Source organism: Sphaerodactylus townsendi, linkage group LG05, assembly GCF_021028975.2.
Source record: "Sphaerodactylus townsendi isolate TG3544 linkage group LG05, MPM_Stown_v2.3, whole genome shotgun sequence".
NCBI lineage: Eukaryota > Metazoa > Chordata > Lepidosauria > Squamata > Sphaerodactylidae > Sphaerodactylus > Sphaerodactylus townsendi.
Genome location: NC_059429.1, coordinates 47,743,702 through 47,815,790, shown reverse-complemented (window position 1 = coordinate 47,815,790; position 72,089 = coordinate 47,743,702). Strand labels below are relative to the sequence as shown.

The 72,089-nt window shown below is 43.2% G+C and overlaps 1 protein-coding gene across 1 annotated transcript; it reads right to left on the bottom strand.

The window, feature by feature from the left end:
- Positions 1-22,129: 22,129 nt before the first annotated feature.
- Positions 22,130-64,694, bottom strand: LPAR3 (lysophosphatidic acid receptor 3). The gene is made up of 3 exons (XM_048498828.1): positions 64,588-64,694; positions 45,983-46,739; positions 22,130-24,320 (listed from the first exon to the last, which is right to left on the bottom strand). Exons 2-3 carry the CDS (start codon positions 46,716-46,718, stop codon positions 23,989-23,991), a joined length of 1,068 nt encoding a protein of 355 aa, XP_048354785.1. The 5' UTR covers positions 46,719-46,739; positions 64,588-64,694; the 3' UTR covers positions 22,130-23,988.
- Between the last annotated feature and the right edge of the window lie 7,395 nt (positions 64,695-72,089).

The window sequence follows — 72,089 nt, the reverse complement described above, 5'->3', positions numbered from 1 at the left end:
TTCCAGTCATCCGCTATTTGGCATCCATAACAGTTCTAATGGGTCTAATGAACCAAGGCTCCCAAGAGGCTCATGTTTACACAATCATTTAAAATTGAACTTTGCTTTGGCCCATATTGCTGGGAAGAGTTCTTCATTTCTGCAGGGGGAAATGAGAAGAAAGATGTACATAATTGATGGGAATGGTTATTATTCAGATGAATAAATAACTTTTTTATTTTTCAACACAGACACAGAAAATAGGGAAACCTCTCTCGTAACGTCTTGAAAAACTTTACTTGTACAAAAATATTCTGAGTTTTCCAGCTTGCTTCATGACTTTTACAAGAAGTTACTGGTAGACAGAGGAAACCAGATGTAAGGACTGTTGTTTTAACAGCCAGTGCACATTAACTGACATGACTTTGCCCACACATTATATTAATCTGGGTGTGCATCTGTAGACCGCAGACACCTAATTTCAACTATGCATACAAAAATTTCAGCCAGTGATTGGATAAAGAAGCCCAGAGTGTCAATCAAATCATGGGGTGAAAACATACCATGGTAAACTTTGTCCATTGATTAAGCACATCATAGTTGAGAGAAAAGTAGGACATGACTCAACTACTAAAGGCCCAACACTGAAAGGAGCAACAAGCACACTTCAGAAAAAAAAATAACCAAATTATTTCAAACTATTTGACCTTGCCTTCTCCAGACAGCAGGCAGGCAGTAGGCTTCCAATGCAGACAGGCAGAAATCCAAGGGATGCAGCCAGTAGTAGGATTCAAATAATTTAACAACTGGTTCCGGTGGTGGGATTCAAATAATTTAACAACTGGTTGTTTACAAGCACAATTTTAACAACTGGTTCTGCAAAGTGGTACAAACCTGCTGAATCCCACCACTGGATGCAGCAGTTGAAGCTTCAGAAACTTGAAGAGAGGCTCAACAGCTAAAGCCAAGCTCTGCACTGAACTCTCTCAAACCTTTATCCGGAATGCAGTCTGCTGGAACCAGACTTCTTTTTTATGCTGTTTGGCAATGCACAGAAAAATGTGAAAGAAATCCAGTCAAGAAACTACTCCTGTGATTGGTCAAAGAGCAAAGTTGTCCCTAACCTGGAATTCTATTGGCCATTCTAACTATCTGCCCCCATTTCCACTGTCTTCTCCCAATGGGTTGTTGCAATCCAGATTAGGAGTGCAGCAGCCTAGCAAAAATGCAATCCAAAATTGTAGTAATTGGCCAAATAGGGAAGTTGCAGCAAGCTCTTCTATTTGTCCCTTTAAGACACCTTCCTATTTGTTCCTTTAAGAAGTCCCTTCTCCTTACTCTTGTTGCCCCGGGAATCAACCAAAAAGAAGGAAAAGGGCAACAAGAGATTTCTCCTTCCAGAGTAATCCAGCAAAGTGGAGGGAAGGGGAATCTTTCCTGCCCAGCAGTACCCACCTGGAAGCCCATCAGAGCATCAGTTAGTTTAAACAGGGAGAGATTCCACGTGGGGCAAATGTCACAGGTGTAGGACACAATACAAACCGTTGGGGAGGGGGGACTTCACACAGGTCCCAATCCCAAAATGAGTGTGCCCTGTTTTATTTCCCTCAATCTGGGCTTTTTGAAAATTGCTAAACAGCGATCCTTTTGAAAAATCTTGTGTTGGAGATGCGTGAACGGCCAGGCAGGAGGTGCTGTATTTCCCTCCCTTCCATTGTGCCGTCCACAGTCAGGGAGAATCCACCTGCCATTGTCTCCCTGCAAAGACGCAACAGCAACCCAGATTGTTTCCATGGGCTCCAATCACTGCCAGCATGGCATTCATGTGAATGGGAAGAAGGAAAAATGTTCCTTTATAACTGCAACCCATTATACATTTGCTATGTGGAATTCACCAGGGAGCAGTTTAAAATGTAAAGTTCAACCACAAGACTTATGAATGGGTTTTAAATTTGTTTTTAAACCCACCCACCCCTCAAATGCCCTTATATGAGCTGTGGGAAAGCTGAAAAAAGCTGATTTTATTGTTTTTGTTTTGGCATTTCAGCTTCATCCAGATTGCCGCTCCTTCTCTCAGTTGGGTATATCTGAATGCATACCACTAGTGAGCAATGTTTTATTACATAAAGGAATAAATTTGTGGAAACCTGTGGCAGATGAGAAACTGAACAATTCTCAGTATTTTTCTCAAGATGGCAGAGCCATCTAGTGGTGAAGACTGGAATAGACTCCATGGAAAAACGATCCTTTTAAGGCCCATTTTATGGGGCCCTTAAACAAACTTTGGCTTCTGAAGCCAAATGGATTTTTAAAGAGGCTTCACATATCTTAAGGATCAAATGCTATTCTCCAGCATATAATGAAGCCTGAAATATCTGTTTACCTTCAGAAACCATATTGCATTTAATGACTCTATAGTCATTCTTGCCTTGTTTTTATTTTTATCCCCCCTTCCCAGTGGTGGGATTCAGCAGGTTCGCACCATTTCGGCATAACCGGTTGTTAAAATAGTGCTTATATACAACCAGTTGTTAAATTATTTGAATCCCATCACTGCCCCTTCCCTTTTCCCAAGAAGCTCAGGTCAGTGTACATTGTTCTGTGCTCCTCTATTTCATCCTCATAAGAACTCTGTGAGTAGATGAGGCAGAGAGAGCAATTAAGAAAAACAAACCGCACATTATGGTGGGCACGAGTCCAATCCCATTTTAGAGGAAAGTTTAGCTGTTTAAAAATTGCTGTGAGGATTCAGACCTGATCCGAACTTCATCATGGGGTCAACAAGTGTTTTTGTTTCTTCCTCATTTTCAAGTACTGAAACAGCCCCCCTGTAGATACACAGCTGTTTTCAGCACTTCAGGAAGGGGAGAGACAAGACTGCTTGTTGCTGCTACACTGTGGAATCACAAAACCACTTTTTAAACAGCTAAGTTTTCCTGTAGAAGGACATCAGAGGCCACTACTCTGCCCAGGTTCTAACCATGTGCCATATTTAATCCTATAAATCAGTGCTCTAGGTATTCTCTGCAAAACTGAACAAAAATGTTTGTCTACGCAAGGACAAAAATAAAAATTATTCTTGTCAAAATTATTGTACATTAGCATGATTAAAATATAGAAGGAAAAATGAAACTGAATTATAAAACCATCATATTTCCTCTAGTTCTGAACTGTGAAGCTGCTCAGATTTGACTTGAAAAAAACTATTTCTCAAATTGTAATTTGGGAAACTCTGGGGTTTCTCTGTGAGAAGAGCCATAGTGGCTGATGGGCTTTTTTCTACAAAGGTTATCTGGCTTTTTAACTAACTTTTTCCTGGGATGTCCATTTATTGGAGTTTTGAGCATGTTCCAGTGATAATTTTGAATCTGTCATGGTTATTACTTCTACTCCAAACTCCCTGTTCAGATTTGTTTCTTCCTTGAGGAAATCAAACTTACGATGATTTTCACACCATTTTCAATTTCTTTCACTTTTGCTCATGTATATTTTTAATGACTTGAACTTCAATAAACAAATATTGTGTGTAAAGTGGCATCAAGTCACAGCCACCTTATAGCAACTCAGTAGGATTCTCAAGGCAAAAGACTAAGATTGCCTTCCTCTGCATAGTGACCCTGGTATTCCTTGGTGGTCTCCCATCCAAATACTAACCTGGGCTGACTTTGCTCAGCTTCTAACATCTGACAAGATCAGGGTAGCCTGAGCAGAATGAGCAAGCACTAAAGGTATAAATAATGTACAATGTACGTATAACTACTGTGTGAGTTGCATATAACTGTGCAGAATTTACACACATACACAATTCAAACATATCTGTAACAAAAAGTGGAGAACTGAAACCACTGATAAAAATATAATTAAATGTAAGTAAACTGAAAACGAAAATGTTTGCTTATTTCCTTTCACATAAACAAGGCAATGATGACGCTCAATCTGCTTGGTAGGTGCCCTGTGGGAAGGGAAAGTATGGCCTAGAAATTGCTCCACAATCCTGTGAAATGGGGAGGGGGGGAAGGTACATCAGCAGGCTTGTGGGTAGGAAAGAGTTCCATAAAGATAAGAATGTTTGAAAACAACTGCTGTAAGTGAATGAAGGCCTCTTCTCTCACATTCCACATAAATACTTTCCTAGCTCTCCTTCCAGGTTTGCAAAAACCCAAAACTAAATGAACACATGAAAATGTCTTATACAGTGAACCTTAGCCCTCAAGGTCAGCATTGTCTACTCTGACTATCAAGTGCTCTCCAGGGTTTCAGATAGATGTCTTTCAAGTTGCCTCCAACAGAACCCTTTTTAGTGGAGATTACAGGGATTGAACCAGGGACCTTCTGCATATCAAGCCGATGCTCTACCACTGAGCGACAGCCATTCTCTATAAATCTGTACACATTAGAACTCTTACACAACATTCATTTCAACTATATTTGAACAGGAAGAATCTGATGGATTTTACCCATTGTCTCTAGAGTTTTCTTTTAAGAAATTCTGATTAATCATTAAAGGGTCAAATCATAAAGTGCAAGGATATTTCCAACTTAAGTTTATTTGTCAAAACCAGAAGTCAGAACAAACCATCATAACGTAAACTGCAACAAGATCACATGGTCAAATCAAGTAATCAAGAAAACAAACAATTTGCAGGCAAATTAATACCTTGTGCACTTGATGGGTGAGCAGTTTTTGAAGCCTGAAGATGTAGATAACGTGCACAGGGTATAAACAGTTGAGAAGCTGAGAGTTTCCAGTAGGGTTTTGTGTTTGTTCAGTTGTAAACTCAGAGAACCACATTTGTCATTGCTGAATTAAAGAGCAGAAGGCAACCTTTGTTCAGAATAATCAGAAGCATCATCCACTACATTCAGAAGACAGGCATGCCCATAGATTAGTCATGTCCTATGAGTTTGTGAATTCTGAATGTTGTATGTGCATCTTAAATTAACATCTGGATAAACATTTATATAATGACCAACTTGCTCATTTGTGGTTGCTATTGTACAGATGTTAGAAAGGCAAAACAATTCATCAGCCCAGCTCTGCAGTTGCTGCAGGAAGATGTTCTCAAAGAGTGGAAATTTAATATAGTTCACATTAATGTCTCTAATATAATATCCCCTCTCGTAAGCAAAAATGGCTACAGTCTGTGACTCTAATTGGTCTACTAGGACTCATATTTCTGTGTACTATTTTGACAACATTTGTAGAACGTAAGAGCCATGCTGGGTCACATCAAAAGACTATCAAGTCTAGCATTCTGTTCACACAGTGGCAGTGGCAGGGCTACCAGGGGATGAGGAGGTGTGCCACGCACTGGACGCACAGCTTTGAGTCACATGGGGCAGAAAATTCCCCCCGACCCCTCCCCCCTCATCAGTCAGCCGCTCAGCTCACCCCTGCCCTCCCCACGACACCCCCCACACTTACTTTAACAAACGGAGCAGGCTGGAGAGGAGGCCTGCCTGTGTTCCCTTCCAGGCTGCAAATGGTCTGGTGGGAACTACAATTCCCAGGAGACCCTGGGAAATGTAGTTCCCACCAGGACGTTTGCAGTCTGGAAGGGAACAGGCAGGCCTTTTCTCCAGCCTGCTCGGTTTGCTAAAGTAAGTGTGGGGGGGGGGCGCTGCAGGGGGGAGGCACTGTGGGGGGGGGGCTGTGGTCGGGTGGCGTGCGAAAAAGCCAGAGTGTGCACTGGGCGCACTCTGGCCCAGCCACGCCTCTGCACAGTGGCAACCAGCCGCCTCTAGGAAGTCCACAAGCAGGATGACTTTAACAGCATCCTCCCATTCATATTCCCCAGCAACTAATATAAAGAGGCATACTGCTTCTTGCCCAAGAGGAAGAAGATATGCATCAGGATTAGCAATCATCACTGCTAGTAGCCACTGGTAGCACCATCCTGAATTTGTCCAATTCCCCTTTGAAGGCTTCCCAGATGGCAGCCATTATGATTTCCAATTCCAACCTAGAAAATTCCTGAAGGTTTGAAGGCAGTGCCTGTGGAGGGTGGGGATTTTGGGGAGGGGTTTCACCTAGAACCCACGCTATACCATACAGTGTATCCTCTGCAGTCTGCCATTTTCTCCAGGGGTATTGATCTCTGTATTCTGGGAATAAGTTGTAATTCCTGGGAAACTCCAGGCCTCACTTGGAGGTTGGCAACCCTGATCACCACTTGTCACATCAAGCTCCACTGTGTGCTATGTGAAGACGTACTTCCAGTGCTGAAAAATTACCACATGTTATTTTCTGCATTCCCATTGTTTTCATTCTTGAACGTGGGGACTATATCTTTCCAAAGTTCTCTGGTGGACAAACACATTTTTATTAGACAACCAACACCCTATTGCCTTTAAGAAAATAATAATAATTTCAAATGAATGGAATAAATGCCATTATTTGCCCAACAGTTCTCCACATAAAAATGTTTGGGATGGCAACTTGCAAGGCCTATGGAAAACAGAAGAGGCCCAGAATAACTGTGGAAGCTCAACTCCATTAAGAAGGAAAGGAAAGGTCTAGTCCTGGAAATACTAAAGCAGGCTGTGTGAACCTCAGCAGTGTGTACTACAAAGAGAACATTCTGTGACCACTCACTGGTAAGGAATGATACGTCCTAGTAGCTTCCTCTGAATGAACACAACTCTTTCCCTATGTCATTATTCAGACCAGAGCAGTTTTCTCATACCTTAAAGAACTTCATTTTTCTTTCTCCAAGCAAGACATAGCTGCCCTAAACATTTATACTCAAAAGTAAATCCCACTTCATTTAATGGGACTTACTTGCAGGAAAGGGTTCTTAGGATTGCAGTCTTGATGTGGAGAATTCTTAATAACAATGGCCCATAGGGACGTCCTATGCCTGAAAAAGATTCCATTTTGGTCAGCTTTCTGGAATGGAAGACTAAAGAGCTGTCGCAAGTCACCATGGCTGCCATTGCTGCCTGAGAAGGAGCCAGCAGAGAGGCCCAGTGACGTCTGCCCTGGGAAGAGCAGAAGTATGACCGACAGCCATGTCCGAGAAGGGCAAGGACATCACAACCCGGGCAGTGTCACATTACGACCTGGGCAGCATTGTGACCTCATCAGGGAGGGGGCATATATAAGGCCTGGTCTAGCATATTTAAGGGCCGGGGCATATATAAGGCCTGGCCTGGCCTTAGGCCTCCCTTTCATCAGGGAGCAACTGGCGAGTTTCCCACCCTCCTCTCCCCTATTTATTGATGCTGTTGATGCGTGCATCTTCTGTCATAGCCAACCAGGCAGGTTGCACATGGGAACTGATCTGATGGTGGGGGGTGAGCAAGGGAGCTACCCCTCTTTGACAGAATCTCCTTAAGAGGTTTGGGGTGGAGCAAGCCAGAGTCAGGACGCCCAGGTGGGGACTAATGAGGCTTGCGCCCAGTGGTGGGATTGAAATAATTTAACAACCAGTTCCGGTGGTAGGATTCAAATAATTTAACAACTGGTTATTTAAGTTGGAAGGTGAGGATGGAGAGAGGGTGGGGAGGAGTGACTGTGGATGGCCGGAGGGTTGAAAGGGAAGGCTTGGAGTGGCAGGTTGGGAGAGGATGGAACAGAGAGGCTTGAGTTGGGGGAGGATGGGAAGGTGAGCGTTCTGATGGGGAAAGGGTGGCAAGGTGAGGCTTGGGGTGGGGGGGAAAGAAAGGTAAGGGTTGGGATGGGATGGGATGGGATGGGATGGGCTTGGGGAGGGTTGGCAGTGAGTATTAGGGTGTGGGAGGGTTGGAAGGTGTGGGTAGGAGTGGGTAAGGGGTTGAAGGTGAGTATTGGGGAGTATTTCACCACTCTCCTTGGGAGGCAGTACTGCCCACTTTGGGAATCCCTAGTCTACAGCAAAGGAAATGCAAGTTGGCTGCAAGGCAAAATGCAAGTTGTCTTGGGAGCTTGCTGGGAGCAAACTCTCTCCAATTCTTCTGAATACAGTGCAAAGCAAAAGTTAATGTGATGTGGGTCCTACTGTTCATTCCAACTTGATCGATGTTCTGATCTGCCTATGAAATTTGTATGTGAATTTCTGTTAAGTGCAAAGAAACAACTCAAGCAAAGTGTCTCTGCCCCTTTACAAAGGCCTCTGCTTAGGTTCCTGCTTAGCTTTATACTGAGCTGCCAACTGTGGGCACCATTTTAGGCGTCCATCGCATCCTTTTATTGTGCAATTGCATGCCTGGAGACATTGTTTGGGCTTGGCTATTAATCACATACTGCGAACAATAGAACCACCAGGGTTTACACTGGTTTACAGGAAAGTAACACAAATCAGGGACTGGACCTCTAAGAATGCAATCTAATCCATCTTTTAGTGCAGTTTTACTCATGTACCCTTCTTTATCCTTGTTGCTTCATGGAGTGTAAAGAACAACAAATGTTGGAACTGAGTCAAATTTCCCTGCACTTATAATACAAAGTATGGAACATATCTGCTCATGACCCATTGTTACTTCATCTACTCATGTAGAGAAATTCAAAAAATAGCTGCCCTTTAGCAGGATTCAAGGGTTTCCTTTGAGCCTTTTAAAAGGGGGGGTGTTGCCATATTAATCAAACCATAGTAATCAAAGCAACAATGTTCTGACATCTTGAAAACAACACATTTATTGTAACATAAACTTCTGGAAGCCTGAGCCACAATAAATAAGTTAATTGTTGACACATCCCAATAATTTTTGTTGTTTGGATTACAGGATTCAGTATGCTTTGGGTGAGAGAAACCTAGAGCCTTTTCGAAGATGTTTTCAATTGCAACATTTACAATGACGTTTGTCTGCATTCTGCTACTCAAAATATTGTTTCCTAGCTGCCAGTTTTTTTTTCTGTGCATGTGTTGTAGTTTTGTAGTATTCATAGCATTGCTGATTTGTTGATGCCAAAGATGGAGGGGGGGGGCATAATAAATTTTAAGAGACGTGGGGTGACACTGTGAGGTGAGGGACCAAAAAAAATGGCAGCGCAAGCACTGACATTGAGGTTTGGTGACTGCACAGGAGGCGTGGGAAATAGCCCTTGGTTTTGGTGGGAAAAATAAAATGTTTCAGTATGATCATGCGGTGTGGGAAGCCGGCTCAGAAATGTTTAAGTGAAAAGAAATGCTGTAAAAGTGTTTTCAGACACAATGGAGAAAAAGCAGATTGGAACTGTTTCAAAAACCAAAGCGGGGAAAATAATGTGGAACTTCATGGAGGAAATATTTTATTTCCATCCTGAAAACATTGAAAATGACATATGCGGAAAAGGCCTTTGTAATATTTGCTTTATTTATACTCAAAGACAGCTTGGTTGGGAATCGGCATTTCCAGATGCCTAAAAAGGAATGTAGGAGTACCACAATATTATTAATGCAAGAGCATAGATAGCCCCAGTTGTCCATTAAATAATTCCTTTTGGCACCATAAATGCTGGGTTGTGAAATTAGTTATGGCTTAAAATTTTGTGAGCTGGCAGCCTACTTTTTTCAGCTCAATTTCAATTGTATTCTGGTCTGCCAAAAGTTTGTGCCAGAATAAATTTTATTAGTCTTCAAGGTGCCACTGGACTTTTGTTTTATTTAGTGGGAGGGAGAATCTGCTACCAAACTCTCAGATGTTTATGGTAGTTCAGCTTGCAATTCAGCCAGGTCTCTCTCTCACTGCATGAGAGCCCTCTGTAGAGCCCTCCTATTTACATGCTAAGCAACCCATCTGTGCTGCCTTATTTTTTGTAATTGGGTGGCTGTTCCTCCCTGCATCCTGTATCTGGCCTCATGACTACAACTACTTGTGTTTGACTGCTCAACTTTGCATTCCTTTCATTGACTGAAGTGGAGCAAGGAGGCTTGCTTAGACTCCCACCCATCCTGCAGGTGAGGTGACCATTCAGGAAGCATCCACAACTAAGGTTATCTTTTCTCAAGCATCATCACATCCGTCTCTAGTTACCAGATGGAAAAACTCCCAATAATACTTTTGCTAAGAAGGACCTACAGAAGACCTCCCCCCACCGCCCCACTCAGGGTGTAAGCAACACGATGCCCCACAATGGGCTTATTCAAAGTGTGCCCTCTGAGGCAAATCCTACTTGAGTGCTGGTTGCCAAGCGTCTAGGTATATGGGACCAGTAATCAACTATTTCCAACATTTTACATTGCACAAGGGAAGAAAGATATAACCCTTCCTATATTGGGCAGTTTTGCCAATCAAAATTGTTCTTATTTCTGGAAAGGAAAAAAGACAAACAACCCTCTCTACTGGCCTTTTTGGAAAATGCTAGGATTCAATCATGGACCTTTCAGTGTCTCATCAAGAGCCACTGTATACGCCAGGGGCACTGGCGTAATGCCCATTAAGTAAGGCATAGCTGCCCAGGGTATATCACTCCCTTGTGGGGGGCAATCAAAAAACGTTGGGTCTGGTTTCGTTTTGGGGTAATTTTAGTGGTCTTTCATCTTGTGGCCTGCAGTAGGCGCGGTGTTTTAGGTTAGTGGCACCAAAATTCCCAAAAGTGTATCACTTAAGAGATCATCCCATGCTACCTCCCAAGTTTGGTGAGGTTTGGTTTAGGGAGTCCAAAGTTATGGATTCCCAAAGGGGGTGCCCCTATCCCCCATTGTTTCCAATGGGATGGTTAGGAGATGCGGGGCTGCTGTGCTCTGAGGTGGTCCATAACTTTCGCTATCCCCTGAACCAAACTGCACCAAACCCGAGGGTATCATTAGGGCAAAATTCTGATGACACCTTGAAAGTTTTGAGACTGTGCCTGCAGAAATGGTCAGCCCCCACAGCCTGCAACCCTCATTTACAGCAAATTGCAGAAAAACCTCAATGCAGAACAAAGCATCTTAAGCAAATTTCTAGGATGTTCCTGCAGGGGGTGCATTTTTGGACCAAAATTTCAGGGCATCATCTGGAGATGATGGCACCCCCCTGCTTATGCAGCTCTGGTTCAGGGGGGCCAAAGCGAATCTCAAAACTGTAGTTCCCCTGCATCTCTCATAGCTAGGCTCCTAGACATTGGAAGTTAGCTGGGGATAGTACCCCCTCGGGGAGTCCATAACCTTGGACTCCTTGAACCAAACCTCACCAAACTTGGGGAGTAGCATAAGGACAGTCTCCTGATGATATGCTGAAATTTTGGTGCTGATATGTCTAAAAATGCACCCCCTGCAGGCACCAATGTCCTGGTGCAAAAAAAATTTGGTCATGGTGGAGTGGCCGCCCATGGGGTGTGGGGGCATCCAACTCAGGTTTTGCCCAGGGCTACAGTTTTCCCAGGGCTGCCTCGTTATGCCCCTGGCCAGGGGTCTGCAACCTGCGGCTCTCCAGATGTTCAGTTGGCCATGCTGGCAGGGGCTAATGGGAATTGTAGTCCATGAACATCTGGAGAGCCACAGATTGCAGACCCCTGGTATATGCAGACTCTTTGCACTTCTAAGTAACTGTTATTGTGCTTTGTTGGTAAATCCGGACTGCAGTCAGTACAGTCTTGTGGTTTTTGTTCACATGGATGTAGCTGAGCATTGCGGATGGATGCTTTCATCTGATGTCATCTGTGGGCAGTGTTGTGGTTCTTGTTGCTTTTCTGTCAGACTGTAATTTAAATGTACCAATGAACCAATAAACCCTAATGTTCGTGCTGTTAAGTGAGCATCAGCAATCATAATTAGAAACGTAATTAGAAACAAATGCATGCCTTGAGAGTGAGCCTGAAATGGTGAGGTAAAAGTAATGTTGGACACGTCTGGAGGAGCATTTAATGAGGGATCAAAGGGCAACACTGGAGAGGCAAGAGATGGATTCTTAGGACAGTTGAAGTTGACCCGGATTCCTTACCCTAGCATTGTTCTCTCCCTCAGGTCTCTAAAGATAAGGCAATCAATCTGGCATGAATCTGTTTAATGTTTGCCTGAATTTCAGTCTGGTACCTTTAAATGGTTTATATAAATTTAACCATTCTGGCGAATTTAGATTTGTGTCTCAGAGAGGCTGTAGCGCGCTGGATTATATCTTAGTACCTGTGGGATCTATTGATAAGGTTAAAGATTTCCATATTGAGTGTAAGCCTTTAAGTGACCATCTCCCCTTGTCATGAACGATCTCTCAGAACACTCAGAATTCCAATTCTGTGCCTAATGGTGTTAATCACTCCCCACACTTAATTAAAATGAGATGGTCAGACTTAGTTGCAACAAAGATCCATGATTGTTTGTATTAATAGGAGATGGATTCTTGAATGTTGTGAGGGTATGGTCATGAGAAACATAAGTATTGGTGAGAGGGAAACCAATCCCACAAAATGTTCCTGCAGATCAATGGTAAAAGAACACACCAACCATATAGTTTACAAAAGAACATAATACTGTACCGCAAGAACACTACCGGCCCCCTCCCTTTCCCCCATGCTTCTGCTGCCCCTCAGCTGGTGGAAGAGGGTGGCAGTGATCCCAGCCCAGCCTCCACCAGCTACAGTAAGTGGGGCGCGGGAAAGTGCTGGGTGGTAGGGGGAGGTGTCATTTTTGTCCAGTATGCCTCTTCCCTCATCCCAAGCCTTACCTTGCCACCCTGCCCCACCAGAACCCTCACCTTTCCGCTCTCCTCCACCTCAAGCCTGCAGGCAAGCCAAAAGCTGGCTTTTTAAAGTACAGAGGCAGGGGAGGGGCACTCTGGACAGAGACCTCAGGGGTCCTTCTTTTCACAGACCCAGTCCTGCCTGCCTTTTCTAATTATGGTGAGCATTTCAAAAACATACACATAGGGAGAGCACGCCCTTGGCTGGAGGCCAGCCAACGGGCGCAGGCTTTGGTCCGGGTGGCATCGCGGCATCGCCAAAGCTAAGGCTCCAGCCATGCCCCCCAGGTGCTGAGTGAGGGGCAAGTATGCCTGTAGTCTTCAGTGCGACGTGGTGGCAGACATTATACGGTCGCAGCAGGCTCCTGGCTCATGGTGGCAGTGCATGTCGCGCTGAGGCCCAACCATGCCTCCTTCTTCCCAGAAGTGTGGAAGCAATTTTTCCCCCCCCCCCCCCCGCCACGTGACTCCCATGGGGCGCCCGGGGCGTTTGTCCCCGGATTTTCCCATGGGAGCTACACCACTGACTGTGCTAAACATATCTTCTCTGAGGAGTATTTCAGTAAGCGTCTGTGAATCTGAGTGGTTATACTATGACAGGGGTAGGGAACCTTTAACACTCAAAGAGCCATTTGGACCCGTTTTCCACGGGAAAAGAAAAACATCTGGATTTCGCAAATAATTTCAGATATTCAAAATAAAGATAACACTGGATAGAGGGATGGGGTTTTTTTACTCCTTACTCCATTTTCATTCTGAGAAGCACATGGATGCATCCGCCCTGCTGCCTGCAGGGCAGGCAAGGATGGGGCCAGCAGCTCGGCCTTGCCGGCCGCCGGGAAAGCACCCGCCCTGCTCAAACGGGGTGGACAAGAGGGGAAGCCCACAGTGCGGCCCAGCCGGCCACAGGCAATTGGTGCGCCCGCCCTGCTGCCTGCAGGGTGGCGATTGGGCAAGGATGAGGGCGACAGCTCGGCTCCGAGGGAGCCGCGGTGCAAGAAGGCAGGAAGAGCGTTTCATGCGGCTCTCAAGCCGCAGGTTCCCTACCCCTGTACTATGACAACCTGAGCTGTGTTAAGAGAACTAGTAGTTTATTGAGGGTCCAAAGCTGAGGTGGGAGACCGGAGTCTTTCTGCAAGGGGTATATATACAAACTGGAAAGGAATAGATCTTCTAGGAAGGGTCCAATTAGTCTGGCATATTTTGGTTTTTGCTTTGTTTTACCTCCACAGAGAGAGAGAGAGAGAGAGAGAGAGAGAGAGAGAGAGAGAGGTTTGTTTTGGTTTTTTAACTGAGTGAAGGTTGTTTGTGATGGTACTGGGAAAGTACCAGCCCGTTAGAACCCTGTGATAAACCAATACCATCTCCATAGCATCTAAGCTACTGAAACTGTGCCTGTTCCTAAAACTAAAAACTGATTTCTAAGCAAAATCTCTTGTATATATTTATCCTGCCTTATTTTTCCTTCCATCTATTTTCCTTCATCTTATTTTTCTCCTATTCCCATCTCCTCTGTTAAATAACTTTTTATTCTGTTGTTACACCTGCCTCCATTTTGTGCCTCACCAAAAAAGTTAAAATAGTGGGCTTTTCCCACCTTCTGGGAGAGTTATAGGATGAGCTATAGTGCTTTATTTTACCTCACACTACCACCTGAAGCAGCTCAGGCTCTGAGAAAAGGTGGGAAGTCTGACAAGCCTGGTCAGAGAGTGGTTATCTTGCCTCAGTAAGTATGATTCCCCACCGGCAGTCAGGACATCCCCCTATTCTGCAGTACATGCAGATTCGACCACATTGGATTGTATGAGCAAAGTCCTGCTGCACACTGTTTGCACATCATCAGAGAATCCTTGCCACAAAAAAGATTTAGATGAAGGGCTGAAGTGGAGAGGCCACATTCATTTTAATGCTCCTTCAATCAAAATCAGCACTTCCTCAAATAGCCCTGAAAAACAGGATAAGCCCAAAGATGGTGAGCTATAATTTTACCACCGGATTGTGAAAGGAAAGAGCATTCATCAAAAGGTTGCCCTTTTTAGATGAAGGTTGTCAGGGCAACCTGAGCAGTCTGTTTTGCAGCTCCTGAATTACTGTCCTGAAAAAGCATTGGTTCTTCAGTGCATAATCAGATTCATTCTTTGTAAAAGCAGTGTATTTTTAGAAGCTATATATGCATCCAACATTGCAAGACAGATTTATATAGAAGGTATATATTTGTATTTTTGAGCTAAACAGTGATTATGCAATCACTTATATTGGAAGTAAGCAAGTCATTCTATTTACAAATATAGAACCAGTCACAGAAACAGCCTCAAATGGAGTGAAGAGGGAGTCTGAAACTCTGCATCCCTGGAGCAATTCTTTTTTAAAAAATCACTTATGCTGTATAATATCATACAGCCCTTTAAGTGTCCAAAATGCTTCGCATTATCTTTTAATCCTTGGGCTTCATAGTGAAGATTTTTAACTGGAGATGCCAGGGAGTGAATTTAGGATCTTTCTACATATCCTCTGCTGCTCATTTATGGACCTTGCTGTACGCATAGGAAAGACTAGAATTTTAAGATCATCAGTGGCAGGAAGACAAGAGACAGACGAACTAGACAGACATTTTTAAAAGAAAAATCAGATAGGCAATCAACATGGTCCATTAGAATGTTCCTGTTTTTTTCTTGCTATTGTCTCCAACGTGTTAATATGGGATGGTCTATGCAGGCATCCTCACAATGGTGCCTATGGGTGCCACTGCCTTGGTGCCCGCTGACAGCTTAGCTGGTGTTCATTGTGTTTTTGGAAAGTGGGCAGAGCCAGATGGGGTAGAGGCGTAGCTAGGGAAAATGGAACCCAGTGCAAAATCTGAGTTTCGCAGGGGGCTCACAGGCAGCCGCCCAGAGGCGTAGCTGTGCCGTACTGCCCCCAGTGCGCACTCTGTGTTTTCCACCCCAACCTTCTGTGGTGCCCTGACCTGGGGAGGGCAGAAGCCTGCCTGCACATACCCTGGGCGGGTGGGGCAGAAGGATATATAGGGGAAAATGGAGCCCGCAGCATAATCTGAGTTTTCTGTCCTCCCCCCGCTCCATTTACCCTAGATGCAGTGGAGGGGGGAGAGAAATCAAGCCATCTGCTGATCTCATGGAGGAGCGCCCAGGTCTACTGCTGGGCAGGCAGGAAGGGGTTGAGTTGGCATGCTGGCACAGGCTCTGACTCCAGAGGGTCAGCGCCCTCCCTCGACCTGTGGCACCCACCTTAAAGGAAAAATCTGGGGTCCCTAGTTTAAACACCATTGAAAGTGATGCTGTTTGGGGGTGAATTCCAGCATCACTTTTAATGTTGTTTAAACTGGGAACCCCAGATTCTCCCTTTAAGGTGGATTTAAAGGAGAATCTGGGGTCCACAGTTTAAACAACATTGAAAGTGATGGTGTTTTGAGGTGGATTCTCCCCCACCCTGAAACAGTATCACTTTCAATGTTTAAACTGGGGACCTCAGATTCTCCCTTTAAATCCATGCCGAAGGGGGTGGATTTAAAAGGAGAATCTGGGGAAATTTGGGGGGGGTGCCTGCTGTCAGGGGTGCAATTGTTAAAATAGCAGCACCAAACTTTCAGGGTATCTTTAGGAGACTCTCCTGATGATACCACCCAGGTTTGGTGAAGTTTGGTTCAGGGGGTCCAATGTTATGGACCCTCAAAGTTGTAGCCCCCATCTTCTGTTAGCTCCCATTGGAAACAATGGGGGATGGGGGCCCCCCTTTGGGAGTCCATACCTTTGGACCCCCTGACCCAAACCTCCCCAAACCTGGGTGGTATCTTCAGGAGTGTCTTCCGAAAAATCCCTGAAATATTGGTGCTGCTAACCTAAAAACTGTGCCCCCTGCAGGCTATAAACTGAAAAAATACTAAAAATACTAAAAACCCACAAACGAACCTGAATTTTTGCCCCCTCAGTGTGCGCTCAGTGCAATGCTCACCCCCCTGTCCCCTGGTAGCTCTGCCTCTGAGTTGGGGCTCTTTCCAGCATAGCTTCTGATAGGCCATTGGAGATCTGATGGGTTGTACAGATTAAAATAATGTTGCTTTGGTGGCAGCTGCCGCCAGTGTTGGTTTTAGTCTCTCTCTCAGTCCTCGTTCCCAATGTATTTTTAAAATTTCGCCTACTCTTCTTGCACTTGGACTTCCTCTAGGGATGTTCATGGCAGCCATTTTGTGGTTGTGCCAACCACCCTATAACAGAATTCCAAAGGTGCACACAGGCTCAAAAAGTTTGGGTTCCCCTGGTCTATTGCAATAACAATCTCATTTTCCTATAGGACATCTCATTTGGATATGGAAAAGCAGCAAGGCTATGCTTGATAGAGGTTATTAATAGTCCATAGAAAATTAAAATAGTGTGCAGGACAAACCCTGAGAAGTACCAACATGATTTTATCCAGCAAATATCATTTCTTTCTCAGTGATTAAAAAGAAACCCCTACTCTGTCATTGCAAAACTTATTCACCTCCATCTACTTCCTTTATGGATGCATCTCTGTATTTTAATGCTAAGGTATTTTAACAGCAGGGGCACATACACAACCATAGACCTTCGGAACTGGAAGAGCAGGTTTTTATTGGGCCAGATGAGTACTCAGGGATCAGTGCTACAGTGGGGAGTGGCATAACAGATGAGACCACAGGAATCATGTCCTCATTATGGTTCCTAGTAATTAAAATAATTATTGACTAGATTACATCATTAAGGATGACTTGCTGTGGATACTGTGTGCAGCAAAGGTCAACTGCAAAAATAATCTTAAAAACAATGGGTCTTTCTTAAATGAAAGACTTCTGTAATAGAAAGCAGGTCTAGAAGCAGCTCTCATTCTTGCATCTCAGTGCTATGCCTATTTACTGCACAGCCAAGTCTTTCTGCATTCAATAAAGCATAGAGGTAAACTCTGTATTTTCCACCCATACATATAGTAGTCAATTTCCAGGTGGGAACAGGGTTCCTCAGACTCATGACTGATCTCAGATTACAAAGATCAGGTCATCTGGACAAAATGGCAGCTTTGGATGGTGATCTTTATGGCATCATGGGGCTGCTGAGCTCCCTCCTCAGAACTCCACCCATCTCAGGTCTTGCCCCATAATCTTCAGAAACTTCCCCAACACAGAGTTGGCAACCCTGCCACACAAGGCTTGTGTGCGCTTGTGTGGCGGGGGTGGGAGCATCTATATTAGCAAAAAAACCTTGGAGGAGTGTCTTGAAAGGTAAAACACACCTCTCTACTTCTTTTGTCAAGTCATCATCATCTCAAGTTCTCTTATCAAATCTGGACTTTCCCAGTTGCCAAACACAAAAACAAACAAGGAGATGCATCCATGAATCTTGCACTAAATGTTTAGATTGGCCCTTTTCTAGGATAACAGTTGCGTAAGTTTAATCACAAGCAAATCCCACTGATTTCAATGGAGGTGGATTCTTAAGAAATAGATGTAGGCCTCCAACTTCAGTAGGTCAGCAAAAATAAGACTTTTTCAGAGCACTGTTGAAATCACTCTACAGGAAGATTTATCAGACCTGCATTGTTAGCATTTTCACAAGGTTGTTAAAAAGCAGCAAATCTCAAATGCATTGTTCTTACTGCTTTTTAAATACCTTTATTAATAAGGGTAGAGCTCTGTGGCACACTGTGCAGAGTGGAAAACTGCAGTACTGCAGTCAAAGCTTTGCTTATGACCTGAATGTGATACTGATGGAAGTTGATTCAGGTAGCTGGCTCAAGGTTGACTGTGCCTTTCATCCTTCCAAAGTTAGTAAAATGAGTACCCAGCTTGCTGGGGGTAAAGTGTAGATGACTGGGGGAAGCAATAGCAAACCACGTCATAAACATAATTGCCCCAGTGAACATTCTGATGTGACATCACCCCATGGGCCAGTAATGACCTGGTGCTTCCCCGGCGAACTGCCTTTACATTTTACTGCTTTTTTAATGTTATAAATTTCCTTAAAATTGTGATTTTAATCAATGTTCTTGTGATGTTTTTTGTTACCTTAGTGGGTCATGGGGTGGGGAAGAGTGGCTGATAAATTAAAAATCAATTTGAGATCCTCTAAAAATATAAAATAGCAATATGGCTATTTGCTACAGTAAATGTAACTTTCCACACATTATCTTTGTTTGGAGTACCAGCAAGGCACCAACTTTAGTCCTGCAATGCCAATATGTACTGCAGTTCTCTGTGAGCACGTGACTGAGAGAAGTAGTTGTGGGGGAATACCAGCCAAGAACTGAAACAGAGGGCAGCAGACATTTTTAGATCACTAGTTGTAGGAATTTTGTTCATGTTCAGTTAAGTAATGTTTGTTTGTTCTCCACATCCATACCCGGCCTATGGCATAATTTCACAAAGGTCGCAGAAGCAAATATTACAAGCATAGTTTTGCTATAGCTTTAAGTAGCAGAGAAGTCCTTCAGACTGGTATTTTTACAATGCTATCACCTTAGCAAACAACAAAGCTCCCTTTTCCGAGGCTTTCAAGGCACCACAGTTAAGCAGGAGATCTTGCATGAACAAGTGACACTGAATTAGTCTGAATTTTTTCATCATACCAATGTTTTACTTGCAATTTACAGCCTTTATTGGTTGGACTTATTAATAAAGGTTCATTAAAAAAACCCCTACTAATTAACAAAGGTGGAATAGCAGCCCCTTGTGCTGCTGGTTCAGAATCAAGATGCTAAATCAGAAACAGATACTGGGCATCTTTTTTTGCCTAGGCCAGTGATGGCGAACCTATGGCACGGGTGCCAGAGGTGGCACTCAGAGCCCTCTCTGTGGGCACGTGCAAACAGAGTTCGTCATGTGGGGGGGGGGCACACACACATCTAGGCTGGCCTAGGCCGCTGGGCTCGATTATTCGCATTAAACTTAAGACCTAGTTTTGGGGTAGCAGTGTAGGTAACCCTGTTAAGCACTGTTAAACCCCACTGATTTTCATGTGAAGAACTAAAGCGTGATCCTTTACCTGGGAATAAGCTCGGTTGCTGGCAATGGGGCTTACTTCTGAGTAAACCCTCCTAGGGTCATGATTCACCCGCTTGAAGAGTTGCACAGTTGCTTCAAAGCAAAGCCAACAACTACCACCAAGCTTACTCCCGAGTAACGCATGCCTTGGAGCCAACCATTTTTTCTAAACTAAAACCTCAGTATTCAGATTAAATTGCCGTGTTGGCACTTTGCGATAAATAAGTGGGGTTTGGGTTGCAGTTTGGCACTCGGTCTCAAAAAGGTTCGCCATCACTGACCTAGGCCATTCAAATGCTAGAGTTGCCAGCCATCCTGGAGAAAAATGTCCTGTCTTTTTAACAGAAGATTAATAGAATGTTCTTCTCCAGGTGATGTTATTCAGCACCGTGCCATAGAAAGCTTCTATTTCCCATTTCCACACATTAAGATTTTGTTAAAGCAACAGGTTGTTTTTCTTGCCTTTCTTGGTAAGTACGGATGCCAGTCTCCAGGTGGGACCTGGAGATCCTCCAGAATTACAGCTCATCTCCAGACTACAAAGATCTGTTCACCTGAAGAAAATTGAAACTTGGGAAGGAGGACCCCACGTCACTGTATTCCACTGAAGTCCCTGTCCTCACCAGGCTCCATACTCAAATCTCCAGGAGTTTCTCAACCTGGATCTGGAAACTCTACCCCCCATCCCCTACAAGTACCAGGGGGACCTGATAACTAAAGCATGCTAGTTCTGCCAAGAACGTAGGTAAGGGGAGGGGGGTTCCCGGGTCTAAACCCTCCCATTACATGTCCAAAGCTCCACCCCCTCTTTGTGGTTTGTTTGTATTTTTTAAAGTGTCGTTTCAGTTTTTGGCCTGCAGGGGGTGCAGTTTTTAGGCTAGCAGCCCCAATATTTCAGGGATTTTTTTCAGAAGACTCTCCTGACGATACCACCCAAGTTTGGTGAGGTTTGTCCAGGGGGTCCAAAGTTATCGACTCCCAAAGGGGTTGCCCCATCCCCCATTGTTTCCAATGGGAGCTAATAGGAGATGGGGGCTACACCTTTCAGGGTCCATAACTTTGGAGAGTCTCCTAAAAATACCCTGAAAGTTTGGTGCTGCTAGCTTAACAATTGCACCCCTGACAGCAGGCACACCCCCCCCCCAAATTTCCCCAGATTCTCCTTTTAAATCCACCCCCTTTGGCATGGATTTAAAGGGAGAATCTGAGGTCCCCAGTTTAAACATTGAAAGTGATGCTGTTTCAGTGGGAGATAATCCACCCCCAACCAGCATCACTTTCAATGTTGTTTTAACTGGGGACCCCAGATTCTCCCTTTAAGGTAGATTTAAAAGAGTATCTCGGGTCCCTAGTTTAAACACCATTGAAAATGATGCTGTTTGGGGGTGGATTCCATCATCACAGCATCACAGTGGCCACCCATGGGGGGGGGGCGCAAAACTCAGATTTTGCACTGGGCTCCATTTCCCCTTGTTACGCCTCTGCATGGAGGGGAGGGCAGAAGGGGCTGCCGGCTGCCAGCTGGGAGCCCAGCCGGTGGGGGGGGGGGCAGGCGGGGAGTACCAGAAGGTCTATGGTCCCTATTTTCGGAGGCACAACATAAGCACTGAGGCTGGGGGGGGGGCTTGGGGAGGCGTGGCCATTCCCCCAGAGGCGGGTGGGGATGTGGCCTGTGTGGGGGCGTGGCCCTGAACTTACCCCATTAAAAATCTATACCTGCGTCCCTGAGTTCTGCAATGGCATTTTGAGCAACCCCACATGTTGATGAGAGTCCTGTTATCTGAGCTCCCAAGCAAAGAGTGAAGACTGGGAGGGAAGGGCACTCGACATGGAGTCCATCTCCAAAATGGTCTTTTCTTCCAGGGAACTGAATTGTTTTGTCTGGAGTTCAGTTGTAGTTCCAGCAGAAATCCAGGCCCCACCAGGAGGTTGTTAACCGTAAGTGGAATAGGACTTCATCCCATCTTCTTTTGCTGTGTTCCCAACATGACACAGCCCAGCAGAGTTGATATGTGCCCTATCAGGATAAAGGCATTGTATATTTGTATTAGCAGTACATTTTTCATATCCTCTGATTAACTTGTGAGATAAGCACTGGATGCACACAATTCTCCCTTTCAATTCAGCTGACATAGGCCAATGCTACAACTGAGCAGAAGGAAGTCATGTTGAAGTTAGGCTCAACACACCATCATGGTCTTTGCCACTTTATATCAGGGGGCTCATTTGCACAAGTGCACACAACCATCACTCAAGATTATGAACTGGGCCAAACCAGAACAATAGTGCACTGATACGTCATAAATAGCATTATATCCCACTATTTGCCAAATGACCCCAGAATGGGTAACATCAAGTGGTGGTCATATTGTTGATTTCATATGCATCAACGCTGTTTATGGGGCATTGGTGATAATATAGGCAGCTATCTGCATTCTGTGACCTTGGCTACAAGCTGATTGTGCAAAACTATTCAAAGGGAGATTTTTTTGTGAATTGGGCATGCATTAGCCCAGAGCTAAGCTGGCTTGTGGCTTTTGTTTAAATACAGAAAAAACAGACAGAAACAGAAACTTTCTCTCTTGGCATAGTACTTTACTAGCTCTCAGTACTAGGAAATGCATAATTTAAAATGTACACGCATTTGAATAAATTAGTTCATGCACATAAACAATGGTATTTCTATGCGTTTAGGGAAGCGGAAAATCTTCATCTGTTTATCTGAAACCGTTCTGAACAAGAATCTGAAGACCACTTTTAAACGCATCCCAGTACTCAAGATGGTCTCCAAACAAAGTACCCAAAATTCAGAATACAAAGCATTTATTTAAAAACCTCAGACCATCACATTAAATATACCCATGATCTCTCACAGTTCACAGGTGATGAAACCACTTAAAAGTACAGTGTGAAAATTATTCTGTGCATATTGATCAGGATTTTTCTAAAAATGCAGTAACATTATGTACAATCCCACTGCTTTGCGGAAGTCTTTTCAGAGTTCCAGTACTCAAATGGAAGGATTTCTATCAAGTACACAGATAATAACCCTGTTGGTGCTTTTCCAATCATTTTGATCATAAAATCTACTAAAAAGCCAATGAGTGGAAACTCAATTTAATAACCAAGCTTCTGATGTTCTTGCATAATAAAGCATGCAGGAAGTTTTATAGTGGTTGTTAAGACAAGAGAGAGGCTTCAAAATGCTACCATCAACCCACACAGGGACTTCTTTAGCTCACATGGCAGGAAGGGCTTGCTTCTTCCTTTCCAAGTAAAAGTGGGGTCCCCATTAATAAGCCACAGCAGTTGTATAACCACTGTTACCAGGAGGCCAAATGAATGGCTGTTGCATGCTTATATGTATTTTAGAAATACATTCAGCTATCTGCTTTGGAAGGGAAGGTGGCATGCTTAAAAATCATTATACTGATTTTGTTTTTTTAAAAAGATTTAAATCTTTTAAAATCTTTGGAAAATCTTTATCAACCTTGGAAAATCTTTATTAACATGTTTCCTTGAACAGCATTCACAGAGGACTCCTCTACGCAATCAGAAACCATTCTCACTACATTCAGAGGTATCGTGGAAGCAAGTCCCAGTGAACAAGATGGGGCATACTTCCAAACAGGTATGATTCTAATCAGAATGCAGCTCTAATGCCAAGGTAGTAAACCTGTGCGGGGACTGTACCATTTCATACTTAGGTGGATGGTGTCCTGGTTGAGTATTCTTCCAAAGCAAAAGAAATCCCTTCCACATAGAGAGTGCATTTCTGGGAGAAGAGTGATTTGCAGTGCAATCCTATGGATGGAGGGTGAATCCCAGGAGTTTGTGCGGGGCTGTGGGGCTTGGACTTACACCACCCTCCATTTAGCCCTATAGAGGACTTTCTGGCAGAAGGATTTGGGGTTTTTTGTATTTTCTGCCCCCCTGCCCCCTCTCCCCAAAAGTTTTCTGGAGGTGCCAGGGCGGTGTGGCAGCAGCATTATCCTCCTGCTGCCTTAGACTGTGGATTGGGCTACCTGACTCTTTTCCATGACACCCTAGTTTCTATGTGCTGGGATCAGATTCTATACAGAGAAATATTCAATCATGTCAGCCTATTTCAGAGTTTGAAATGGCACAGCCCACACATAGCTTTACTACCTTGCTGAGAACCAGGGCTTTGAGGAACAGGAGTTCCATACATGTTGTTTGTATTGTGCTTCTGGATTTATAAACTCATTCTTTGTCTTATATTCTGTTTTACCTCTTCCAGTTCCCCTCACCCCAAATCTGGTAATTATTTACAAGGATGTGAAATAACTCTGGGATTGGGGATTTGGAACAGAGAGAACAAATTCTTCTGTGGCTTCAATGTTCAGTGATTCAGGTTCAGCTGATTCGGAGCTCACTTGCCACTGCTGCAGTCCACATCTGAAGAACAAAAGCAGAACAGCTCAAGTGCTTGCTTTGCTACTAATAGTCCCTTGACTGATACCATTCTCTAGGTATTGGCTGGAAGAATCTAAGCTCCTGCTGAGCACTGTAGAAGGGATCCTGGAAGAACGTCGCTCATGGTTCTTCTCCTCTGTTAGGCAGCAGATCAGGCGCCTCATGGTGCTCGACATCTCATCATCTTTGTAAGAGTAAATAATTGGATTCATGACAGAGTTCAGTAGAGCCAAGAGAAGGAACCACCTCTTTACATTCTGAACCTCACAGCGAGTGCAATTCAAGCCATCAAGGAGCAAAACTACAAGGCCAGGAGTCCAGCAAACTACGAAGGCACCTATGAAAAAGGGGAGAATTAGGGAAAAAATCAAGCTACAATGAAGTCTGCATAATCTTTAAAAATATTTCTCCACTCTGTAGACATTGCAAAATGCATGAGTAAAAGAAACTTCTTCTAAGTTCAAAGGGAGAAAAGGCCAAGACCTTGAGTTACCAATCTCAAGGTGGGGCCTGGAGTTCTTCAGGAATTACAACTCACTGTTAGATTAGACATCATTTGTTTAGGAGGAAATGGCAGCTTTGAAGGGTGGCATCAGATCCCTGCTGAACTCCCAAATTCTGCCCTCCCCAGGTACCTCCCTCATTTTCAGAAATTTCCCCATTTGGCAGGAAACCCTCCATCATGTCCATGTAAACTCCCTCCCTCAGGAACTGGATTTTTTTTGTATAATCCTAAACAGAGTTACTTCTGTCATCAGCCTCCTGGTGGGCCTGGAGTTCCCCAGGAATCACCACTGATCTCCAGACTACCCGAGATCAGCAATGGAAACTTCGGAGTTCTAGCCCCTGGAGGCCTTTGGCACAGTTTCTCCATCAGTATTGTTTGGATGTGCAGCTTTGTATAGTTTTTTATTGTGGAGAAAGTATAGAGGGAACAGATGACTATTTGTAATAGTAGCCAGCATATCTTGCAGCAGTGAGTTCCATAATTAAACTGTGTTTTAGCTGTACAATTTACTGTTTTTCTGTTTATTATATGCCAGCCATGTATAGTGGTTAGAGTGCTGGACTAGGGTCTGAGAGACCCAGTCTGCCATGGAACCTCACTTGATGACCTTAAGCCAACAGCTATCTGTCAACTGAACTTATGTCACATGTAAAGTTGCCAACCACCAGGTAACCCCTAGAGATCTCCTGGAATTACAACTGATCTCCAGACTACAGATTTTAGTTTCTTTGGATAAAATAGTTGCTTTGGGGGTTGGCCTCAGTTGCCTTATATCCCACAGATGGATTCTATGGCATCATGTCTTTGTTCAGCTCCCTCCTTCTCCAACTCCACTCTCCCCAGACATGCCCCAAATTTCCAGGAATTTTCTGGTAAACCTAGTTAATTCCTTCCAAACTCATTGATTATAATAGACTTAGAAAGACAACATTCTGGGTAGGATTGCAACATTAGCCAAGTGGGGTGGGGGGTGGGGGGTGGGGGTAAAGCAGTGACTGGTAGCACTGCAGAGAGAATATGTTTTGTTGGAGAGCTAAGATTTTTGGAGATTGTAACACCTTATATAATTGTCATGTGCTAAACAAGCTGCAGATTGCAGGCTGGCACCTGTGTGGTCCAGATGGGTGGAAGTGAATTCCTTTTGCCAGAGGAGCACATTGGAAAAATCCAGCACTTTGGTGGACTGGAGAAGCAGGCCTGTAACCCGCATCACCCAAGACCCTCCTTCCTTTACTTTCCAGTTACCACAGCCAAGGTTCCCAGGAGGGAGGAAAAATAGCAGCCAGGCAGCTCCCACTTCTGTCTGGCCTCAAGCCTATCTATGTAGAGTGCTCTTATTTGTTCCTCTGTGCTGCCAGCCATTCAGTTTTCTGAGGTTTTTCTTTGTTATTTGAATTGCTTTGAGAATACTTGTGTTGAAAAGCAGTGTTGATATCTGTAGATAGTCCTACCCCATTTTTCTCTTTAATTGCAATGCAAAGGTTGCTTACAACACCATTCTCCTCTCCTCCACTTTATCCTGGCAACAACCCCGTGAATAGAGTTGCTAACTCCAGGTTGGGGAATTCCTGAAGATTTTGGGCATAGATCCTGGAAGGGCACATTGAAACATCTGTGGGATATAAGGCAACTGAGGCCAACCCCCAAAGCAACTATTTTCTCCAAAGAAACTAAATCTGTAGTCTGGAGATCAGTTGTAATTCCAGGAGATCTCTAGGGGTTACCTGGTGGTTGGCAACTTTACATGTGACATAAGTTCAGTTGACAGATAGTTGTTGGCTTAAGGTCATCAAGTGAGGTTCCATGGCAGACTGGGTCTCTCAGACCCTAGTCCAGCACTCTAACCACTATACATGGCTGGCATATAATAAACAGTAAAAACAGTAAATTGTACAGCTAAAACACAGTTTAATTATGGAACTCACTGCTGCAAGATATGCTGGCTACTATTACAAATAGTCATCTGTTCCCTCTGTATACTTTCTCCACAATAAAAAACTATAGAAAGCTGCACATCCAAACAATACTGATGGAGAAACTGTGCCAAAGGCCTCCAGGGGCTAGAACTGCAAGAGTGCAGCAGAGATGGAAGTTGCTGATAGTTCTGAAGAAACGTGGCTTGTCCCTTTACTAGAGGCTTATCGGAATGTTTACCTCCATGCCATTAAAAGTTTACATTGCTCATTTCCACACATTAAGCATATTATTAAAAGGGGCTGGACATTTTTTTCCTCCAAACCAGTTGGCAACCCTATACAGAAATGACACCATTGTGCATGTGGCACTCACACACCTTTCACAACTACTAACTTCCAAGACATCTAAATCTGAAAGAACAAACACCTTTCATAAGTATTCCTCCTCAAATCTGGAATAACCATTACTGTTCAATCTTTAATGTTTCTAGTGAACCCCTAAAACTGATTGACAACAATACTTTAAACCAGCTTCCTGTATGGATTCCTGTCAATGCAGAAGAAGTAGAAGAGCTGATACAAGAATTAAAACCTGGGAAAGCTCCTGGTCCTGACGGCATTCCCGCTGAGCTTCTAAAACAATATTCTCATTGGTGGTCTCCACCATTAGCAAACCTTTTTTCACTAATAGATCGCTTTGGAATTATTCCGGAGGCTTGGCTCAACTCCATCATTGTCCCTATATTTAAAAAAGGCAACCCAAATTTCCCAGAAAATTATAGGCCTATTAGCCTATTATCTATCATAGGCAAACTCTACACAAAACATCTAGAGCGTATTCTTAAGGCCTGGATCCTTGGGAATTCAATTATAGGACCAGAACAAATTGGGTTCACAGAGGGCAAATCTACCATAGACCACTGTTTTCTTCTGGCATTTTTAGCAAATAAATATATGAGACAGGGCACAAAGAAATTATATGTGGCATTTATTGATTTGAAAAGTGCCTTTGACTCTCTCCAAAGGAATATACTTTGGGAAAAACTTAGGAAACTGCTGATGGAGCCCCGCTTATTATTTCTCATCAAAAAAATTCATTCTGATAACTATAGCCAGGTTAAATGTACAAATAAAGGTGAATTATCTCCAAAATTCCCGATCAATACTGGTGTGAGACAGGGATGCATTCTGGCTCCACACCTATTTAATTTATTTTTAAATGATTTAGCACCAGTGCTCAATAAAATCAATGGCCATCCCCCAAAATTAGACACCAGGGACACTCCTTTGCTGCTATATGCTGACGATACTACCATTCTTTCATTCACTAGAGTTGGCCTTCTAAGATATTTACAAGCTTTTCACAATTACTGTCAAACAAACAGATTGGTTATAAATTACCTCAAATCAAAAATTATAATTCTTTTCTAAAAAGCTGGAAGCTACAAAACTGGAAAATTGGAAGTAACTCCCTATCCCAAAGTAAAGGAGTTTAATTACCTGGGCATAATATTCCAATACAACTTCTACTGGATGGACTAAATCAACAAAGCAAAACTAATCAGAACTCGCCAATTTGCTCACTCCATTCCAATTACACAATTTTTTTTATGCCAAAGGAAATCAAAGTATCCCAGCTGCCTCCAAAATCTTTGAAGCAAAAATAATATCTCCTTTATTGTATGGAGCACCCTTATGGGTCCAAGACTTTGAGCCTAATATAGAAAAAATTCAGTCTGTTTTCTATAGAAAAATCCTGGGAGTCCCAAAATGCGTTCCAAACTCAGTAATATATGCGGAACTGGGTTTACACTGTGTGGAAACAAAAGCGTGGATTACCTTTTTTAGATTCTGGCTGAAAACATTCTTTAAGGCTAAAGAAAGTTCGCTCCTATCCTATTTCTCTTTTTTTTTAAATCTGGACCCACTGAGTACAACCTTGGCTAACAAACTTAGGAAATTAAAATAAAAACTTTGGGTTTCTCATTGGAATTTTTTTTGAATCTCTTTAAATGATGAATATATCTTTAGGCTCCTTAGACAAAGAATCCTTGATGTGGAACAGCAAAAGTTTCAACCCTCACAACCAGCCGTTTGCTCTCCTGAATCATTAAAACTAACCTTTTTGCATGGCAAGATGGCCCAATATTTTTTCAGTCTTGACAATCCATCTCAACGCAGAGCATTTATGCTGGCTAGGCTTAACTCCTTCCCCTCTAAAGTAATGGAAGGACGATATCAAGGCATACCAATCTCAGAGAGAAGGTGTCCATGCCCATTAAATGAAGTGGATTCAATCCAGCATATTCTTTTAAACTGTCAGTTCTACTCTTTTATACTTAGTATTTATATTACTCCGCTTCTTAAAACAAAACTTAGCCTACCTGCAACAATAACATAGTGGTATTTTGGCTTTATTAAATGATCGGTCCCCTGAAATAACTTTTAAGGTTGCAACTTTCTTAGCAAAAGTAATAAACAACAAATGCTACCAAAAACCTGAGCTTAGGTAGTTATATAAGTTATAAAAACACGGGCTTATATGTGATTTTATGAAAAGATAACCGTGAGCCGTTCCTGAATATAATGGATTTTAATGGTTTGACGCCAAACAATATATCATATATCCGATGTTTTGTACATAATATTTTATTACAACCTGGATATTAGACTATTTTTGTACTTATGTACAGAATTATTGTTTGTAGAGATTTTAACTTATGCCTAATAAAGGTTTTGTTGTTGTTGAACTACTAACTTCATTAATCAGGAAGGGATGATATTTAAATTATCTTTCGATCATCCTGGACCATCCTCCTTCAAAGATCTCTCCCAGTGTCTCCAAAGCTGCTTTTTAACCACTTACCCTTAAACCCACAGTAACAAGTTTCCCCATCTGCCCTATGATGACATCATCAACTGGCTGGTTTGTTTCAGTAATGATGTGGGACAAAAAGAAGGAAAGGAGATTGGAGAAAAGGAGAAGCAAGTCTATACCACCCCTCCAAAAAAGGGAAGGACAATTCTGTTCTCTGAGCAGGCCAGTCAATCACTATTGAGTGCAAAGCGGAAGAGCAAAGCCAGCACCACCTCACCCATGCTCTTTTCAGAACCAACACTCCCAGTTTCTCATTCTGTGCTTCTCAAAGCAAATAAGAAGGGAAGCTACTCACAAACCAACACACACTTAGCTGAAGCCACAATTGCCGCTTGGCATGCAAAAATAGAAAATTACAGCTCTGCACTGCAAAGGAAGATGGTAGAAGATACAGGAAACACTGCTCATTTACTTTAAAAGCACACACTTTGGAAAGCCCCCCTTTCCTCCAAGTCTCCAAATAAGTAAGTATTCCAGCAATTATGCCTATGGAACAAAGGAAGCACTCCTCTGGTGGTCTGAGCATCCCTTGCCCAGACGAAAATAATTATTCAAGCACTTTCAAAAGTGACCTTTTCCAGTATACAGATCATACTTTGTCATACTACTCTGAAAGCACTAATACATATAGGATATTCAGCTATGAACCACTGAACCAGAGATCAGATCCCAACTCAGCCATGAACTGCTGCTCTTTGACTAAGCCCCCGTGCATCTTTCTGGGTATTCTGTGCAGCCTCACGTTGGGACTGCACTTGCGCAGGTCTGCCACAGAAAGATTTACAAGCTTTCTATTTACTCTGCAGCACTGAAGAGCATTCTTCAGCATTCTTAGTCATAAGAATTGTCTTTTTTTGGTTCCAGCTTCATCTTCTTCAGAAGCTTCTGTGCCTCTCTCCTAACTGAGGGCCAGACAGGATAGGACCTGTAGGCAGTCCTGTACTGAAAAGTCTCTGGCTCCTTTGGGCACTTCAGAGCCAGGAGAGAAGAGGACTTGTTCCCAGTCTCCCTTTCTGTACCCCCTTGTGGGACCTTCCAGGCTTTCTCCAACCTGAGCTGCTCAGTACCCCCTGAAAGGAAGAATCCTAAGGCAAAGAATGGTGAAAAATCATTAAAAGGCCTTTCTTCTAAACAGGCAGTTGTCTCCCCAAGCTAGGCAATTGGTCTCTACAAATGGCTTGTGCGGCCAAGTGCCATTGAGATCACATCTACCTCCAGATCCACTGCCTATGCTATCTTCAATCAGAACAGCTCGGAACTTGGTGATAAGGCTATTCGGAACCAAACAGCTTGGCACCAAGGCTCCTCGGCAGAGGCATAGCTGGGCCATACTGCGCCCGGTGCCCACTTTGTGGTCGTTTCCCTACTTACAAAATGGAGGTCATAAGCTGCGGTTTCCTTTGCTGCGGAACCTTTTGAGCATGGGTTCCTGGTCCCCACCGCAGCCTCCGCCCCCTTGGTCCAATGAATGCGGCAGCCACGCAGCAGCTACGCACGACTCCCCACGATCCGCTCAGGGGCTGTCCTGACTGGCTGCTGCGATGGGCTGGGGCGGGATTTTTTTATTGTGAAAAGGACAAATCAACGTCTCCACGCTTTGCCAAGGAATCCACGTAAATTTGAGCAGACACAATATGCTCACGTGTGCTCAAAATGACGTCCAGACATGGATTTTAATTAGTTAAAATAAAAAATAAAAACCCAGGCTGTGCGCACCCTAATTGGACGGATGGCTCTTGTCACCAGCAGCGGCGGGAAAATGAAACCCGGTGTCACCCCCCTCCCCGGTTTTCCCACTCCCCCGCGCTTGGCGCGCAGTTTTCAAAAAGGTGCTCGACCATCCAGGAGCAGAAATGCCCTGCGCTGAGGAGGAAGGAGAGCAGCAGAATTGGGGTCACTGCGTGGTTGCCGCTGAGGTAGTGGGGGATGTGGCAGGCTCCCGCGTTATTTGACGCGAATAGCATGTGGCAAATGGTGAGTGGGGAAACGACCTGTGTTTTCCGCCCCCGCCCCTTCTGTGGTGCCCTTCCCCCTGCCCTCGCCATGCCCCCCAACACCCCACACTTACTTAGTGAAACAGTGCAGGCTAGAGAAGTGGCCTGTTCCCTTCAGGCTGAAAATGGCCTGGTGGAAACTATACTTCCCATGAGACCTTGGGGCATTCCAAAAAAGTTTCAGCATTCCAAAAGGGTCAGGATATAGTATGGCAGTGTTTTTCCCCAAACTGTCTCCACCAACAGAGCAGTCCCTGTACACACTACACATATATAGAGTACTGCTAGTTTCCCAATGGGGCTCCACATGAAGATGAAATACAGAGTTGCATTTACATGCAACTGTAGTTCACTGAGTGGGTTTCTGTGCAGACACACATCCTTCCCTCCTATCCTGCTGTGGGCTGCAGGTGTTTTTTTTTAAGTGCGCTGCAATTGGCTTTCCAGGTCTTCCTTGTCAAGCCATGGTGGTGGTAAGAGAATTGAGCAAATAGCACTCTTCTCCCTCTCATCATGTGGCCATTTGGGCAGGAATCTTCCCTCCCAAGGCGAGGGGGAGCAAGTGCTCTTCAGAGCTGCAGAGCAGACAGAAAGCTTGTAAATCTTGTAAATCTTTCCATGGCAAGTCTGCACAAGCGCAGTCCCAATGTGAGATATCACAGCAACCCACTCAATGAACTAGTTACAGGTAAGTACAACTATATTTTCTCAGCTCCACTACCTTATCTATAAAATGAGATTGATAAGAAATCAATTCTCATGAAGATAGGGGTCACTGGGGAAGCAGATCGAGGTAACAGAATTTCCTGCATCATGCAGGGGGGTTGGACTAGATGACTTTCAAAGTTTTATTCTTGACTGCAGCTGTGTACAGAACTATAGTTGCAAGTATACAAATGTTCCAATAGAAGCAAAATATATTTCTTAATATTCAACAAGTTATCACAGGATAGCTACAAAACAAATGCAGATACTATACTGTGTTTAACTGATGAGACGGGTGATAATAGATTGGTTTATTGTCTGTTGAATTTGCAAAAAAAGTAATATTTACACCATCTTTTATATTTATGCAAATTGATATTTGTGTTGTTTATATACATATAATAAAAAAAGAAAACCGAGAAGAGCATTTGAGATATGGCTATGCCAGATCAAACACAAAATAAGCTGCATTTACAGACTGTTTAGGCCACTCCTTCGTCAGCTGAACGACTAATAATGTCTCTACTGGCACACAGTTCTATTGGCAAACAGATCCAGATCTCTAGAAGGAGATCCACATATTAAATAGGGCTGCCAACCTCCAGATGATGACTAGAGAGCTCCCACAATTACAACTGAGGGCAGGTCATGTGAGGAAAATGGCTCCTTTGGAAGACAGACTCTATAGTATTATCAAACCCTGCCTTCCTCAGGCTCCACCCCTAAATCTCCAGGTCTTCCCAACCCAGAGCTGGCAACCCTGATATAAAACATTCCTACACATCCTTGCCAACGAATTCACCAGAGCCAATAACTAGCTTCTGAATTATGCACTCGAGTCAAGTGCAGTTTCATAACTTTCTGAACAGCCATCAAAATCACACGTACAATACTATGCTATCACTTTGAGTTATATTTGAAAACAGCTTTTTTTATTAGGAGTCATATTTCTGCATAAATATAAGCATGTCACCAAACACTCTTCAACTCAGCAACTCATGTGCTGACTTGCCTGGAATGGCATATACTGTCATTTCAAAGGTTAGCTTGCATGTTAGTCAGGATACTGCCATAAAAGTCATCTTCAAAGAGTGAGACTTCTAGAACAGTGGTTCCCCACCTGGGGTATGCATACCACCAGAGGTACATACTATAGCATTTGGGTTTATGGGAGAAAAATTACATAATGGGTTTGCTAATAATGGGGGCACAATTTTAGGGGCATGTGTTGCCAAGGGGTGCATGAGTGAAAAAAACGGTGGGAACTACTGCTGTAGAAAATAACTGCCTTGCAGGATCATAGCAAAAGTCCACTCTTCTATTTCCAACCAAATGCCTGGAAACTCACAAATACAGCCCAATCGCTGTTCTCTATTAGACCACAGCATGTTGCACAGACATATACAGCTTATGTACATGTAGGGTCCTAGTTAACTAGAATTACAGCACAATCCAGTTGAGCTTCCAGCACCACAGAAGGGAGGGAGAACAAAAATCCCCTCCCACTGTTTGAATCATCCCATAGGCCTAACAAGCTTATGTTGCACTTTCATGGGGCATAAGTCTGCAGGTCTGGGGGCCAGTGTTCTCGGGCTGGAATGCCAGTGGAAGCCAACCAACATTGGTGCCACCCCTGGGAACACTCCCCCTCACTGGGGTCAGAGCAGATGCTGGCAGTGCTTCACAGCAGCCCCGACTTCCAGGTTTTACCCTCATGAGGCTGAGGGCCTTCATCCCTTCCACCAGCAGGGCTGCCCCTTGTGCTGGTGGAGGGGACAAACATGTTGGCACAATCCTCCATTGCTCCCTATGAGTGTTCAGCTCCCCACCCCCATCTGGATTGGGCTGCATATCTTGTAGTAATGCTGGACTTGTTCCAGGGGTATATTAGCCCAACAAAAAGAATAAAGGCGTGTCTTATCCTGTGGCTGCAAACTCTGAAATCCTGCCTACTGTAGTCACAACTGAAAGAAAAGAAGGCAATAGTTCTCAGAGGAATGTTATTACAGAGTTGAATGTCAGAGACACTGGAGTCCATATGATTGTATGACCACTTCATAAGCTGTGAAGTGCCAAATAACAGATTGCACTACTCCTTAATGAAGAGGAAAACACTAGTTATTCAGACGCAGAGATCTTATCTACCAAGTTTGAAGAGGGTGACTGATTCACTGCCTGGTTGCATAGGACACTGACAAGATTCCTGCAACAGAAAGAGGAACAGGCCATAGGAGGTAAGGAGCTTAATAATCTTCACCTGCACCACTATCATCTGAGGCTATTAGAATCCTAGAGGTGGAAGCCTCTGTGTGAACAACCTAATAGATTATAGGATGTAGTAGCTCAGATTAAGGTGGATACCACAATTTCCAGCAACATAGTACAAGGCTAGCATGGGAAACGTATGGCTGTACCAATATTGTCCAATCTAATGGTGGTTTCTAGAGTAACACTTTATCACTTTCTGTTCACTCTAGGAATCATCAGGAACTCTATGGTAAGGTCTATTTCCTCTAAGTAGATGAGGCCGTATTTTTATTTTTTATTTTTCTGCCGCATTTAGTGGTGGCGGGCAATGGAACCTGAGGGGTGGGGGCCCTAGTATGTGATCTATTTAATTGTTGCTTTTAATTGTTTTTATATTATGTTTTTCAACACGTTTGCAGTAATATTAATGTTTGTGATGGTATGCTGTCTTGGAGTCCCTAAGCTGGGTGGAAATGCCACATTAAAATGTTTTATATAAATGAATAAATATTTGTGCAAGCAGAAACACCTTCACTAGCAATTTACCACAAATAAATGGGTGGCTGCTGGGGGGAGGGGGTTGTTTGAAATAAATGGAAGGCATTGCAGTGGTATAAATGGGTCAGAAACAAAGCATTCCCCCACAACACCTAAATTCAGAGAGTGGAAACACCTAGTTAAACACACCTAACTAGATTTTAATCTCCAACCATAACAGAAAAGGAATCACAAACATCTGAAAAGCAATGACGTCTGACCAGTGAAGAAAAGAGCTACTGACTGGAACAAATGAACAGGTTATAACTTATTGCGAATTAAAACCTTCTGTGGCTCTGCCAAATCATTCAAAATGTTATTATGAATTCGAATGGCTTTCCAAAAGCCATAGCAATGCATCATTTTACAAGCAGTTTACAGCACCAAGCTCTCCTTTTCCCACCCAACTGCAATGAAACGGTGCAAACACATATGTTAGGGCCTTCATCCAGAGGCATTTGCAATCATTGTTTATTTAAGTACCATAAGCCATGCTTATCGGCTATTCATTCTCCATGCTCTTCTGGCCAGGTATTTTAAAAACAAGAGAATAAAATCAACAGCTGTTAGAAGAAATCAAGTTTATAGAGGCAGGAGTGAAACCTTCCCCACCCTATCACTAGTGACAAAGGGTGGGGGAACTGCGCCCGGGGCATGAGCTGCCTGCGCATCCCCTCCCGCCGCCGCTCCGCCCATGACGCCCCGCCCCTGAAATGACCCTGGCCCCGCCCCTGATACGTGATGGCAATGGCGGCGCCCGGGACCGGATGTCCGCATTGCCACTACGCGTCTGCTAGGGTTGCCAGCAGGCCTGGAAGAGACTATTCTGTCCCTTTATTGATTTATTTCATTTATATCCCCCCTTTCTCCCCAATGAGAACCCAAAGTAGCTTCCATCCTCCTCCTACCCTTCATTTTATCCTCAACAACCCTTTGAGGTAAGCCATGCTGAGAATATGTGACTGGAGCCAGGTAATAAGCGAGCTTCTATGGCAGCCTAAAGAGAAGCTTAATGTGTGGAAATGGACATTGGAAGCTTTTTTTTTTTTTAGCATGGGGGTATATATAACCGGTATATAACATGACCTGGTAATCACCTGTTGAATTCCTGCCTGTGAGAATCTGAAAACTGCAATAGCATCGCTAGGGCTGGGGAGCCCAAGCAATCGTGGAAAGTTGTCGGGATGGACAAAAACCAGTCCCCAAGATTCTGTCACACTGTAGTGTCACATCAAGAAACTGATAACGGTTGGTTAAAACTTTGAAAACAAGGGCCGAATTCCCACTGAAAAATTAATCTAGATACAACCAAGTTTCAAAAGAATCAGGCACCTTTTCATCCCGGTTCCAGCATCCTCACTGCAGCATGTTTCTAGTGAAGACATCTAGCCCTGCCCCTTGGGGACGTGCTTGCTGTCAGGGGTGCAATTGTTAAACTAGTAGCACCAAAATTTCAGAGTATCTTTAGGAGACCTTCCTGATGATACCACCCAGGTTTGGTGAAGTTTGGTTCATGGGGGTCAAAGTTGTGGACCCTCAAATGTGTAGCCCCCATCTCCTATTAGCTCCCATTGGAGTGTTTTTTCAAAAAGGTGAATATACAAGCAGTTCCAGGAAAATCCTGTGATAAGGGGTGGGGGAGTGCCAGAAATGGGACTGATCTGTGTTTCTGCGGTTTGGCAGTGGGGAGATCGCAAGGAAACCTGGCTATTTCGGGTGACTATCCCAGGATTAATCGCCAGTGGGAAATCGCCCAAGAATGACTCCATTAAAAGGATCTTGATTGGGTTCTGTGGGACAAAACCAATAGGGTTAATTCTAAGCTACAAAAGATATATCGGGCCACCAGAGGCGGCTTTAGTCCAGACTGCAGTGGTATTCCCAATGTATTTCTTCTCTGCTTCTTCCCCCGATGGTTCCCAGTCACTTGTGCTGAGACATATCACAGTGCACATGGGGAACGATATTGCCAGGTAATAATCATCACCCTTGATAAGGAGCATTATGTGCTCCAGTATCCAGAACTTCATGGAATGTGTATTCAGTGTATTCAGTATACTCCTGGGCATGCACAAATAAAAATGCAAGGCCCGTCACACTATTATGACAAGCTTTTTTCTATTATAATACTGATAATAAAAAGCTATCAATACAACTATAATACCAGTAGTATTACAATAGTATAATCTTCTTATATATATAAAAATCTAACAGTGTGTTTGTCCCTGATGGTGTCCCTCAGAAGCTGCTGGACGGATCGCCCCCAAATTTTCACAGGATGTCCCTCCCTGCTGCTGGCAGGTACTTGGACCTTCAAACCGCCAAAAGTCCATACCTGAGCCAGGTAAAACATCTTTTTCCTGGCGCACCAGGCCATGAAGCTGCCTCTGTTTAACTGTCACCCTTAGAATGTTCATGCAGCATGTCTGTCTGTGGCCGGAGGGCTTGGGATGAGGGCTGAGAATGTTCACTCAGATGGGCAAAGATGAACAGTGAAAACAGTAAATAGGTAATACTGTTAGGTAATACGAGTGGAAGTGAAACACATACACACTTTGCCGTGTGAGACGTCAGGTGGGGCTCCCCCCCCCGCTCACACACAGGTAACTTTCACTCTCTGTGCCTCACCCACTGCTACCACACAACACACAAACACATCCAGTTCATCCTCACACACCTCACTCTGCCCTCCCTCACATCCAACCACCACTTACCCACTTCCTCACCCATATTCGCCACAGCTCTCTTTTACTACAAGCAAGCTGGAGTTTGACTTTTTCTTCTAAGAAAATCCATGGGGTGGGGGCGAACCAACACTACTGGCTCCACTTCTTTTGCACATGGCCCTTTAAGAACCCAGGGAGCTGGCCTCGATCTGAGCGCCTCACCACCGTGCCTCTGCTGCCTGACTGGGATAGCCTCCTTGCCCCAGTTCTGCCTTACCCAAGCCAGGACTGTGTGTGGCAACCAGCCTCATGGACAGCGGGATTCGCACTCTGGACAGTTCCATTGTGGAATGGAAAGGGTTACATTATACTAAAAAAACAAGACTCCACCATATAACAATGTGAATTGAAAAGGGAAAGAGGGATTCCATTTGACCACCCCAAAGGCTATGCTGCGGATCATTGGACCTGCATGGACATCTGTGTGGGTTGCGGACTGTGATGAGAACGACAATTGCCACAGCACCGTGTGGCCGGGCCCTGCTAGTATACCATAAAAAGCTATCAATACACACCATGCTCAGCCAGCTATCAATACAACTCCTATCCTGAAAACAATCCTGGAAATTATGATCTTTGATCTGAAGGTCCTCTCTTCTGTGCCAGAAGATTGGCATTTTGCTGCTTTTTCTTAGAGATTAGGGGAAAGTCACTCTTTGCTTTTTACTTCAGTGCTCCAGCAACTGAAAACTAATCCCACTGTTAATGGTTTTAAAGCCAGTCTAGAGGCTAGAAGTTGCCTTGTAAACCAGAGAACAATTAGCATCCCTTTTGTTAGGATTCTGCTGGTTTCAGGACATCTTCCACTATGTATTATATGCTAAGAAGATAAGAAGAGGAAATATAAAATCAATTAAGGAAAAGAAAGCAAAAAAGTTGGATTGGTTCTGATCTCCCAAATACACACTGTGATTTTGCTTTATCTAAGATAACTGTAACCTCCTTATAAGGGCAGCAGTTAAGAACATATGTATGAGTTAGACCATTTGGTCCGTCTTACAATGATATATATAGCTGGGGGTTCCCAGCATGCTGCCTCCGGCCCACTGTGCCCATGGACACCTTTTCTGGTGGCTGCCAAGTGTTTTTAGGAAGTTGGTGAGGCCAGGTAGAGTTTTTGTCTAGCAAGGCTTCTGACTGGCTAAGCAGACTTTGCTAAATGTGTTACTGAAGATAAACTGTGGCAATCATATTGTGTCTGGCTCTGCCTCCTGCAGCAGCCATTATCTTGCTGTGGGCACACCACACTCAGCCAGAATTCCAAATGTGCCTGTTGACGCTAAAAGGTTGGAAACCCCTGATCTATCTTCAGAGCAACAGAAAAAGGTTTTATTATTATATCTTCATCCCATTCTTTATTATTATATCTTCATCCCATTCTTTATTGTTATATCTTCATCCCATTGGCTGTTTCCCAGCTTGTCATAACCACGTTGTGGTAGGTCAGGCTGAGCACCTGAGACTGGTTCTAAGTCATCCATTGAGCATCCAGCCTTAATATTCTTTCACCAAATGGTGACCATCTAATTGCTATTCCATTTGGGCCATACACTTCATCAAAGAAGCATCTGATATCCTCAATTTCCCTTGCCTTGAGAGATATCTTTCCCAGGCAACTATTATCTTGCTGATCCACTAATGAGGTTTAAAACTTGTGGCTTCAATCCAGTCCATTTCAAGCAGTATCTTATTTCCGTCTCTATTGCCACACTTCCAGAGTATAAAGTTACCGTTGAGAACACTAAAACTTTTTGTTCCAGCTGTTCTCATCTCAATACTGGCTCCAATACTCCATGCAGGAATGAGTAGTGGGAATATGTGAATGACCCTTCTCTCCAATGCAGGCACCTGTGAAGATCGCACTATCCAAACCACACCACGCCCTATCTACACGACTTTCTCCTTCCTCTGACAAACACTATAGCAATTCACTCACCAGGACAGGCTTGTATATCTCTCTCACCACCTCCATTTCTCTTTAGACTCCCTTTAAATTAGTTCTATTTGCTCAGGTGAGGATTTAGTAGAAGTTAGGCTTTGTAGAACTTTAGTGTGTGTGTGCATGCATGTTTCCTACTATTCAATTGGTTAATTCCCCTGAGGCTTCTGACCTGTTAAAAGGCTGATGCCCTTTTAGTCATATACACATGTGGCCTGTTTGGGTAACACTTTCTTCTAGCTGAAATAAGACAGATGGGGAGTACTGTTCACACATATGTTTATGGGTACAGAAGGATGACTTGTGGAACTCCACATGGACCATACCAGGAGGGTGAGAACAATTAGAAGACTCCCCTCTATGAGACTGCTTTTGAAGCCAGGATCTTCCCTACAGAATTAGGAAGTCAAAATATCTGATTATTTGATTATTCTGTTCACTGGATTTTAAACTAAGCATAACAGTGGACTGGAAAAAGGGGGAGTTGCAAGGTGGGATCAAAGTATTATTTTATTACATTAATATCTGGCCTTTCTTCCACAAAGGCAGGTATAGATTCCCCAGGTGGTCTTCCATCTAGATATGCTTCAACCCTTTGGGGCTGGCTCCTCATATCTGCAGGAATACCTCTTCCCGTATTCTCTGCCACAACAGCTTTGCTTATCTGATCAGGGCTTTCTGCAAGCACCACCTGGCAAAAATCAATGACTGCCCATACATGTGCATTCTTCTGTAGCCCCCCTCTCATGGAGAGGCTCCCACTCCCCTTGCTTTCTGCAAACGATGCAAAACTAAATTATTCAGGAGGACTTTGTCACAGAGGTAATAAGGCTGTACTAAAATGAAATGGTTCAGAAAACTGCTTTGATAAAGGGATAGACAGAGGCGTAGCTAGGGAAAATGGAACCCAGTGCAAATTCTGAATTTTGCGGGGGCATGTTCGTTTGTGTTTTTTGTATTTTTAGTGTTTATTTCAGTTTTTGGCCTGCAGGGGCGCAGTTTTTAGGCTAATAACACCAAACTTTCAGGTTATCTTCAGGAGACTCTCCTTCTGATACCACCCAGGTTTGGTAAAGTTTGGTTCAGGGGGTCCAAAGTTACGGACCCTCAAAGGTGTAGCCCCCATCTCCTATTAGCTCCCGAAACAATGGGGGGTGGGGGCACAATGTAACAGACTTGCCTCACCTTGAAGGGTAGGTGTGAAACAGTCCTGCTTATAGAGGCCTGGGTGACACTTAAAGTAATCCACAGGCCCCAATTTACATAGAAGCAATGTGATTGGTCGTTGGGAGACACAGTTGCCTATGGCCAATGTTAGGGGGCGATATAATGCTGACAAGATAGACAGAGCAGAGCCTGTCAGAAGAGAAGGAGACAGCAGAACAGTCTTGTGTGTGCTGAAATGAACAGCTTGGAGTTCTGCTCAGTACAGATCAGATCTGAACAGATCAGTTTGAGAACAGCTTGTGTTCAGTTTGAGAGCAGAGTCTGAAGAGTGGAGTCTCTCAGTTCTGACTCTTTTGAAGAGGGATTCTGATCCAGCTCAGATAACTGACAGAATTCTGGTAACTCTCTTCAAGCGGAGGAAGCTCGTGCAAGGCCAAGGAAGGCCCTGGCTTTTGGTGCAGAGCGAAGCACTGGCCAGAGGCTTGTCAGCGGACACTGACCGGATCTAGGAGTCTGTCCAGCCCCTGTACCATACCAGTCTGCAGAGGGCCCCAAACCTCTGCAGAGAGGGTTTGGTGTGTGTGAGTGAGGGAGGCTGTGTAATGCCTGAAACTCACAGGGCCAGGACTGAGGGTGTGTGAAACAGTGGGTAGTGGAAGAATAAGGTCAAGGGTGCATCTGTAGAGAAAAGTAAATCATATTAAAGCCAATTCGTTTATTGAAAGACACCTGAGTGTGTCTGTGTGCGTGTTAAGTCTGAAGAACCACCAAATATCAAAAGCTTATTTGAAGGTTATTTCTGAGCCAGTTAAAGGAGATTCTTTTATTTCAAAAATAAACTTTTATTTATTTTGTTCAAATTCCCTCGTGCCAGCACGTGTCTGTGTGTGTGATTAATAACGTGGGTGACTGACTAGAAACCCCAGCCATCATGAGTTCACTCCAAAATTATTAATTGAGGGACCCTGTAGGAACTTCCCCTCAAGCAAGAGTGACTGAGAGGTGGGAATCCTTGAAAGACTGGTGGCTAGAAGCAGTGTGGGGTTTTCTAGATATCCTTAAGTAGTTGGTGGCAGCGAAAGTTAAATAAAAGAGGGTTCCAGAAAACAACAACCAGGAATCCCTTTTTCTCTCTGGCCAATCTGCTATACTTGGTGGCCAGTAGCGTGGTATACTCGCCACACACCCACTTTGGGAGTCAATATCTTTTGACCCCCTGAACCAAACCTCACCAAACCTGGGTGGTATCATCAGGAGAGTCTGCTAAAGATACTCTGAAATTTTGGTGCTGCTAGGCTAAAAACCACACCCCCTGCAGGCCAAACAGTGAAAAAACACTAAAAATACAAAAAACACAAACCTGATTTTTTGTGCGCCCCCCCCCCCCTCCGGTGCGCGCGCCCGTTGCAACACGCACCCCCTGGCCCCTTGTAGCTTCGCATAATCCTGCAGGGGAAAAAAGAATGTGAAGTTTGTGATCTGAACTGCAATATAGCAGTGCTAATTCAGTCCAGTATTTTTAAAGCTCAAATGCTCGAATTACCAGGAATTCCAACCCTAAATCTGGAGAAGTGAAGCTAGCCTGAACAATTGCAGCAGATGCCGGGTCAAGGTTTGCATACACAACTATCACTTCAAAGCAGTCAGCCTCATCCAGAGTTCCACAGGTAGTCTGATGGGTACACAGTATTCCTGGCAGTTTGCACATTCCATGGAGATGCATGTGTCTTCCTGCCATTGCAGCAAACAGCTGAGGTGTTAGACATATCAAGACAAAGAGCACGCGATGGTGTATGCTTCCTTGAGAAAAATTTACAGTAGAAAAGTAGGATATAAATCTTCTAAATAAAGACAAGAAGCCTTTGGCTTGTGGTTTGCTTTCTGTCAAGAAACCAAAGTTCCTTGTTTTTACTTAACCAGTGAATAATAAAGAACAGCTAAATTGGGGCTGTTACCTTCTCAGACAAAATTTCTATTTAGGGCCATTTTCTCCTAAATCTCCAGTTTTCATTGGGCCAATTACTTTATCTCAGTCTCAGCCCCTTGTTTCTAGTAGGAGTGCCAGTGTAATATAATAGTTAATGAGTTGTACTGAGATCTGGCATGGTGATGGTGGAAAGTGCGATCACATCATAGCCAACTGATGGTTTCCCCATACTGTTTTCAGGGCAAGTAACATTCAGAAGCATACCCTTTCTCAGGGAAAGATGAAAATGTGGTCAAGTGCAGCGGAAGTTGCAGCAGTATACCACTGCATTGTAAAGTAGGGCAAATTGTCTTTAAAGATTAAAGAAGCTTACCTACATGCCAGCTTCGTCAAAACTATTATTGTTTGCAATGGCAAGCATAGTGTTTTGATAAAAGAGCATGTACAGAGCTCTGGACAGCTATATAGTAACACTTTTATTTTCTACAGTTGCGCCTGCCATTTTGGGGGCTCTGTGGTGGGTGCAACTGTAGAAAACGGAAGTGTTGCTATATAGCCATCCGGAGCACTAGACATGCTCTTTTATCAAAATGCTACCTTTAACATTGCAAATTATAACAGTTTTGATGAAGTCAGCGCATAAGTAAGCTTCTTTAATCTTTAAAGCAAAACTCTGGGGCAGGGGAAGAGAGGAAAATGGGGTTTGATCCACATCTCCCCTCAGCTTTCCCTGATGAGCTTGCCTTTGCCTGCTTCTGATAGTGTCCTTTGATTTCCTTGCTGATCTCCCACCCAAACAGTAACCAGGGCAGCTTCTGAGATCTAACAATTGGGCTAGCAATCATAATTGCAATGTTGGCAAAGAGAAACATTCAAATGCAAGAAATCTGACTTTCTTAAACCTACAATAGACTTCCAAGGCAATCCTAAACAAACTGAGCAGTGTAATCCAACTTCCACTAGGACTGTACTATAATTTTGGGTTCAAACGGTGGTAAAGAAGCTACAGTCCACATTTTCATGATTCAAGTCACTGTGGCTAACACGTAGGAACTTGTTGCCAACTAAGATGTCACCCATATAGTCCAACGCTTACATTTATTGCTCATCAAACAGACAGGATAGTTCTTCAAAAATCCAAAAGGACTTAAAAGCTCAGAAATACATGTTTGTAGTTTTGTTTTGGTGTTTTAAGCAAAACAAGATACTTACAATCAATTAATAGGCTGGAGTAACTCTGCATAGGATTTCTCTCTGTTAAGAATTTTGCCACACAGAAACTGTATTTTCTATCTTTTCACTAAAACAGCGAACATGGAAACTTTTTTTAAAAAAACTCAGAGAGCTTGGATTTCCCACATTTCAACAAATTGTTCACAGGCCCAACAGAAATACTACACAGGCTGCATTTTGGGCTATCAATCCCTGCATTTGTTTACTGTCATATTAGAGGGACAGACAAAGAACAACGTGTAGTTCTGCATGGACAGAACTAAAAGGGGATTATTATTAAACTGAACTTGGATCAGTGTAACAATGACTATGTCTCACAATGGAAAGACTATATCCTGGAGGCCTAAGTTACCTTTCAGTGCACTGGTTCTGCCAAGTGATTTTTACAGCCAATGCTGGTGAATTGTTTTTACTTTGAGTTACTGTTTCAAGAAACAAAGGTCTGCCAGAGAAAGGCAAACTCCAGACTTCAGCCTGTCCTTGGGTGTACATAAGAAAGATAAGTAATTCTGTAAATTCTTGTGGGAGCAACAGAGGCATCCCCCTTACTGCTATCTCAGAATGTTATAAGAAGAACAGGAATTTCTCTCCTGCGACATAGCAATTCCTCCTTTTGTTCTCTGATTTAAAAAATGGCTACTAGAGATTTAGTTCTGAAACATTCTATTCAATGTCTTGTGGAGAATACAACATACAGGACAATTCCATTGTGCTTTGTGTTTTGGATTATCTGCTCAGCAGCTAGTATCCAAAACTTAACAAATCATTGCAAAGAGTCTGCATTTATGGGAAATGGGAATGGAAATCAGACATAGTCACTGAAGTGACCCTTCTAAGGATTTCCTTAAATTATGGGTCAGAACAGGAGTTTCTAAGAACCACAATGGCATTCCAGAAGATTGTCAGACATTAGGCAAAGAGGACAAAAGGTTAGATGGAGATAGAAGCATGATCTCCAGAAAAAGTGGGAATGAAGATAACTTGCATGTATCATTGAAAAATCACTCATTTATCACAGGGCTTCTATAATAGGTACACCACAGAGATACTGGTTTCAAAAATGGTCATTTTTAAAAGCTGGGTAGGAAAGAATTCAGGCTACAATTTCCCTCTTATTGTCTTTCAGTGCTCATATTGAATGATCTTTGCAGTGTGCCCAAGCCCATAAACATTTTTAATACTACTACTACAGATATTGCATTCTGTGTCCAAAGAGCTTCACATATGGGTCTTTATTTTACAAATTGTAAGTAGCTGCAGAATTTGCACACACACACACACCCTTCTAACAGCCTCCAGAAAGTTGGGGCCAGTGGGGTGCAATGATTAGAGTGTCATACAAGGATCTGTGTCTAGGTTTAAATTCTGATTCTGCTATAGAAACTTGCTGGGTGACTTTGGGTTGGTCATACACTCTCAGACTAACTTACCTCACAGGGCTATGATAATAAAACGAGGAAGAGAAGTAGGCTGTTTTGGATCCCCTTAAGGACAAATGAACTAACTAACTAAACAGTTATTTGTAGTTATTCTGACATGCTGAATCAGTGCTTCTGGTTTGACCATATCTATCCAACAACAATCTACATTGCACAGAGAAGAAAGTGGGAAGGGAGGTACTGTGCATTAGGTTTGGTCTCAGAATAAATGGGGCAGGTCCAATAAGAAAGAATGTACAGGCCATCATGACGATACAGTTCATTTGTAGAAGGTTGCTGTGGCTCACGTTCCTAGTTTTACAATATCAAATGAGGAATGTGAGAATCTCTCAGGTTGATATTTCAAAAATTAAACTCACAAGAAGAAATGTGTGATCAAGGGCTAAGATTAACTCAACAGTTGATCTTAAACATAGATGAGACAGGCAGGAGCACTTAAAGATGGAATTTAGGACTCACAAGCACCACTAAGTTCAAGAAGGGCAGAAATATCTTTCTGCAGGATGGAGTCAAATATCTCCTTCCCACAGTGGATCACAAAAGACGCAACAGGAAACTAACTGTATGATGAGCAGCAAGGCAAATATAATTGAGAACCCATAACCATAAGAGACTTTTCAACAGTCTTTTCAAGGAACCTGATGAAAGCGGATTGCGCATGGGTCAAAAACAGCGGTGTGAAAATGGTGTAAACCCTTTTACACCATTTTAAACAATTTTACACTGTTTTCACACCGCTGTTTTTGGCCCATGCAGAATCTGCTGAAGATTCAAGTATCTTACCTAACACAGCCATAACAGTCTTCATAAGCTTCATCGGAGTCCTTCTGCGGCTCATGGATCCACTGGTATGAGGAGATAAAACATTTGTTTTCCTTTGGACGTACATGTAGATTCTGATGTACACCACCACCATGATGAAGAAAACCCCAAGATTGGAAACTGTCCAGAATATCAGGTAACTCCTGCTGTAAATAGGTGCCAAGGAAGAACATGTTGAAATGTCACAGAGGCAGTTCCAGCCCAATGTGGGCACTGCACCCATGAAAATAGCTACGGCCCATATCAACAAAATGAAAAGGGTGACTCTCTTTTTTGTGAGGTTACTGTGAACACTCATCCGCACCACCGACATGTGCCGCTCAACAGCTATTACTAGTAAATTGGCCAGAGAAGCAGTCAGGCTGGTGTCCAGAAGTCCTTGGCGCAAAAACCACCGGTTAACAGTTAATGTTTTGGATACTGGACCAGTGTTGAACATCAAGAATACATAAGCAATGCCAGCAAAAAAGTCTGCAGCAGCTAGATTGGCAAGCAAATAGTAGAAAGGGAAGTGGAATTTCTTGTTTTTGACCACAGCAGCTATGACCAGTGAATTTGAGAGGAAAATGAAGAGGCAGAAGAAAGTCCCAAAGCATAAAACAATGACAAGAGTTGTCCCCGACCACTCGTCTGCTGTGTGTGTCTTACTCCTGTTGTAAAAAAAGTCCATGCGTTTATCATAGTAGCATTCATTCATCCTGGAGTGGGAGATTGCATCCTAGGAGAGAAAAGTGAAAAATGAAGTTAGAACTGTTTCCCCCATTTTTTTCACAGTTAGAGCCTAGTTAGATGATATGTTGCTCCTTAGCAATTAGGTACTGTCAAGCATATGTGTGCTGAGAATTGATTCTCAGGTGCACGAGGACTGACTTGGATTGGGACTACAACTTGTGAGGAAAGGGATCTTAAGATACTCTAATGCCATTTCCCCAACCTGAAACAGCTGGAAGTTTGGGGTTTGCTTTGTTGGGGAACTAACGTGTATTTGTAGTACTGTTGTGGTCTCCAGGGTCCCCTAACTTCAGTTTCAGAAGCACTGAGCTAGCTGATTCTCAAAGCTCAAATGTGGATGCATAGTTGTTGTTGTTTTTAGTTCAGTACACATAAGCAGTCTTTTAAAACAGCAGTTGTTCATAAAACAAGAAAACAGGAACTGGGAATAAGGCTAAGAAGAATAATTTCTGTTCCTGGAAAATATTTACAGAATTTTTCAGGGAACATACAACTCTAAATGTTTTTTTTAAAAGAATAAACCATTTAAGACATAGTGGTTGCAAAGGAGGGGAGGGTGACATTTTTAAAATCAGCTTGTGATCTATTTAGCAGCCATGTGTCTGACATGTATTTGCTTAAATTTTATATAATTTACATATGATAGTATAATGATCTTTCTTAAATTACTAGCTTTATTTATATACAAGTGTTAATTATGCAAATGTCCTTGGCAGTCTCTAATTGTATCTCCTGCCAATTTCTGCAGGGTTACTCTCTTCTTTATCTCTTCTAGTTTAAGATACTGGTGTTACGGTCAACAATATCCAGACTGATATAATTTCAAGTCAACTCTGTCAAATTCCTCCTATCAGCTCTTGTCAATCCATTTCTTAGAGATGGGAAATCTGCTTTGATCCTTTGATCCATAAGCCTTTTTTGAGTCCATATTTTTCAGAATTGCCTTTCAGATTCATTTTCCCCATTGGCCTTTGAAGCAGCAATATTTCAAATGGTTTTAGAAGGAACTGAATATTCATTGTTGGAGACTGGCATGGGAGACCAATCTGGTACTTTTTGTATCTTTGAACTGTTTTAAATAGTTCTAGGAGTTTTCATAGTCTTGTAGCTATTATGCATGTGCCTGGCATCCATTTGTCTATCTTAAGCCCTTTATGGAATAAAATGGGTGGAAGATAAATATACTGACAATATCTAGCTCTGTATATCCTTATCTAAATCTCTTGAGTAGAAGTCTGGAACAGCTGCCTGGCTGTTATGGCACTTCCAGCCTGCAGCTTATAATTCGATCCAGGTCTGGCTGAGGACCCAAGCAGAACATTCTAGAACAAAAAAGCTCCAGGAAATGGCAGTTTAATATACAATTCTATCGTCATCTTTCAATGGAAAAGAGCATAGTTTGTTCCAGATTTCTACAATCCTAATGCATTGTTTATTGAATGTCCCATTTTGTTGACTGTATTGATTGACTATGTGTAATCTCCCTTCAGTTTCAGTGAGAAAGACAGACTATAAATAATGTACATAAAGACATACATACATAAAAATAACTTGCTATCTTTCATGTATGCTTAGCCACTAATAATATTTACTTATTTAAAACATTTATTTAACCTCTTTTCTCCTGACCCTCTAGGGCCCAAGAAGGGTATCAACAATATCAAAACAATATCAAAACAATTAGATTGAACAATAAACATTAAAACAATAGTATAACAACCAAAATTTAAATGTAAAGCTTCATATTATGGAAGAATGTTGCTAAACTAGATGGTATTCTCTTTAGTTAAGGTAGGTCATAACTTGTAAGAACAGTCTCACACTTAACACAAATAACACAACCTCTCTTCATCCCTACACCAAATCCCACCTGTAAGCCACATAACTCACTATATTTCTTTCCAGTAACTATGACTGCACAAACATCATGTCTGTTGCTCATTCACTACCATGTCAAGCCCTGCCTCTACTTGTTCTGTCAATGCTGTGCTGGCAAGTACAAGATGACAAGCTTTTCCTGTTGACAAGGTTAATAGAGAAACACTAAAGAATGAAAACACATATAAGGCAACCAATCATTTAAGTAAAGGAGTACAGACACAAAGGAAGAGAAAGAGAGGATGGAATGCCTCTGTAGGCAAGGTAATTCTGGTCAAGGAAGAGACATCAACCACCAGAAGACATCTACTTTGAAGTGCTCTATTTTATTCAATGGACTTACTCCCAGGAAACTGTTCTCAGGAATCAGGGACGTACGTATAGATTTTTTAGGGGGGGGGGCTTCGGGGTTGGGTCCACATGCCTCCCCAAGCCACGCCCCCCAGCCTAGCGCTTATAAAAGCAGCTCTCTAAAGCCAGGGACGGCAGACTCCCCCGCCCTTTCCTCCCCCTCCCCTCCCCTCTGGGCAGAGGCATAGAGGGAAAATGGAGCCCAGTGCAAAATCTGAGTTTTGCACCCCCCCTCTCCCGGGCAGCCACTGTGATGCTGGAATCCACCCCCAAACAGCATCACTTTCAATGGTGTTTAAACTAGAGAGCCCAAATTCTCCTTTTAAATCCACCTTAAAGGGAGAATCTGGGGTCCCCAGTTAAACAACATTGAAAGTGATGCTGTTTGGGGTGGATTATCCCCCACCCTGAAACAGCATCACCTTCAATGTGGCATAGTGGTTAAGAGCAGGTGCATTCTAATCTGGAGGAACCGGGTTTGATTCCCTGCTCTGCCACTTGAGCTGTGGAGGCTTATCTGGGGAATTCAGATTAGCCTGTGCACTCCCACACACGCCACTTGGGTGACCTTGGGCTAGTCACAGCTTTTCGGAGCTCTCTCAGCCCCACCCACCTCACAGGGTGTTTGTTGTGAGGGGGAAGGGCAAGGAGATTGTAAGCCCCTTTGAGTCTCCTACAGGATATAAATCCAAACTCCTCCTCCTCCTCCTCCTCCTCCTCCTCCTCCTCCTCCTCCTCCTCTTCTTCTTCTTCTTCTTCTTCTTCTTCTTCTTCTTCTTCTTCTTCTTCTTCTTCTTCTTCCTCTTTCTCTTCCTCTTCTTCTTCTAAACTGAGGACCTCAGATTCTCCCTTTAAATCCATGCCGAAGGGGGTGGATTTAAAAGGAGAATCTGGGGAAATTTGGGGGGTGCCTGCTGTCAGGGATGCAATTGTTAAGCTAGAACAGAGGTGGGAACTCAGTGCTCGAGAGTCATGATGCTCTTCTGCTCTTGCACTGTTGCTCCATCTAGCTGAACCGCATGCCTTATCCTTTTGCTCACCCTGGCAGGCAGCAGGGCAGGGCGCACTAACTGTCCGTGGTTATTGGGTCATGCCATGGGCTTTCCTCTTGTCCCAGCCTCTATTCGGGGGCAGGCGCTTTCCCGGCGGCCGGCAAGGCTGAGCCGCTGGCCCAATCCTTGCCCGCCCTGCAGGCAGCAGGGCGGATGCATCCATGCGCTTCTCAGAATGAGCGGAGTAAAAGGTTTTTTAAAAGCCAATATATATATAGTGTTATCTTTATTTTAAATGTCAAAAATTATTTGCGGCTCCAAGTGTTTTCTTTTCCCATGGAAAACGGGTCCAAATGGCTCTTTGAGTGTTAAAGGTTCCCTACCCCTGAGCTAGAAGCACCAAACTTTCAGGGTATCTTTAGGAGTCTCTCCTATTGATACCGCCCAGGTTTGGTGAAGTTTGGATCAGGGGGTCCAAAGTTATGGACCCTCAAAGGTGTAGCCCCCATCTCCTATTAGCTCCCATTGGAAACAATGGGGGATGGGGGCACCCCCTTTGGGAGTCCATAGCTTTGGACTCCCTGGACCAAACTTCACAAAGCCTGGGTGGTATCAATAAGAGACTCTCCTGATAATATATCCCAGGTTTGGTGAAGTTTGGTTCAGGGTGTCCAAAGTTATGGACCCTCAAAGATGTAACCCCCATCTTCTATTAGCCCCCATTGGAAACAATAGAGGATGGGGGCACCCCCTTTGGGAGTCCATAACTTTGGACCCCCTGAACCAAACCTCACCAAAACCAGGTAGTATCATCAGAAGAGTCCCCCAAACAATCCCTGAAAGTGCTGCTAGCCCAAACAATGCGCCCCCTGCAGGCCAAAAACCGAAAAAGCACTATTAAAATAAATGGAAACTCCACAAAAGGGTATGAGCTGAGCTATGAACATGAATGGGGGGGGGTTCAAAACCCGAGAAACCGCTATTTCTCTCACGGGCCCATGTCAGGAATGCAGCCTGAGAATCATACCTTTTGTTAATCTATACATGAATTTGTTGAGAACTTTCTTGAGGGTCCATTCACCCAAACATTTTTACCCTTCCTTGAACTGCAGGGAGCTATTGAAGCACTCCACCATGGAAATGAATCTCGATGGACTGGCTGACCCATTGGCCTTGTTGCACTTCATGGCTTTTCCTCACCAAGGTAACACTGGGGTAATAATTTCATTATAATGATTCATTCTTGTGAATGCTCTTAATGAATGCCCCACTGCAAGGCCTTTTCAAAGAAGCCATACACATTGGGTTTGTCAGTCATGCAGTTCATAATAAGTCCCATGCAAATTTTTGCGATTTTAATGACCACCTATAATTTCACCTCATGGTAGGCAGTCATCTTCCCCTCAACCCAAATGCCTGCTTGGTTCCCAATTCCAATACAATCTTTGATTCAGCAGCAATTGGCAGGGGACTTGCTTAGGATTTCGGGTTATTGTGCTGATGTGGAATTTACAGCAACCTTTTTCAGTGTTTACCCACAATTCTTCCTTTACCTATACCAGGGGTAGGGAACCTGTGGCTCGAGAGCCGCATGCGGCTCTTCTGCCCTTGCACTGTGGCTCCACGAGCCGAGCCGCTGGCCCCATCCTTGCCCACCCTGCAGGCAGCAGGGTGGGTGCACCAACTGCCCATGGTCGGCTGGGCTGCGCCGCGGGCTTCATCCTTGCCCACCCTGCAGGCAGCAGGGCGGGCGCATCCATGCGCTTCTCAGAATGAGTGGAGTAAAAGGTTAAAAAACCCCTATATATATAGTGTTATCTTTATTTTAAATGTCAAAAATTATTTGCGGCTCCAAGTGTTTTCTTTTCCCGTGGAAAACGGGTCCAAATGGCTCTTTGAGTGTTAAAGGTTCCCTACCCCTGACCTATACATTTGCAAACTGGTGGGTGAGTGCAAAGATATCTTATTTTTAATCATCTTCAGAGAAAGTACACTTTTTCACATGTAGACTCTGACTGGGGATGCGGGGGGAAACCTTTGGCCTTCTATAAATTATTATATGTGGTAGTTCAAACCATTGCAGCTTTAAATTATTGTCCTGTATAGCAGACAGTAGTTATAGCTATTTGGCTGGCAGAAACAATCACAGCATTTACACGGCAGGCTTGTGGTAAAGTATCATTTACTATGAGACATAGTTTACAGAGCATCAGGAATATTGCACTAGAAATCATGAATATTGCTTTGTTTTTCAGTGTAAGACTGGGCCATATTCTTAAGTGACACTAACACTTTTTCTCAGGGAAATGATATGGTGGTCAGAGTGTCATATTACAAACTGGGAAACCCACGTTCAAATCTCCATTCTGCCATGGAATGTTGCTGGGTAATCTCCAGCCAGCCACTGTCTTAGCAAAACCTACCTTATACAGTTGCTACTGTGAGGATAAAGGTATGATGTAGGCCATTTGGATTCCCTATTGGGGAGTATGAAGAGGGGCATGGCTTCTATCTGTAATGTAAATCAGTTTAAGATAAAATGACTGGACCAAGATCACCCAGCAAGTTTCATGGCAAGTGGATATTTGAACTCAAGTGTCCCCAGTCCCACTCTAACACTCTAACCACTATACCATACAGGTTTTCCCAGTCTGCATGTTTTCTGAGAAAGAGAAGGTGAGCTAAGGAATCCAAGCAGATGGAAGAGGAAAAAAGGGAAGAGTGTACAAGCCTACATCTCTCGCTCCACTAGCCAAACCACAATATGTAGGAATTGACATTCAGTGTGTGGACATAAACCATTAGGGAGAGCTGGTGTACTGTAGAAGCTATAAGGATTGAGATATGAATCAGGAAGTCCACAATTCAAATGCCATCTCTTCCATGAATTCACATAGTGACCTTAGACAAACCACTTTCTGAACCTCAGCCCCCCTTCCCTGTGGTATGGAAAGTAACAATACTGACCTACCACACAATGCTATTGTAAGTTATATAAATACTTGAAGGCACCATACAAATACTAAGGATTGTTATTACATGAAAGCAGTGTCCTAAAGCTGCATAGAACATTGTTAACGTATGCTGCATGTAGATGTCCTTAGGTGGGCTGCTTTGTTTTCAAATTTGACAGGACATTTAGGGGAGAAAAATTACTGCTGTTAGTTCTCTTACCAAACCTTCTATAATATTTTAAATTAACGTGTTAAAAACACTGTTAACATGTCTAGTATGAAAAGCTTTACCATGCATTGGGCACAGATCATCTACTAAACACGTTAATATGTTATTTTAATATTTCCATAAGAACTCCTAGCACGTTCACAAACAAATACACATCATTGTATTATTTGCAGAAACTAGCATTGTTTAAAAATAAAGTGGGGTAGGGGGAGGTACAACTGCTGACTTAAGGGAAAAAAGAATTAAATCACAGAGTAGTTCTGTATGTGTCTACAGAGAACAGGCATTAGTGCAAAGTCTTTTTTCAGAGTATATTCATTTGAGCCCCTGGGGCAATGTTTTAATGTGTCTCATTACAGCTTGAGAGTCTTTTCCTTCCAGTATATGTACTTACAACATTTGTATACTTTCGTTCTATTACTTGGGGGAGGGGGGGGGAGAGAAAGTATAATTAAATTTCCACCTTTCAGTTCACTGGGTTGCAAAACATGTACAACAGTCTGAAGTCAATTGATTAACTCAGGACTGTATCAAGCTTCCATGTGGGAAAGGAGGTATCTTGAACTGCTGATAGCCTGATGAAGATCGCTCATTGTGAGTTATATAGTACTGCTGGCCTCTAGTCTTCCAACCCTCCCATCTATTAGCCTACCCTGCTATTCAGATTACTGAACGGTCCTGCAGTTAAAAAAACCAACTTGAGTCAGCAAAAGGCTCCATAACCATTGCACAGATTCCCCCTTGGCTTTTCTTCTTCAGTGGAATGCAAAATACATTCTGAACTGTGGTAAGCACCTCAACATACATGCAGTGGAGTGGGTCTTTTAGCATCAGGTGAAACTCAGCACATTACTGCAGTGCAGTGTTGGCCCGAAATTATTTTCTGTACTCCAGGTAATCCCATACATTATGCCTGACTAGGTCCTTCCCACATATTTCAACCCATTGTTAGCTGCTGTCAAAAGAACATGCCACTTGTTCCAAACAAACACAGTGTACTTGCTTTTGCCCTTGGCTCCAGATTCTGACAAATGTTCATTAAAATTCCCATCCTAAGATTCTTTTTTTCATAACAGATTTTTTCCCCAAATGTTGAAAGGTGAAAGTTTTGAAATAAAATAGCTACAGTTAGTTATGACCCCTAAATTCTTCAACTCTGTGCATGTTACAGTGGTAGTTTGCAGTCATGTTTAAAAATCAATGGATTACAAGTGGGAATGTGCAAGGACTTGCAGGGTCTCTCTCTCTCTCTCTCTCTCTCTCTCACACACACACACACACACACACACACTCATTTTTCTCATTCATGAAAGCCCCCATAACCTCTCCCCCTTTCAAATCTTTCTCTCCTTCTTATCCAATAGCCAACCTAGCGTGAAGCACTAACCACTGCATAACACTGGATTTTATATGATAGTTGCTCTTGAAAAACAGCAAGTAGCCAGGCCCAAGTGAGTCATGCAAGTCAGGTAGTAGCAGGTATCCTGATGATAGCTACAATGCCAAGCCCAATGAGTTCTCCTTCCAAGGCAAAGTAGCCATGGAAAGGGCCCTGCAGAGGCGTAGCAAGGGGGGGAAGCGCCCAGTGCACTGGTGCGTCCTCCACCCTTGCCCCACCCCAGAACGTCCCCATCCCAGAACACCCCCCCACACACACCCCAGCCCCTTGGAACTATGCCTCTGGGGCCCTGCCATTTGCTTGAAAAAAAACAAGCCTAGAATGCTGTGGTTGCCTAGCATCATCCATTGAAGTCTTCTATTTCTTAAAGCTGCAAGAGCTCTTTTTAACATTTTGGATCTTAACCCTCATCCCTAGCAATCTTTCATTCCCCCTTTCTCTTCTCCCTCCCTCACTTCCCTGACAATTATCTCTCCTCTCTTTCTTCTTCTTCCCATTCTCTGTCAGTCTACCACCTCTATATCTACCCATCCCCTTCTCTGTCAATATCCCCCCATATCTCTTTCCCCACCTTACCTTGACTTTCTGTTCATCTGTGGAAGCTGCCCTTGCTCAGAGAGCTGCTGTGTCAGCTGCATGGTGCCTGGCAGCCAGCAGGGCCCCAAGCAGTCACTGCATCACTGGCAGGGCCCCCAGAAGCCAGTAAAGGTAGGGTCCTAGGCAAACATAAGGGCTTCCAGCAGCCAGCAGGACCTTGGGGAACTGCCATTTCAGATGCTGAGGTAGGTCATCTGCACATGCCCAGATAGTCATTATTATTTTGGAGAGGTTTAAACCCCCAATATAATTTTGTGAGTTTTAAGCTTTTTCTGCCAATGTAGGAGTCCCCCTAGTTTAGAGAAGAAACTCCTTTATGTCAGTGGGGGCCTGATCTGCAGATTTAGATAGCCATAGATTGGTCAACAAGTGGCTACTAGGTATAGATGTCAAAGAGAGATCTCAGTGGGAGACCGGATAGCAAATAAGATGTTAGTGAGGCATACAAGAACACAAAAAATTGAAACAAATCTATGCTGATTGATCTGAATTGGCAATTACGGACTGAGAAAGAACTTTTGGAGATGTGATAGATAGCTCAATGTAAGTGTTGACCTATGGCTAAAACAGAAGCAATTAAGATCTTGGGTGGTCCATAAAGTGCACATCTTTTAAAGGAAGAAAGATATATGAGCAGCTATTGGTCATGATGCTGAATGGATTTCACATGATCAAAGATAGAATACCTCTGAGTGCCAATTCTGGGAGATAACTCGAAGGGGGATTCTGACCTCTGTTCCCTTGTGGTGGATCTTCCAGTGCATCTGATTATTCATTGTGAGCAGTGGCGTATTTGCCTGGGGTACCCCTTGTCCCCGGGCACCACACTTCTGGTTTCGTGGGGGGCGCAAAATTGTCGCCCCACATCACCAGAAAGATGGCAGTGGGGGGCAGAGCCGGATGTCCATGGACTACAATTCCCATCAGCCCCTGCCAGCATGGGGCTGATGGGAATTGTAGTCCATGAACATCTGGAGAGCCGCAGGTTGCAGACCCCTGAACTAGAGAATGCAGAATTGATGCCAAACAGGGCTGGTGTACAACCAAAGAAATGCCACTGCTAATGCTTGATAGTGCCTGAGTCTGGGGTGACTTGGCAGAAAGGACACTTGCCTATTCCAGGTAGGGTGGCCAACCTCCAAGTGGGGCCTGGATATTTCCTGGAATCACAACTGATCTCCAAGCCACAGAAATCAATTCCTCTGCGGAAAATGGCTGCTTTGGAAGGTGGACTGTATGGAATTCTATGCCGCTGAAGTCCCTCCCCTCCGCAACCCTCCCAAGGCTTCACTACCAAACCCCAGGAATTTCCCACCCTAGATTTAGCACCCTAATTTCAGGACATTTCTAGCATACATATATTGTGTGCTACAATAGTGAATGAGGAGAAACATGCGGGTTGGCTAGCTCCCCTGACTGAAAATAGATTTCCCAAAAAATGTTCAACCCCCACCCCCCCCACACACACACACAACCTTGCTTTCCACTCGTTTGTACACTTAAAGAGGTTCCGTAACACATGCATGTGACAGGTATATAATATGCATTTCAACAACATAGTTATTCGGAGCATTCCCATGGCTTGTGGAGTGGGAAACCAGTGTGTCTCCATATATAAGTACCTTGAAGCAGCAGAGAGCACTTACATTTTCACTGCTCATTAAAAAACAAACAAACAGGGATATGATTGCACCAAGAAACCATGAGGTAATTCTAAGTAAACAAGCAACAGAGTGAAGGTGCAGGAGAAAAGAATGTTGAGAAACAACATGCACACATGACACATAAAGGCTTTGGTAGTGATTTAATTATGTTCTTGTTAAATTAATCTGGCCATCTCTATAACTGACCATGAACCATTAACTCTTCACTTAGTGCAACAATACCACAAGCAATCCAAGCTGTAGTGAAAAGGTTTGCAACCAGATCTCTCTAGCTGAGCACCAGTTTGCAAAAGTAATGGCCTATTTTTTGGCATCAGAACACCCAGGCTTAGTCAAGAAAATGTTTAAAGACCCACTAAATGTACAACTACTGAAAGTCAAAACTACAAATTTATTACACATTAAAATAATCTACACATATGAAAGGCTTTTAACCCTAACAAACAGATGCATTTCAGCCAAATGGCCTTCCTCAGTAATCAAAATTAATACATTTGTTCCAGTTAGAAGAATTTCCTATGTCTGAGGTATTATAATGTTTTGCCCTAGCAGTATTGGGCATGACTGGCATATTGTATTACACTTTGAAAGAGGAAATAACTTTGTGTGGAAGACCTGGGTGCCAATCTAAGCAACTCTTCAACAATTGGTCATTAAAAAAGCTTTATAACTGTGTTTTGTATTCAGGAAGCTTGACACTGCATTAATGTATTAATTTTGACCACTGAGGAGGGCTGTTTGGCCACAATACTTGTATGTATTATAAGTGTTCTTTGGTATGTATGAGGTAGGCTATTGTAGACTTTTTATATGTGTAGATAATTTTAATTTGTAATAAATACATTTGTGGTTTTGAAATTCAGTAGGTATACATTTAGTGGCTCTTTAAATATTTTCTTGACCTTCTTGGTGGTTAATTCTAGTTTTGTAGGGTTATGTTTGCTTTCCTCTTTTGTATGTTTAGTCAAGAATGTCTCATGGGACAGAAGAAAATAACTGGAAAAGATTTCTGTATCACTGGTAAAAAGGGAAGAGACAGAATATATCTGGGTTTCCTGGCTTTTATGTAATATTTCTTATATTTTCAAAGAACTACATTTATCAGGCTGGGCCAACCAATTTTGCTGTCTAATACTACCAGTCTGGAAAAACTTCAAGCAGAACAAGCTGAGCTAACTCTTTGGAAACACTGTGGAAAATGTACAAAAGTTTTGTTTGTGATATACTCACTGGCACAAATTCAAACAATGATCAAGCAAATACACGTTTGTGGTAGCAGAAATTAGCATTTCATAATACCCAGACTATGAATTCAAAATACTAGAAAACCAACATTACCCATAAAGGAAAACATGTATAGGTTGGATCCAACCATCCATCAGCAGAAGTTGCGGACAGCTTCCCCCTCCCCAACAGTCCCTTCTGACCCCAAGAAAGTTGATTCCTAGGATTACGGGATAAGGGTGGACCAATAGCCACATGGGTTAGGTAGCGGCAGAGGAGAGGGATAACAGTGTGAAACTGTCCTTTCTGACTCTTCCATCACTGATGGAAGAGGGTAGCAACCATACAACATTCTTCACTACTGTACTCCAACCACATGGTCCTGTGCTGGTCTCACACGCCTGATCTGGGAATCAGCTTTCCTGGTATCCAAACATACTACTAGGGGGAGCAAAAAGGGGAGAATACCATCAACCTGATCAATTGATATGTCTCTATACCAGTGATGGTGAACCTATGACATGTTTGTCAAAGGTGACACTCCACAACATTTTGGGTGACATGCTAGTATTCATCAACACCTGACAACAACTATTCTCCTTGTTTGAGTGTGAGTCACTTTTGTAGTTATTTGACATTTCTTTGTATAATACATAGCACCACACATGATTGCACTGTATCTTTTTTAAAAAATTAATGAATATGTAAACAATTGTTTCTATTTTGTTCGGGGACAGCAGGGGGGGGGGGGGGGCCAGCAGAGTCAAGTTAGGCATTTTCCAAATTTTGGATACGCTAAATCCAAATGTTCGCCATCACTGCTGTAAGCTTTTTTGTGGCCACTTTTAAATAGTTTATTTATCAATCAACATTAGAAAGAACATTTACTATTTTTGCAGTCAAATGACTGATCTGCCAACCTGGCCTGGCTGATAGGGATGGGGGTGGGAAGTAGGAAGGCTTCTGAGAGCCTGCAGATCAGCTGATCTGTGGGCCTGGCCCTGCTGGTTGGGGTGGGGGGTGGGAGGGTCTCACTTCATCAGACCTGCTCCCCCATTGGTGGAGAGTTTGTCATCACACCATTCCATTCCTTAGCCTTTATTATGGTTAAGATGCTTAGTATATACCTGATTCCTAGTTAATGAGCTAAGACAAGGGAAAGCCTCAGTGGCATTCTTACAAAGAACTGTTCAACCAGAATTTCAGGCTAAGTAGGTTACTTTTGATCCATTTTGAGATCCAAGCAAATCTGGGTGCACTCTAATAAAATTTAATATTAGTAATATCATTCTAAAATAGCCTCCCAGATTCATTTTCAGTTGCCTATTCAATTCATTCTGCCAGTCTTTTAAGATTTTATTGGAGGACATACTAGAAATGTTAAATAGTAAATAATTTATTTTAGGAATGATCTTCATTTTCAATGCACTTATATGCCCTAAGACAGAAAGCTTATGAGATTTCTAAAGACTGAAATTATTTCTCATTCCAGCAAAAGTTTCCTTAAAATTATTTTGAAGAGATCAGAACTGTATTTTCTAAGCTTTAGATTTTGCTTTTTTGTTTTGTTATATCTGGGCTTTTTCCAGCTCTTTTGAAACCACTTTTACTCTAATCTTTTTCTAAAAGCCAATTTTGTGACAGCTTTTTCTTCATGGGTAATATTTCTGTTGATTGTCTTTGTCCCACCTTCTCCCAGCCATTTTTAGACCACTTTTTAATGACTGGACTGTCGTCATTGTCAAACCACTTCCACCCCCTGCCCTGAAGACCAGTGGTTTCCATTTTTAAAAAAAGTCCCTAAAATATCAATATAGTGTTGTAATGATAGTTGAAGCAAGTTCTCTGAGCTTCCTTTTGCATTTAAAAAATAAGTCTCTAACCAATTCCACCATGGAGATATAAGGGATACAACTGCCCTTTTAAAGTGATTTAAAATGCCATGAGGGCCCAATCCTGATTAAGCTTGCAGCACAGTGGGCTGAGGAATAGTTCACAAACACACTCAGCCTGCCTTTTCAAGTGCCAAAACAACTGTAGGAAATCCCAATTGAGTCTTTGGGGTAATTTCAAATCATTTCTAAATGGTGGAAGCATCTGTAGATCTGACCTAAGAGAAGCTGCAACCGGACCTCTCCAAATGATGCTGTTAGACAGATTATTATGTACAGCAATACATAGTTTGTCATGGAAGAATATGTACAGAAGTGTACAACAATGTAGAAGACAAGGAACTATTAAAATCCCACCCTTCCCATAATCTCAGCTCCTTTCTTGCCAGTTGGGAACTATCATAAAAATAAATAAATAAAAGCAAGTCACATAGACAATGTATGACACATGAAGCAGGATATAAGCTTATTTCATGCTGTATTCCTTTCCAATTTAAAGCAGTTTTTGCCATTCTAAAATCTGTTAAGGGCAGACACGAGTAAATCTCCCGTTACCACTAACTAGACTGTAGAGGCTTTTGTAATTTAAGATCTTCTGAAATTATGGTTTAGGAAGTCTATACATGGTTTTCAAGACTAAAATCATCACAGCAAAGCTTTCATTTAAAGACTCCAAGAGAAGTCTAAAGCGCAGTTGGCAGCTGAGCCTGTAATATGGAAACAATCTCAGTATTTAAGTTAGTAAGAAGCTTTTTGCATCATTTTTAGACATTTGGGCAAGCACAGGTTACTAAATATCCATGGCCATCTGCTGCCGTCATCAGTGCAGAATGCTTTTCTTCTTAGTTGTCAAGAGAGTTCTATGTGATGCAAAACTATTTCAAACCAGAATGGGTTACTGGATGAAGTTTGGAATTGGGTAACTGATGTATCTCTCCGTTGATGTTCAACCAGAGTCTCAGCATTCAGCATATAAAACCAAAACAGGATCCCTCATAGAGATTTTGATTTTGCATATAAAAACAAGAAAACCTTTAACATGAGAAACACAAAGCAACACAAATGAACTATAATAACTCCCACACTGGAACTGGCAACCCTACACAATAGAACCCTCCTAGACAGTGTAGCACGTAGGGGGACAAGAAAGGGGAATCAGGCAAAACTTCCCTGCCACACTCCTGTGCTTCTGCTGCTTTCATAGTACTTGCTCTGCTCACACAAGAGGGAAGACTGATTTCTCTCCTGTTATTCCTTTATGGCAGCAGTTCATTGTACCCAGGCAGCCTACTGTTCAGGAAATGGCCCTGGTCCTCAGCAGCAGCTTTTGGGGGTGTAGAGCCTAATGTGGGAAGAGTAGAGTGGGAAGATCGACTGTGGCAAACTCCTTCCATTCATAAGTGTTCCATTCATGACTAGCTCATAAAAATTAGTCATATCATTTTCATTAACTGGATCAAAGAAGAAAACCAGCTAAGAGGGAAGGCCACTTTTAGATGATAACAAATATAGGGGAGGGGGCTTATTGTAATTTGCACCAGAGTTTACTGCAGAATATGTCAGGGAGATACACCTAAGCTACCACGTCCACTGCATGCATGTGAAAAACTGTGCCAACGGCAATGTCAAGAATATGTTTTTGAACCAACTAAGAAATTAACAGTACAATCCTAAACAAAGCTACACCTTTCCAAAGCCACTGATTCAATGCACATAAAAAGATTTAACTTTTAGGATTGTATGGTAGTCGCTGGAGCCAGAGAGGCAAGTTATCACTAAAAATCAGCCTTCCCTACACAAAAACTGGAAGTCAGCCAGTACAGCATTGATTTAAAGTTACTGATCCAAGAAACATCCAGGAAGTTACAGTTACATCAGTCTAACATCAATTCCAACAAATTGATGTGGAAAGCATTATCAAAGATCGGAGTGTTAAATACATAGTAAATCAGCATGACACCTACTAATAAATATGTTAGAATTACTTTGGAGTATCAACAAACACACAGGTCAGGATGATTTGGTCAGCTTTGTGGATTGGATCAAAACTGTATTTATCACAGCAGAAGGGCACCAGAGCAGGACTGATTCTTGTGCCCCATCACAGACCCACACATAGCATTGTGGGGTGTGGGAATTGGAGACAGCAGCAAAAATTGGGGAAGGGGGAGAGGTACAAAAATTCCACTCACTGAACTTTGGATCCAACAAGACCTTTCAAGGAGCTGGAGTCAGGAAAGTACAGCAGGGGCAACATGTTTGCAATGGCTCAGGATTGTGCAATCCCAAACAGGCTATAAAGACCTCCAGAAAGAGCTCTCCAAACTGGATCAATGGGCCACCAAATGCAGATGAAATGTAGAAAAATTTGTCAATCACTATGCTGATGAATTCGGAAATAAACTTTAAGGCATGAAATACTTTTTAACTGTTATTTGTTACAGAAGAATTAAACTATGGAGCTGTATTTGTTTCTCATATGTCTTCTGCAAATGATCATGTGAATACTTCCATGGTTTTGCTCAGGAACAGCAAAGTGCACAGATTTAATGGAGCTGCCATGCACGGAGTCAGACCATTGGCCTGATATTGTCTACTCTGGCTTGCAGCAGCTCCTCATGCAGAGGTCTTATCCAACAGTGTCTTCAAAACAACTTTTAACTGGAGACACGGAGAACAGAACCTGGGATCCTCAACATGCAAAGCATGTGCTCCACTGCTGAATTATGGCCCTTTAACCCTATACCAGCCATAAGGAACTTTTTTAAAAGCAGGAAGTGGAGCACAATCTGCATGCTACTCTAATATCCCAACCGTCTTAAAGAACTAAACACACATGAGCCAATGAGCCATCCACCAGAATGCTGGGAAGGCCTCCATTGTATTCAGTGTATGGAATAAAATGTCCAGAATATTGTATCTTTCACATCCCAGTTTGAAAAACACAACGTGTACAAACAATAATCTCAGAGTATTTACACAGACAACATCCTGCTCCTGTCTCCTTTCTTTTCACAGCTTTTTTAAGGATAAATAATAAGGGCGTACCTAAAAAACCAGTTTAAGAGAGTATAGGGTAGAGTTATAGGGAAACATGGTCACATTAAACAGTCCTAAAGCCTTTTGTTGATAGAATTATCCACCAATGGAAACTTTTAAAACTTATGTACAAATCTTCTACTACTGGCTATAAACTAATGTAAATATTTGGTCATGTGATGTGACCTATTCTGGCACGTTAATGGTAGCAGACAAATGTGACCATGGGCTAGCCTTACTATTAAAAAAAGAAATGAAAGCCCCTCCCCCACATCTAATTGCTTCAATCAATCAATCAATCAATCAATCAATCAATCAATCAATCAATCAATCAGACCTTTGCTTTGCAGTAGCCATTGGCCTAGGAGGCTCAAGAATTTTAAAAACTTTTTATCATCCTTGTTAATCACTTGCCCCAGCCAATGAGCACTGAACAAACTAGATTATAAACCATTTGTAGGCATGCATGTTACCTTGACTCCAAATTAATATAAGTAATATGATTGGGGTCAGAACAACAGCTAAACTGGATGTCTCTGTAAAAAGACTGAAGAACAGGATGAAAAAGTAGCCCAAGGGAATCTTCCTTCAAACAGCAGCCCTCCATTTATCACAGGGGATGTCTGTGATCTGGGAAGAAGCCAGTCCTTCGCTCCTTATCTAGGTTCTGATAATAAAATAATCCTAGCTCGATTGTACTCTGTGATTTAAGATGATTAGATCAGAACTGTGCAACTTAGCTTATTGGATCATGGTCTGCAAAAATCTTCCTTCTGGCTGCCTGGGAGCTGTTGCAAACTTACTTCCTTACTTTCAGAAGATAGTGCCATTCCTGTGATTTCAATACTACATCAGGACTGGAAAAAAGTAAATTCAGATATTTCGGCCTCTGCACAGGCGAGTTCTACTGCCCACCAACGATCCTGAATTATCAGGGCATCTCTGCCTGGTTCCTTGCGGATTACAGAGAAGCAAGAGTCGATGTAACTGTACAAATCCCTTCCCAAAGTCTAGACACACGCACTGGCGGCCTCCCTTTGGGAAGAGCACTGGGATCGGGCAATGCAGCTTTTGCATTAGAAATCACAGACTGGAAAGAAAGAAAGAAAGAAAGAAAGAAAGAAAGAAAGAAAGAAAGAAAGAAAGAAAGAAAGAAAGAAAGAAAGAAAGAAAGAAAGAAAGAAAGAAAGAAAGAAAGAAACTAAACTAAACTAAACTAAACTAAACTAAACTAGCAATACAGTTCATTCCATCGCAGCCTCATCCAGAATCAAGTCTGGCGACAAGGAATAAGAAATGCTAACTATTGGCATTGAAAAGATTTCACAAAGTCCGAAGCAAAACCTACATCTGAACGAAGCCACCTTGTTCAGACGCACGAGCGATCAGACTAATTGCCTCCAAAACTCGTTCAAATGGAACGAACCCCTCGCTCCGAATTGCGGGTTTAGGGAAAACCACCGCCCCTCCCCTCCCAGTTTGCCAAAGTGCTTGGAAGACATCCAGGTGGGGTGGGGGCTACCTGCCTGCGCCCCCAACCACCCCCCATCCACTCCCCGCTGTGGGAAAGTAGTGCCCCCAGGACTCCTGCCTCCTCCCCTGTTCGGCCACTCACCGCTCCTGCTCAGTCGCCCGCCCGCATAGCCAGCATCCGTCCGTCGGGCCGCTGAGCTCTGATCTCCCGAAGGCGGCGAGCGAGGCGCGCAGCAGAGGCACCCCGGGGCGTTTGGCGGCTGCCAGGGCATGGCCACGGGCTAAGTCGGAGGCGGGGACCGACCTCTCCATCGGCGGCACGGGGGGAGGGGAGGAGAGGAGAGGAGAGGGAACCTCACTTCTGCCGGCCGAGGCGCCCTCCCTCGGTGGAGGCGGACTGGCCCGAGGCGCCTCTGCAGCCGAGGGTGCAGTTGTAAGGTGGCCGGTGCCACAATCGGTGCGCTAGTAAGAGATAAAGTACACAGCTGAGAAGCAACCAAGGGGGCCCCAAGCCACGGGATCACCAGGGGAAGGGAGCCGGCTTAGCCATTTCCTCTGTGGTGTCTACCAGCGGCACTCCTTAATTTCCCCCCACCCCCATAAGCCCACAGCTGCCCTTTGCGCCCGTGCAAAATGGGCACTAAACATTTTCATCCTCAACGCTGGCTTTATGAAAGGTGTTTTGCTAGTGGCTAATACTTAATGCATCCACCTGGTCAACAGTTCAGTTCGCCAGTACAGTCACTTTGTGCTGTCCCACCGTGCTGAAACATCATCGGCTGGGGTGTTTAAGCGTCTTTCTACTGCTCAGTTTTATCTTTTCACTGATTTGTATGGCTTAATTTGAGCTTGGAGCAGGGACATAGGTATAGATTTTTTATGGGGGGGGGTTCAGGGATGGGGCCACACCCCCACCCGCCCCTAGGGCATGGCCACACCTTCCCAAGCCCCGCCCCTGGCCAAGCTCTCGGAGGCCAGAGAGGGCAGACTCCCCTGCCCTGCCCTGCCCCCCACCAGCTGGGCTCCCAGCCGGCAGTTTCTTCTGCCCTCCCCTCTGGGCAGAGGCACAGAGGAAAAATGGAGCCCGGTGCAAAATCTGAGCCCCCACCCCCACCCCGCCCCGCCTGGCAGCCGCTCTGATGCTGGAATCCACCCCCAAACAGCATCACTTTCAATGGTGTTTAAAGTAGAGAGCCCAAATTCTTCTTTTAAATCCACCTTAAAGGGAGAATCTGGGGTCCCCAGTTAAACAACATTGAAAGTGATGCTATTTTGGTGTGGATTATCCCCCACCCTGAAATAGCATCACTTTCAATGTGGCATAGTGGTTAAGAGCAGGTGCATTCTAATCTGGAGGAACCGGGTTTGATTCCCTGCTCTGCCGCTTGAGCTGTGGAGGCTTATCTGGGGAATTCAGATTAGCCTGTGCACTCCCACACACGCCAGCTGGGTGACCTTGGGCTAGTCACAGCTTTTCGGAGTTCTCTCAGCCCCACCCACCTCACAGGGTGTTTGTTGTGAGGGAGGAAGGGCAAGGAGATTGTAAGATCCTTTGAGTCTCCTACAGGAGGATATAAATCCAAACTCTTCTTCTTCTTCTAAAATGAGGACCTCAGATTCTCCCTTTAAATCCATGCCGAAGGGGGTGGATTTAAAAGGAGAATCTGGGGAAATTTGGGGAGTGCCTGAGGTGCAATTGTTAAGCTAGAAGCACCAAACTTTCAGGGTATCTTTAGGAAACTCTCCAGATAATACATCCCAGGTTTGGTGAAGTTTGGTTCATGGTGTCCAAAGTTATAGACCCTCAAAGGTGTAGCCGCAATCTTCTATTAGCTCCCATTGGAAACAATGGAGGATGGGGGCATCCCCTTTGGGGGTCCATACCTTTGGACTCCCTGAACCAAACCTCACCAAACCCTGGTAGTATCATCAGAAGAGTCCCTGAAAGTTTGGTGCTGCTAGCTAGCCCAAACAATGCGCCCCCTGCAGGCCAAAAACCAAAAAAACACTAAAATGTTTTAAAAACCCACAGAGGGGCAGAGCTTCAGACATGAATGGAGGGGTTGAACCCAAGGAACCCCCCCCCCTTACCTACGTCCTTGGCTTGGAGTCTGTAAGGACATGTGCGTCAGACACCCTTGCGATAAATGAGAACCATGCAACCTCAATAAACAACAACAGCATAGTACTTTTTTTATGAGGGGAAAACCACCCGAATATATCACAAAATAGTGAACACAAGTGGTTCTGGTGGGTTTTCCAGGCTGTGTGGCCATGGTCTGGTGGATCTTGTTCCTAATGTTTCGCCTGAACAAGATCCACTAGACCACGGCCACACAGCCCGGAAACCTGACCAGACCAGTTGAATCCAGCCGTGAAAGCCTTCAACAATACAGTGAACATAAGTGGAAACAGGCGAAGTAATAAATGAACAAGTAACTTCAAATGCATCAATATTTCTTCACAGTTTTTCAAATACTTGCTTATTGGTCTTACAGCACCACTGCTGTATAAGATTAGGAAACTTTTTCAATAGCTTTCATTAGAGAAATTAGGTTCATATCTAAGCAAGCTTTTTAATATGCTTTTGTGGCATATCTTAACTAGCAGGATACTACTCTCTCTGATTAAAACTCAGTTCCTGCAATTGGAATTGAAGGCATAAAATCACATGTGGCACATGGGTGACCTGGGATGGAAGAGAGTATTGGAAGCTTGTGGTTTCCTTGATGTATTGGTATGCTTCTTTGCAAATACAGAGATTGGGCAAACATTATAACAAGCATAGAACCAAATGGACAGGGAGACAGCATTACTCCTGAAACAAGCTTAGTCCTATATTCCACAGAGGCTGCCATTATATAAAACCCTGAGATAAATAAAGGTTAATTTCTTTAGAAACTTACACCTTGCTTTTCCTCCCAATGGAAATCAAAGCAGTTTACAACACCATTCTGCTCTCCTCCACTTCACTGTCACAGCAGTAATGCTGTGGGATTGATTAGGCTGAAAGAGATTATGACTGGCTCAAGATCACCCAGCAAGCTTTTGTGGCAGGGTATTATAATTATTATTTACTAGCGGGGCCCGGCCACGCGTTGCTGTGGCAGTTGTCCTTCTCATCACAGTCCGCAACCCACACAAATGTCCATGCAGGTCCAATGATCCACAGCATAGCCTTTTGGGGTGGTCAAATGGAATTTCTCTTTCCCTTTTCAATTCACATTGTTATATGGTGGTGCCTTGTGTTTTTAGTATAAGGTAACCCTTTCCATTTCACAACGGAACTGTCCAGAGTGCGAATCCCGCTGTCCATGAGGCTGGTTGACATGCACAGTCCTGGCTTGGGTAAGGCAGAACTGGGGCAAGGAGGCTATCCCAGTCAGGCAGCAGAGGCACGGTGGTGAGGCGCTCAGATCGAGGCCAGCTCCCTGGGTTCTTAAAGGGCCATGTGCAAAAGAAGCGGAGCAGGTAGTGGTTCGCCCCCACCCCGCAGATTTTCTTAGAAGAAAAAGGCAAACTCCAACTCGCTTTTAGTAAAAGAGAGCTGTGGTGAATGTGGGTGAGGAAGTGGGTAAGTGGTGGTTGGATGTGAGGGAGGGCAGAGTGAGATGTGTGAGGATGAGCTGGAAGTGTATTGTGTGGTAGCAGTGGGTGAGGCACAGAGAGTGAAAGTTACCTGCGTGGGAGGGGGGGACCCCACCTGACGTCTCACATGGCAAAGTGTGTATGGGTTTCACTTCCACTCATATTACCTATTTACTGTTTTCACTGTTCATCTCTGCCCATCTGCACGAACATTCTAAGCCCTCAGGCCAGACAGACAGGCTGCACGAACATTCTAAGGGTGACAGTTAAACACAGCCAGCTTCAGGGCCTGGTGCGCCAGGAAAAAGACGTTTTACCTGGCTTAGGTATGGACTTTCGACAATTTGAAGGTCCCATTACCTGCCCGCAACAGGGAGGAATGTCATGTGAAAATTTGGGGGCGATCCGTCCAGCCGTTTCGGCGTTAGGGGGTGACTAACAAAGTCACTGTTTGCTTTTTATATATATAGATTGGTTTTATATACTGCCCTCTCCCCAGGGGGCTTGAGGCGGTGTACAACATTTTAAATAACAGATAGAGCACAATTTAAAACACAACAAAATAGAATATAACTAAAATGCATATAGGCTCTATTAAATTGAATAATTAAAACCTGGTAAAACATAAAGCGTACAGGAATCTGATATACAATACATATAATACACGACGTCCAACTACTAAAACCCTCCTAAGGGGGGGGGCAGCAAATGTTATAGAGACCACCAAAAGGGGAGGCATGAGTCAGCGGCCAGCCTCTCCAAAAGCCTGGTGGAACAGCTCAGTTTTACAGGCCCTGCGGAACTTACCAAGATCCCGCAGGGCCTGGACAGCTGGAGGAAGAGCGTTCCACCAGGTGGGGGCCAGGACCGTAAAGGATAGTTAAAGTTACAGTTAGGGAATTATTTTTTGTCTATGGCCTGGTCTACACATGTAGCAGAATGAAGCTGTGGAATGGATCATACCACTTCAGACTGTAGGTGGGAAGGGGTCAAATTCTTAACTTCCCTGTAGATAATAAACAAAAGTAAAACTCTCTCAAAGGGGGGAAAAAGTTAACTCCTAGCTTTTTCTATGCTTCCTAGCTTTCTGCTTACAAGAAATTATACAGGAACTTTGAAAAAACATGATCTCGTTTCTGCATCTTTATGAAGATGCATCTCATGACACCTCAGCATTTTGCCACATGTAGTCCCAGTCTTGAGAGTGTCAATAATAGTAACTAATGTCTTTTATCATGTGTCTGCTACTCTTCTTCCATTTCTCTCAGTATTATTGCAACCCCCTTTTAACCATTTTCTGCTTTTATTTTGAAAACTCCTTTCTTTCTGATTCTTATTCTCTTTCAGACATATTTGGTTCAGAGGTGAAAATTAAGCTAGTGTTTCTACAGAGGCAGAATAAATGAGGGGAAATTGAATTATTCATTCCCAGAACACTTTGGTAAGTGGCCATCTTGATGTCTTTCTCAATTAAGGACAGCATTGTCTACTAGATTCCTTACTACTATTTCTTGTCATGCTCAGAATGAAGAGTTGATGCAAATACCAGATATATCTTTTTGCTTTATTGGGTCTATGGAACTAAAAAGCTGACAGATGCTTTTTGTAATGCCAGGTCTTGTTTTCTTTTCATTATAAGATGAAACATTGCAAAAAGCACAAGTGTTATCACTAATGCATTGGTTCTTGTTCTTATGGTGCAGACATTAATCTGGCACAAAAATATCAAATATAATCAAATAAAGTTGAAGCTTTGTCATCACATTTCAAAAATTCAATTACAAGGCACTGAAAAGTGGTCTGAGCATCAGATGCTTAAGTGATATTTATGCTTTAATGTCTTCAAATCAGTATTTAGGCAGGTTACAATCACTGCTGTACCAAGCAAAATGAAACCAACAGTCTGATTGTATGCATACTTACCTACAAGTAAGCTGTGCTGGCTCAGTGAGGTTTACATCTACTTAAATATGTAACCTTAGCCATATTAGATATTTTTCCAGTTCTAACACCATTGAGACATACATGATAAAGTACAGCAACTGCTGGAGAGGTCTAAAGGAAAGATTGGCAAACCCTGACCAAAAAAAAAAAAGCATGCCAGACCATTTTGTTCAATACCCGAGCAACCAAGGTGAACATCTTTGAGGTGCTGACAGCATGGGAAAAGGATCTGCACAACCACCAACCAAACTCTGGGGTCAATTTTGCTACCAGTGCCACAATGCTATGCCACAGTGTTCACCTCTCTCCTCCCTTGTTTGCAGCACACTAGCATCTTCTCAGGTGTTGGCCCTCTGTTTAAAAAGATGACCTACCCTTGGTCTAAGGTGTGCATGCACTCACACTAAATTTAGGCCACTACGTTCAGTTAAATTTATGTACATCAACCTCATCATGAATATTTGGCTAATTTTTTAAAAAAGATCTTACTGTTTGTTCTGGGAGGAAAAGGAAAATTTCCCAATCAGAACTGAAGTATTAAAAGATTTTCTTTGCAAAAGAAAACATAAAGGAATACATTTGTCAGTGTAGATATGAAAAAAAACCAGCTTCACAACTGAGCAACTCCCCAAAATGCCACATATTCATAACCATGCAAAATCACATTTCCATAGAAAAATGAGATGGCTAAATATCCTTTACCAAATATCATAATAGGTTGATTAATAAGCCTAACTGCATTGTGTTTTTATCTTGTGGTCTTTGTGTTCATCAGATTTACTAATCAATTCTTCTGGCTCTCCATTTTTAATCCAGAGCTTTGCCTCTAGTTATTTAACTGAGCTGCTTGGAGGCTGAATGGGACACCAAATAACATTTTAACCTCACAAAACAATGGCCTTTTCCATACGAATTGGTTACAACGTATCTTGACACCAAATGCTTTTTTTCCTTTTAATTCTTTTAATAGGAGAGAAAGGGGGGATATAAATCCAACTCTTCTTCTTGTACCAAAATACAATACAATACAAAATACCATGTTCAATAATGCACAAAATAATTGTTTTGACAAAAGTAGTGCATAGAAATAATGATAATTCTCATATTTGTTCTGTGCTATATTCTGATGTGGAAACATACAACTTTCTTAGCTGCTGCACCAAAACTGACCAAACTATCATCTTCCTGTGGAACAGAGTATAGTACAGACTCATACTGGCATTTATACTGTGTGAGCAACTAAATTGATGTTGTTGCTTGCTTGTGAACATTTTTTGTTCATCTACAGGCTGCCTTGTTCTACGGAACAGGCGGCAGTGCATCCCAGGCAGTATCCCATCCAGGCAATATCCCATCCAGACCCAGCCCATCTCAACTTATGCAGGGTGGCTTTCAGGATAGCCAGTCTTTAGTGCTGAACCAGCCATAGCGATATAATTCGTCTTTCATTGACAGCAATTTATCACATCAAATAGAACACTGTGCTTCTGATAATTATTTAAGATAAATGATCAGTTACATCATGTGTGACCAATAATTAATCATTTTATAAAGAAAATGAAGTTCTTAACTGTAGCAGTTGAAGTACCAAATCCTTGTGGTTACTGTCTTGTTCTTGAAAACAGTCTCCCCTCTGTTATTTTATCCTAGATCATTTATCATTTCTTTCCCATAGTCAATGCAGTAAAATGCTTCCAACAATTTTTTAAAGCCCAGGAACCAGTAGCAAGAGAGCTACTATAACAGAAAAGGTCATAACAGAAAAGGGAGCAAATGGAAGTGTTCTCCAGATTGTGTGGCTGCATTCAGCTGTAGACCAATCTGTTCATTTACTACAGGGAAGTAAAGCTGGCTTTAATTATGAGAACAATGATAATAACAATTTCTACAATAGGCTATTGTATAAAACTCTTGCCTAGCAAGACCAATCACATTCACCCTGATCAACCAAAAAGAGCTGCTCAGAAACAGGGTCCCTTATTGAACTGGACAGTGTGTGTGTGTGTGTGCGCACGCATGCATCTGATGTGTGACTTAGGGTGTAATGGTGCTTGCAATACTGACTATGCTCAGTTCTGGCAATAGAAGTCCAAATGCTCTTTTCCTAATGCT

Excerpts from the sequence above, each read along its gene's own strand:
- LPAR3 (XM_048498828.1), bottom strand. The coding sequence starts at position 46,718 with ATGAATGAATGCTACTATGATAAACGCATGGACTTTTTTTACAACAGG. Across the intron at positions 24,321-45,982 it reads GACTGTTATGGCTGTGTTAG|GTGCCTTCGTAGTTTGCTGG; the intron begins GTAAGATACTTG and ends CCTTTTTCATAG.